The sequence below is a fragment of the Lactuca sativa genome, chromosome 7, assembly GCF_002870075.4.
Source record: "Lactuca sativa cultivar Salinas chromosome 7, Lsat_Salinas_v11, whole genome shotgun sequence".
Classification (NCBI taxonomy): domain Eukaryota; kingdom Viridiplantae; phylum Streptophyta; class Magnoliopsida; order Asterales; family Asteraceae; genus Lactuca; species Lactuca sativa.
The window spans coordinates 8,248,755-8,320,843 of NC_056629.2; the positions used below are offsets into that span (position 1 = coordinate 8,248,755).

Sequence of the window (72,089 nt, forward strand, 5' to 3'; positions counted from 1 at the left end):
TGGTTGAATAGTTGGCAGTTAGAGCTGAGATTCAGTCTATGAGGTGAGTCTTCCTTACTATACTTACGGGTTGAAGGCACCAAGGCCAACCCATTGGATTGATATCCTGGTTTACCATATGTTACAATGTTGTCGTGATCTATTAGATATGTATCCTAGTTTCTAGGGTGTTGTTATGTGGTAGTGATTTGTAGATCTGCCTATTTGTCTGTTGGCTGATTATATGTTTAACTATTATCAATATGTCTACATATGTTGTGTGGTGGTTGAGGCTTTACTGCTCTGTGCATGAGCCAACAGACCGGGGGCATTCCAACCTGATGGTTAATTAGGCCCGAGGGTATTCCATCCTCAAGATGACTGGACCCGGAGGTTGGCTTGTAACACTCCAAATCACGTATTACCATTGAACCCCTTGAGAATTTTAAATGTTGCATAATAAGTCTCTTAAGTACGTTGGGCGTACTCATGGGTACGCTTAGCGTACTTTGCAAGAATGATCGCAGAGGGGTAGCACATACGTTGGGCATAAATGACGGATGTCCAAACCCTAATTTCCAGACTTGAGGCCTATATAAGCATCCTTATCTCATTTGAGCCTCACCCTAATACGCCTATTTTACCTTCAAACATCTCTGAAAACCCTAATACCATTAGAGAGTATGCTTTGAGCTTAAGGAGTGCATTTGTGGCAATTTTAGTGTCCATTCAAGAAGAAGGAGTTGTCAAGAAAGCTTGGAGTGGCATTGGGCTTCAAGAATCTGTATCTATTTCACCTTGAGGAGCTTCTAGAGGTACAAAGTTGTCACACCCCAAAACCGTGGATGGAGGAAACGTTCCGGGGTGGAGTACGTCATATACAGTATCACAACAGTGTAAAGTAGTAAAAAAGCAACAACATCATCCATTGCATTAAAAGTAAAGTTTTAATACATGTGTGTTCTTTCAATGTAATAAGACACCAAAATATACAATCAAAATAAAAGACGAGTCTTGTCTGTGCTCCGTCTTCTCACAACCTGGCGATCATACCTGTCTACTGGTGACTTGAGAATACAAGTTATTTTGAAAGCGAGTATCAGCCTAAAGCTGGTGAATTCATAAGTATTTAAGTGTCATTGTCTTGTTTTGGAAAGCTGTTATGAATGCCTTGTAAATCTTTAAATGAAACAGTTGATGTAAGTAATGAAAGCCCTAGAAAATCCCTTATTTCCTACTAGTATGAAATGTAGTCTTCTACCAAGACCCGAATGTTTTGTAAGTGAAAATGATAGTTTTTCCTTTCCTTTGACAATTACTAACAGTACTTAGTCTAACTCATCATTTATGTGAATGTATCACAAAATAAAGTAATAGGAAAATGTACTAATGTAATTGTTATCCTTTTGTATTAGGATTAACACGACATCGCGATTAGCGAAATGTATAACCTTTGAACATCTGTAGATTGTTCAATTGTCCTCTGTAGCTGCAGCAGGTGGGAGGAAGGGTTAGTCCCGTAAAGGTACTCCTAGTATAAGTATTCACCGTAGGCATCCGTAGATGTTCATCAACCTCTGTAGTGAGCAGTAGAACCAAGGAATGGTTAGTCCCGTAAAGGTACCCCTAATATAAGTAATAATCGTAGGCATCCGTAGATGTTCATCTACCACTGTTGCTAACAGGTGGGATTCGTAATGGTTAGTCCCGTCTAAATATCCCGTTGAACTGGGATAGACAGGACAATATACATAGAAGGTACTAATAAATCATCCTCGTAATTCTAGGTACAAGTATCCATGTAAGTGTATACAGGAAAATGTATCTATGTAAAGGTACTCATGTAAGCGTCTCCATGTAAACGTATCCATGTATCATGTAAGCATATGTAAACGTACTCATGTATCATGTAAGCATATGTAAACGTACTCATGTAAGCGTATCTATGTAAACGTACTCATGTATCATGTAATGTACTGGTATAGACTCATGAATGAACTGACTCTTGTGTGATTCCTTGTAATAGGAATAATATCACCTAACTATCCCTATAATAGTTAACTGGAAGGTAATTGATTGTCCAAACAGGTTTATACACCATTGCTATATAAGGGTGAGGGAAACTGAATGAAGGATGAAAACTATAACATCGATACATATATAAGAACATAAGTGTATAGATATAGTTTTGCTCAAGAAGGTAAAAATGGTTTTGGAAGATATCTATGAGTTTTGAACAATAATTGTTACTTTAATAAACATTTCAAATGTAATACTTTTGCTACCAAGGTATTTTTAAGATTGAAAACCATTTTATGCATCACATTTTGAAGTATGTGAAATCTACTGGATGAAAACACAGTTATAAGTATCTATGATTGATTTAAGAACATGTTGTTTTCTACTTGTATTCCCCCCCCCCCCCCCCATTTAAAGCATTTAAAATCATTTAAACATTGATTAAGGTGTATGAACTCACCTGTAGATGGTGATTTGGATGTACTGAATGATGTAGGATAGCTAGGTGACAAGTGAAGACTTGTTCACACCCAAAGATCCTAGTTAACATATAATCACACATATATGTATCCAATTAGACATTAAACCACTAATTGACAAAGTTAAGACATCCTAAGGCATGTAAAACACCTTATATAAGTTCTACAAGCCATAAGGATTGCATCTAAGTGCTAAAGGACCTTGCTATTGTGTTTGGGGTTCAAGGGTAAACTCCCATGGAGTTTATGGTTTTCATGACCTTGACCTAATGAGTTTACGGTCGTAAACTCAGAGTTTACGGTCGTAAACTCAGAGTTTACGGTCGTAAACTCCTCTCTTTTTGACCATAAGTTGTTTTGAGGTTTTGCAAGTCCTTTTGAAGCATTTCTACTTGGTGGTTTGGACTTTGGAAGGGACTAGGGCAACAAAACACCCTTTTTGAGGTGTTTACGGCCTCATGGTCATTTCCCTTTGGGTTTACTACCTTAAACCCTTACGGAAATTGGTATTGTTATGTTTTCAAGTCCCTAACTCATCAAGGTAATTGTCTATGTTAGTTTTTAGGCCTAAGGAAGGAATATGGCCCAAATAAACACACTAAAGGGTGTTTACGATTTTGGGAGCTCTCCAAACCGTAAACACATGATCATGGCATTATTTTGTGTTTTTCATGGCTTAAACCCATCAAGGGAAGGTTCAAACATGGCAAGGAAGGCTTAAACATCCAACTAGGGCTTAGATTAATGACTTAGGCACACTTTGGTGCCTTATTTGGTGTTTACGGCCCAAGAACATTCTTGGACCGTGAACACCTTGTTCCATGTGTTCTTTGCATATTTACTTGATGCTAACTTGTAATACTAACTCAATAAGACTTAAGGATTGAAGTACTTACTATAAGGAAGCTTGAAATATGCTAAAACTCCAAGAACACTTAGTGTGTGTTCTTGGTGTTCTTGGTTTTTTTGGGAATCTAATCAAAAACACAAAAATGAATGGATGAATAGATGCACAAACACTAGATTAAGTGTTTAATTAACTTGGAATGGATAGAACACTTACAAGTTTGAAGATCTTGAATTGTTTCTAGTTTGCTACTTGAGAGGGTTTCTTGAGTTTACTCTTTTAGGGTGAAAAGTGATTAACTTGAGGAGTAAACTCATGCTTAAGCATGAGTTCACGATTTTTGGAAGTTTTTCCGACCTAAACATAAAAGTTTGGCCATGAACTTCTAAGACACAAGGTGTTTGCGGTTTTTAAATTTCAAAACTCGAGACGACACTTTCTTTCACCCGTTCGTTTAAAGAATATTATTAAAATAATCAAACGAACTCTAAAATTGTTAAAATAAGAAATAATGATATTAACTTATAATAAGAAGTGATTAACTTCTAGGGTTTGACCGAATGAAAATTTCGGGTTGTCACAAAAGCTTTGATCTTGCCTTCTTATTCGTTAGATCTAGTTAGGGTTTTCTTTATGGTCCCTTTTGTTGGTTTTGGACCTTCTCTTGAGAGTTAATTAACTCCAGAGGTTGAAATAGTTAGATTTGAGCCTTGTGAGCATGCTAGATGCATAAAGGTGCTAGCTTGGGGAGTATCTAGACTCCATGCAAGAGTTTGGGGCCTTATATGTGTAACAATCTAAATATTTCAACCAGTTTAAACTTTTTGAAAACAACCTAGTTTAATAAAGTTATTACAAAAAGGTTTTCAATATAATTATTATCAGAGTCTTCCCAGAACCACATCATAAAACAAAATCATGAGGAGTGGTACGATCACGCCTTTGCCTTGCCACGGTCTCCTGAAGAACCTGAAAAACATTAAACCACAACTGTAAGCCCAAAAGCTTAGTGAGATACTCCCAAATTACCAACCACATATACCATACACGCACAACATGCCATATCATAACAGAACACAGAACAGCCATGCACTTCGGGTCTACTGTGTGACTGGTCCGCCGCACCGGCCTTCAGTCCAACTGGTCCACCCTCCGAGTCTAGCTACATACATCGAGTCCACTGTGTGATTGGTCCGCCCGCATTGGGCCTTCAATCCACCTGGTCCACTCTCTGAGTCTACAGTATGACTGGTCCGCCCGCACTGGGCCTTCAGTCGGCCTGGTCCACTTTCCGAGCCTCGGCACGTCTGGTCCGCCCTCTTGGGGCCTATAGCCTATCTGGACCGCTCGTTGGGCCTTCGGGATAACCGGTCCGCCCTGGGTATGTTGGCCTACAGCACAAAGCAGGACCCGCCTCAATCCAACCCCAGTCCAACAACCATGTGCACATAAACATTCAATCATATAACAATTCACATCCAATCAAACCGATCTAGCATATCACATAGCATAATATCATCCTAACCAGGATACTGACCTAACCAGTCACTAGCATATATCATCCTAACTACTAGGATGCAAACATAGCAAAGCAATAACATAACAACGATACCCGGATTACAATCCGATAAAGGGTCGGCCTTGGTGCAGTAGACCCTATCGATATAGTGAGGATAACTCACCTCGCAACTGCCGACTGAAAAGATAAGACCAAGATGCTCCGACCACTGACACGATCTCCACCACTAGCCGACACCAACACTAAACTCAAAACAAAAGCCAACAATTACCAAAATGCCCCTGGAAGTCAACTGGTCAACCCTTGGTCAAAGTCAATCTCCTGACTGACTCTACTCGCCGAGTCAACCCGATGACTCGTCGAGTCCCCATGCTTAGAACTTCCCCAATCCGCGACTCAACTCGCCGCCCGAGACTCGCCGAGTCACCCCGAGACTCGCCGAGTCCAACAACTCTGAGTCCCCTCGCACTCAACCCACCGAGTCCTCCCTTGACTCACCGATTCATGGCTCAACCAGAAGAAGGTTAGGACCTTACGACCAGACTCGCCGAGTCCAAGAACAGACTCGCCGAGTCCAAGGCTATCTTCAACCAACTCGCCGAGTTCCTGCCCATCTTCAAGCAAATCGCCGAGTACACCTATGTGACTCGTCGAATACCTCTAGATCTTAATCCATACAGAAGCTTTCCAGGCCATGCAAATGATCCAAACCACAGATCTACCCTTCTACAACCCATCCATCACGTAAAGTGGAAAACTTTACGTGAATCCAAAGAGATCTAAGCATAAGACACTCTAGGGTTAGGGTTTGGGACAAGATGGCTTCACCAATCACTCAAGAATAGGGACTTTAATGCACTCTAGACCTTCTCCATTCCAGATCTGAGGTAGCAACCTCAGATCTAACCTCCAAACTCAAAACACCACATGCTATCTTTTCCAAAGACTCCAAAATGATGAATAATAGCCCAAGCAACGAAATAATACCTCAAAGGAAAGCTCCAACAGAAAATAAATTCAATTCCTTGCAAAGCCCCTTGCTCCAAGCCTCTTAGCTTTCCAAAATCTCTTCCAAAATCTCTTCTCCAAGGTTCAAAAGCTCTTAAACCACTCACAAACGCGCCTTAGGGTTTTCTGGACTTCAAGAGAGGGTAAGGAGGTTGGGGAGAGGGTATAATGTCCTTTAAATAGGGCTCATCCTCTGAAATTAGGGTTTTCTCCACTCAGCACCAACTCGCCGAGTCCAGCCGCCGACTCACCGAGTTGGCCACTTAACACGCGACCAGAGTCGCGACCCTACTCGCCGAGTCCACCCATGGACTCGCCGAGTTGCCCTTTCACATTTACACTTTGAACCCTGAACTTGCACTCCTGAACTCGGGATGTTACAATATGAAGTCCTAATGTGAAGAATGAAGTTTTTAAGTCCCATAGAGCATGCAAGGGCATAAAGTTGCCAACTTTATGCCCTAGGACGTCTTAATGAGCTCAGATCTGGTTTTGGACATTAGAACATCGAGTATTAAAAACATAATGGAAGGAAGTGCTTAATATGTTTGTACGTTGGGCGTAAGTTAGTGTACGCCGCACGTACTGCTCCACGCCTCAGTACGCTGCACGTACCACCAGGCGTATGCACAACAGTTGGACTTGGATTTGTTTTGGGCCTTCGAGATTTTGGGCCTCAATTAGTCATGGGGCCTGGTCACGTTTTGAGGTTAGTGGGCCAGTTTATCTGTTTTGGGTCATGGATGTTATAATTGGGCTTTATTGGGCCATGAGGCCCATTAATGATTTGGATATGGACTTCAGGCCCATTAAATAAGTGTAACATCCCAAAATTCAAGGCCAAAAATTTCGTTTTAATTAAGTTATTACATAAAACCATCAGTATAAAAACATTCATAATCATATCTCATGTCAAACCAAAGTGTCAGTAATCAAAACATATTATCATAAAATAATATCATAGTGTAATCCCAAAGATCTCATGTGCGGAAAACATAGTGTGATGCGATGCAATCAAGCCGGCTCCTTTCCTTTGAAAACAAGTACTTGAAACCAAAATTATAAACCGTAAGCACGAAGCTTAGTGAGTTCCCCCATCATACCACACACCATACAATAACATACTGTCAGGAAATTCTGGGGTGCCTGGCTACCTAGGTCAAGCCATTCTGGGGTGCTTGACTTACCTAGGTCAAGCTATTCTGGGGTGCTTGACTTACCCGTCGGTCTATTTCGCCCGACTACTGGGGACTATTTCACCCCTACCACTACTATATAACACACATATACTGCCAGACAATTCTGGGGGTGCTTGACTACCCAGGTCAAGCCATTATGGGGTGCTTGACTTACCCGTCGGTCCTTACGACCGACATACGAGGACTATTTCCCTCCTGCTACTACCACATAATAACATAACATAAACATATTGTCAAACAATTATGGGGTGCCCAACCTACCCTTCGGTTTAACGACCGAACTTGGGGACTATTCTCCCCCTACTACCACTATCACATATAACATATCATACTAGCACATAAACATATCAGGTAGTAGCAAACCTAGATGAATATCACAAAGACAATCATCTAACATAAAATTCCTACTGGTGGGCCGGCATTGCGGTCGTAGACCCACCGCTACTAGAAGGTAACTCACCTCACACTGCTGAAGTCCTGTAGACACAAGCCCACACTGCTGAAGTCCCGTAGACTCAACCCCATCTGCTGGATGACAAATTCCCGAACTGTCAACACCAAAATAACACCCAATTAGTAATTGGGTTCCACTACATAACCATGAGTCCACGCTTGGGGGTAAAAGGCTACTCTACCCCTAACTTGGCATGATTCAAGCCCGAAGCCCAATCCAAAGGCCCAAAAGTCCAACTATGGCTCAAAGCCCAACATATGGCCTAATTTTCCAAATTGGGCCCAGGCCTATACATGGTCTTATTCTAAGGCCCAACATCATATAATCATTAAGGCCCAAACTATGGCCCATCTATGGCCGAATTTTCCAAATTGGGCCCAAACCCCTTACATTGGCCTTACCCTAGGACCATTAAATTATTTTAGCCCATTTGTTTGTTCTTGGATGGCCCATTATTATCCCAATCATCAAGGCCCAATAGAAAGGCCCAACAATAAACCCAAGTGAAATTAGGGTTTCTCAAAAAATGGTGATTAGGGTTAAGTTTCCTACTTATCCCATTAAGGACTTAATCCACTAAGGACTTAATCCATTAAGTCCAATATTGGTTAGATTAATTTTTGCCAATGATTATTATTTAATATCTCAAGTTATCTAATAATTCGCGCGTGTCCCGGTTAATTCCCCAAATTAGGGTTTTATTGCCATTAAGGTTTTCCAAACCCTAATTGGGGTTTCCAACCCAAATACTAGCCCATTTATCAATTTGTTGAGCTTTTAGGTCAATTAGGGCTTTATTGGGCCTATTAAGCCCACTAGAATATCATTAAGCCCATTAGGGTTTTCATTAAGCCCATTAGGCTTCATTGGGCCCATTAGGGTTTCAAGCACCCCAAACGAATCAAACTCAACGAGGCGAGCACGCCAAACTTGCAACAAAATCAAAGTTTTAGACCGGTGGTGCAACTCCAAAACTTTTTCGACCAAAGTGATAATTTTTGACAAACTACATGGACAATTTTTACAATTTTGTCGTTAATAATAGAGACATTTTTAAGCAACACCCAATAAAATAAAAGATTTCTATAAATACTAGGATGTGATCACAAATTTAAAAATATAATTAAACATCTTTTACCTAGGAAAATATCATTACTTTTTGGGAAAAGGACACATTGGCCCTATGATGTTTTGTACATTTGTTCATTCAGTCCCTTTAGTATTTTTCGTGCTTTATGAGGGAATAAATTGTGAAGTGACCTATCTTTTTAGTCCTTTTAACTTGAAATAACAAGTTTTATCTACCAAATAATCAATTGAAGATGACATGGCTTGTAAGGTTCACAATGTCATCTTGTATGGTCAAAATTGATGAACTGTAGAATGGAACACATAAACACGTACACACATACATCAGTGCATAGAGATCTATAGGAGCACAATCCTTTCTTTGTAGAAGCTCACTCAGGTAATCAATGACGCCACCAAGTTTTGAAGCTCTATCCATCTGAAAAACAATTGAACATGTTATAATAACTAGAAAAGATCGAGAAATTACATGAAAATTAAACGGTACCTTGCTGATTTTGGGGACGATAGACCTAAGCATATAAAGTCTGTCGTTGACCTTCTTCCTCCCACGTACCTTTTCCATTAAGTTTTTAGCAGTTAGACCCTTCTTCTTTCCTTCCTGATCCCCAACGCCGATTATAAGAGAACTCATTACATTCTAATTGCTTCCGTTTCCATTGGCATGTTCACTCATGGGTTCGATTTCATAGGAATCGTAATTAAATCTGGATAAATCCATGGTATCTTCTAGTTCCCCTAATTTGAGAGAGCTATGTCTTAACACAACTCGTTTGTGAAACAGGGTACGTTTAGCTCCGATGGGTGGCAAAATATCAAGATGCTTGTGTCGTTGCTATTGTTGGTGACCGGAAAGTCGGAACTAGAAGAAAGCTCTAGGATGGCGATGTGGGTTTGCGTACATAACCTATAAAAATTCATCAAATTGGAAGTGTGATTAGCTAAGAAACCAGGGTCGCATCCGAAATCAAACCCAATTTCATAACGGTTGTTGAATTTGGGGGAAAGAAGGGATAGGAGTGTGACGGAGAAGGGTCAGGGAAGGTCAGAGAGAGAATTCGCTCCTAGATACTTGTTAAATTTCAGAATCGAAAGGACATGGTCTCTGGTAATCACCTCAACGTATCCCCACCGTAATACCACTCTATCCCCACCGTAACCACCTCAACGACTCACCAACACCAACTTTATTCCTTTACAAACCATCGAATCACCATTATCGCCACCTTAGCCCTTCTTCAACTTTGCACCAAGTTAAAACCCATAATTATCCCTCTCCCATCAACCACAACTACAATCACTACCATCTTCAACCACCACAAACTCCACCTCATGAACCACCTTGAAAAAGCCCAAAACAACCCTACCATAATCACCATATCCACGCCAAGGTCCAGCAACCTCCACGTACCTGAATTCGAGATCGAGAATGTAGCCTAAGAAAAAGAATTGAGCCCCAAAATACCCACACCATCATCACCATTTTCGATGATTTACACTCAAAACCATCTACGGTCGTTTTTACGGGGGATGAAAGTAGGAATGAAACTACTTGTTGGCTACTATTAGGTCAATGGTGTCGGTTTGTTTGTTTGAGAGTGTATTGTTTACGGATATTGATTTTGCAAAACACAAACTGCCATCTGAAATAATCTTTATCAAAATCAGCCACTCGATGAAACCCATCGAAAATTACACTCAATTTCGAATCACTATCCCGTCAAAAAAAGCTTGAGTTCGTCTTCTTCAAAGCAACAGAGGTGACATCTTCGCCTACTAACAGGACGCCGGTGGAGCCCACTGAGGCGGTGGTGAAGGAATCCAGTAGATTCGAACCTCAAGAATATGACTATAGGAGTTTTGATCTTTTGAACGTCACTCGTCTCCGTCTATTTGAAGCGTTTACCTTTATCGTCAACCACCTACACCCACACTCTGTAGTTAACCACCACCATTGTCATCGATTTAGGGTCATGCTGGTATTAATTTTCTAGTGAGGATTTCAATGGGTTGGATGGTGGTATACGTTGCTGGAAGAAAAAGGGGAAATGGGAAAGAGTAGGTGATCCATTTTTTTTATATATATAAAAAATACAAAAATGATAAACAAGTGCTTGTGTGGCTTATGAAACCTTTTATATTATATAGAAGTGACCAAAAAGATGTCGACATCCACCTTATGCACCCATAAAGCAACACAAATAGTTTAGGGAATGATTAGACCAATTTCAGAAACACTGTAGGCTACAATGTCATTTCCCCTAATATTTAATCATATACACTGAAGGGGGAAGAGTGACGTCCAATTATGACAGGGGAACTTGTGTTTGCAAACCCCCGCACTGAGTATCCGACGAGGCGAAGGGGTGAGTCAGTGAGGACGAACTTTAAAGGTTGTTATAATTTAAGATTCTCGATTCTAGCCTTCTAGTGCACAGTCCAAGCTAATACCAATTTATTAATAAATATTAAATCTTATTTATTTGGTGGGTTGGCAGATTGATCTAATGATCTGCGAAGCCAAAAACATAACCTGAACATGACACATGTAATATGAGGGTTGGCGGGTCGGAAATCTCAACCCAAACTTGTTTATTTTTTGGCTGGATTGGTATCTGGTTTTGAGTTGAGTCAAGAATTGCCGCCCCTTGCTCTCGTTACACTAATTTTCATGAACTTTTTTCCTAGCAACAAGAATAAACCTCACTTGAACCAACATCATTGATATGTTAGGGAAACTTTGTGCCTATGCAATACTAGTCAACCATCCCTTAAGTTTGTTCAGATGACTATTTAATGATGTTGAACTAGTATGTGAGAATTAAATCTCGATCAACTCGTTTGGAATGTATTAATTCTTAGGTTGTTCATACTCACCCAACCTTGAGATGTTTTCTTAAAACATTAGTATTTTGTTTATTATCATATAGAAATATAGAAATATAGAAATTAATATAGAAATTCTTGTCCGATCCATCAACACCATTTTACAAAAATTCTTGTCCGGTTCCAATAACTAATATTTTATATTTCCTGTTAACATGAAGCTTTACATGCTTATTTTATACTTTATTTTTGTTGTACTCCTCAGCTTCATTTAAAAAATATATTTTTATATACTCAACTTGATAGTTGAGTTTGGAACGATTAGTTAGATTCTGTCTTTTAAAATGAGTTGCATCAAGTTGGTTTATTAAATTCTTCTTTGTATACTAAAGGAATCAAAGCTTTGTTGAATATGGTTTTAGATCATGCAACTCTTTTGGAAGGGGGTTAAGTTGTATTCCATCGTGATACATGGTAGATTTTCAGTGATGCTCACAAACGCACCAATATTTGATGTCACACATCTATTGGCCATTTGGCATAGAAATTAAATTACATCATTTTTATTTTATTTTATTAAAACAGTAAATATTATTTATTAAATTACATCATTTAATAAATATTAAACTTAGTCTTCTATTGACTCACTTTTCTCATAGAGAAATGTCAAGAACATTAATGTTAAGGGCGTGTATCGTGGCTACGGTGGCAACGACCATGACTGTGCACATCATTTCGGTGGTTCGTTATCGTCCGTGGTCGTGGTGGATTGTGGTGTTTACCACATTGTGCAATTTCGAGTTAGTATAAAAAGAAAGGTTTGATCATTTGACTTGGGTTGACTAGCATTGTCCATCCAACGGCTAACTTGTTAAAAAAACAAAACTAAACGTATTTAAAACATATAAATAAAACAAAATACAATCTTATTTTTTTTTCATGCTTTTCTTCTCTTCCTCTACTACTACATACATGCACATATATATTGTCAAAAGCTAAATACCATTGATTAAGGTCCAAACACTCAACCAACAAATCAAAACCATAATTTTGTAAATTAGTTTTATTTTCAATGTTTGTTTTTTCTATGTTTGTTTTCTTTTTATTTTTATTTTCTTCTTTTTTTAGATTTAAGTATTGTCTTTTTAATTTTAATGGATGTACTTTTATTTTAATATAGCAATGTTTTTATTTTAATTAAAAATACAGCATTTTCATTATATTTTCATTTAATTTTAATTAAAGAATATGTTATATAGTGGTGGACAATACAAACAATTTATACAAGAGATCAATAATGGAATATGCTTTTAACTTCAAATCTGTTATAAAAATAATGTTGGATTAAAATAATTATACACTACTTTTATACTAATAATAGTATTAACAATTATAGATGATGATGGATTAGAGATGCCCAAATTAATAAATAGACCCATGTGAATTGATCTTGTTGAAGATCAAAGGTGATCCAGACACCCATGCATAGACATGTTGGTACATAGGGGTCGAGTTTTAAAGGTGATGCGGCTAAAAGCCCGTTAATTTTCTTTAAGGTTAAAATAAGTAATTAATACTAAAAAACAAATTAGTACACAATATAAAGATAGTATAAAGGGATTAAAATATATTCCGATCCAACTACCGACAATTTAGTAATATCCTTTTCATTCGAACCAACAAAACTAGTCCAAACAGAGAGTGTAAAAAATCAATCAATAAGTAAATAACCCTCATACAAAATTGCATAAATTGACAAATAATCTACTCTTTAACTACGTCACATCCACAAATCATTAACCAAAGTTATCGGCAAATAATTTATTTTTAAATTACATCAAACATACAACCCTTTTTGTGTAATGTTTAAAGATAAAACACAAACATCACTATTCTTGCCCCTCAATAATCATTTAACATAACATTCTAGTAACATCAATCTTGATGTACAAGATTCTTTTAACTATTTAACTCATAATAAAACCCTTACACTAGTAACATCAATCCGATTAAGAGCATTTGATAGCATCTTAATTTTGCATTTTATTCTGTCATGTACTTCTTATTGGGTCATAGATTAATGCATATTTGAATGAAAAAAAAAAGTTTCATATTTCACTAAATATAATGTGAAATCCTCTTTTTGCAGCCAACGCCTCCATACTCCAACCCTTGTGCCTTTGAGATCTTCGGCTCCAACCCTTCTGTCTTCGACGAACCACAACGCCATCGACACCCCCCTCATATACCACAAGCCCGCCTCGCACAACACACCACCAATGCCTCCCTCGCACATAACCTTTGAAGTGCACACCTCCCACGAACCACACAGTCGTCACAAAATCAAGTTTTCAACTATCATTTATACTTTGTATCAAACTTTCTTGCTCCTCCATTATTATATATCAAAAACAATTTTATTGATCACATGATTTTACTTTCTTTTTTCACAGAAAAACATCAAGTTATGCATTCTCTTGGCTTTAAGCATATCGACTTTCAATTTCATGGACTAGACCCCTTTGTGTTATCAAATTATGGAGAATTGATTACCTACGTAATTATTATGTGTTTAGCTTAATTTGGTTTCTAGAATGTCTTATGGTTTACTTTATAATGAAATATGATGTTATTTGATGTTCTTGAAGAAAATACTTAGGTAAAATGGTCACTTTTATTATTTAGCACAACAATTTAGATGTCTAACCAAACAATATGTTTTAAATCAGAGACAAATTTTTTAGAATCTCCATTTGATTCAAATCTTAATCAAACATATCCTGTCAAACATCCCATAAATTGCATATTTACGGAACACAAATTTAATTTGGAATAAATATATTACAAAACTTATGATTTAATTTGGAATAAATATATTACAAAACTTACGGAACACAAATTTAATTTGGAATAAATATAAAACAAAACTTATGATTTAATTCATAAATTGATAGAGAAAATGACAAATTAAGTTGTTTTACTTACGTTTTTTCTAAAGAATAAACAAAAATTAACCAATTTCCTAAACTAGCATCAAATTCGTACGACATGTGATGCATGCCCTAGCGTGGAGGATCACACCCTTATGTTCCTAAAGGCCCATGATCGAGTGACTAAAGGGCTTCATGAAAATTAGCATAACTTTGGCTGCAGGGTTCCATTTTGGGCCTGCAACCATTTAAATCAAAGCTTGAAATGAGGAACACATTACAATACATTTTTGTGTAACATCCTAAAATTGGGCCTAAGAGTTTTTCCATCTTTAGTGAGAAAATAAAATCTTAGAAATAAAAATAATTTAAACTAAATAAATAATAAATAAATACAAAAATAAAAATAAAAGAAAATCATAATTTTAAGAGAACGTTTATAGCTAAAATAAGAATTTAGAAATAGATTTTATTAAGTCTTAATTAAAATTCTAAAATGTGAGGGGATAGTTTTGTCAAATAGCAAACTTTGTGTCTAGTGTTGACTTAGATCAAAAGGTGTATGTTGGGGCTAAGGTGTGGGAAATAGAAGTTCCATAAGCTATTTGATTTAATGGTGTCATTTTAGGAAAATAAAAAGAGGGAACGGTCAAATATTTTAAGTGATGAAAGATTTAAATTAGTTAGGTGGGAGATCTTTCTATTTGAAGAAGATGAATGAAATTTAAAGATGAGGAAGCTCGTATTGGCAATTTTGAAGCTTGGAGGGAAGAACTAGGGTTAACTGTTGAAGAAGAATCAATAGTTTGAAGCTAGAGATCTCATATAAGCGTTTGGAAGGTATAACTCCTCCCTTTCTTCCTAATTTTCGAGCAAGGGTTTGGGTTGAAACCCCAAATCCGAAAATGGTGATCATTATATTAATTATATTCTAGTTCATGAATGCTTTCGAAGTTATAATTCCATTCTACATTAAATCCATTTCCATTTGGTTTTGATGAAGCTTTGGTTAAGCGACCCCTCATCATCTTACGATGAAAAGCAGGTTTATTCCCCTAAAGCAGGGTATTCTTCCTATTTTCCCTCTTCCTACAGCTATCAACGGCTTTTTTGATCGAACTATGAATCATGCATTAGCTGAATGACTCGACAACCAAGTATTTCACTAACATGCGTGCTAGCGCTACTAATTGAGTGCCACCGTCTTCTTTTCAAAAAGATCTTCTCCCTTGTTCTTCCCTCTTCCTATGATCTTGACCTGCAAAGTTATTTCCGAAAGCTCCCAATATGACTAAAAAGCTAGATTAAGCTTTAAACTCCATTAATGGTGAAATTTTCAATCCAGTGGTTCAAATGAGTTGTAGAGTGTTGGATTGCCTTCTAAAACACCATGATATTGTTAAATAAGTGACCAATGATTTCAATCCATCAATTAATGGTGAGATTGGGTGATTCAACCCCTAGATTCATGATTGGGTTGTACCTTGGCAATGCTGAGTTGTACTCTAGCCAATAGTTGTAGAATTAGATTTAATTATTGATTCACTAAGTGTTTGGATGATTGGATTTGTTATTCTCTAGTCTAGAATCAAGTCTCAATATGAATCCATAAGAGTTTTATGTAATTAAATCAATCATTTGAGGTGGAAATAAGAATTAGGATTTCCAATGAAGTTCCATGAGAATTTTGAAGACGACTTCAATGATTGGAAGAGGAATAGTACAAAGATTTTCATGAATTGAAGTTGTAATTCATGAATTAAGGGTTTGATTATTGATAATTGATTTATCAAAAAAAAATATAAAGGGTTTTGAAGTAAAAACTATGAAATTAAGTTTCTCAATGATCTTCAACTTTGGAATCATTAATTCCAACCCTTGGAATGCATGGATTTGATTACTTCAATGTCAAATAAGATGTCTAAGATGATAATTGATAGTTGTTAAGTGGTTTAGAATGATGTTTGATGAGAACCTTAGTAATTAAGAGCTTAATGGCTAACTAGGATTCTTAGATGTCATTTTATGTTTCCTATAACTCTTATGACATCTAAAGATATTAATTATTAATTCATATGAAGAAAGGGATTAATTAAGTATTTGAGAAGTTAATAACACTCATTTAGTTCATATTGATTTTGTGGTGAAGTTTGGTAGCCATTAGAGGCCTAGAATGAAAAGTACATAACCTTAATGAGAAAATATGCACATTTTGGAGTGAAACAGGTTTCACCATGGGGTTAAGGTAAAACCTCCCGCCATTACGATGAATTCTAATGTCATTACGGTGAAAGTTTTTCCAAAAATCCGGGTTTTTCACCTGAATGTTTTGAAACCTTCCCGAAACCTTTTAAACTTATATCTTTATTATATTAAAGCTTAAAAAAAATTAGGAACCTTTTTAGGGTCAATTTAGTAATCAAAAGTTGGTCTTGTCTATAGGTGGTTGTTGAGAATAAAAGAAGAGTGAAGGGTATAATAGAATAGTTATTGAATACATGTTCCATAAAAACAAGGTTATGATGTTATTATAAAGAATTTCAACTTAAAGAATTTCCTAAGTTATCTGAAATGTGTTTTACTTATATGCATATTTACTTGTGAATTGCATGAAAGTAATTTTTATTAATAAGTTTGATAAACAGAAAAGAGTTAGGATGTCTTGAAAAGAGTTTTGGCATGAATATGTGTGCATTCATGTAGGATTGGGAAATGACTTGTGTTTCCCTCCAAAGTCCATGGCAAATGATGTTGTGTGATATTCTAGACATGCCCTGCTTATGCATAAGGCTAGCTACCTCATTTATGAGACCAGTGAATGATAGCTCACTCATACCCTTGATGATGACCAATGATGAAACAAGAGAAGTCGTGACGTAGGGTGATTTGTGTTAACTACATCATAGTCTTCATTGCTATCAAAATGAGAAAATTGTGAGTGGGACTAAAAGAAGAATGGTAATGGGTGTAGTTACATATTGCATTGAATTCTTTCCATTATGATGAGTTTGTGTAACGACCCAAATTTCACGTCCAAAAATTTTCTTTTTAAATCAATACTTTAGAAAACGATTGTAATTAAAAACACTGTCTGGTCAAACCATTTCATAACATACATCGTGTCTGAAAACCGAAACATGGAAACAATCAACTATCAGAGTACAAAATCCCAGAATGACTCATGGTGCGGAAAACAAGGTGCGTGTATGATATGCCGCTACCGCGCCAACTCCTTCCCCCTTGAAGAAGAGGTACCTGAAAACAAAACTGTAAACCTTAAGCACGAAGCTTAGTGAGTTCCCCCATAATACCTCATACCATACAAACATACAAAGAACACCTAGGAGATACGGGCCTCACCCACACTCCGCTAGCTGGGAGATACGGGCCTCGCCCACACTCCGCTATCTAGGAGATACGGGCCTCGCCTACACTCCCTTATCTGAGAGATACGGGCCTCTCCCACACTATGCTATCTGGGAGATCCGGGCCTTGCCCACACTCCACTATCAGAGAGATACGGGCCTCGCCCACACTCAGCTGCTAAACCATAACATACAAGTATCACACAGACAACGAGTATAAACGATTCTATCATACTGGCATATATCATAATCAAACTCAACCATGAGATACGGGATCTGCCCACACTCCGACACTAACATATCGTCTATACGGGCCGACCTTGGTGCCTTAGACCCGTTACTACTAGAAGGAAACTCACCTCGAAAAGTAGCTACCGAAAGTCTGACTGCTAGACGTCTGGCTGCTGTACTGGTAATCCTCCGGCTACAAATCCATAAACATAGATTAGCCACTCATAAATACCCTTAGGTCAATTGACTGACCCATCCCTGGTCCAAGGTCAACTCCTTGGTCAAAGTCAACTTCCAGTTGATTGGACTCGCCGAGTCGTGGAACAGACTCGCCGAGTCCTTCTCCTACTAACCCGATCCTACTCGCCAAGTCCCTCTTCCCACTCACTGAGTCATCCTTAACTCGCTACTCGGGACTATAGAACCGACTCGTGATCCGACTCGCCGAGTCCAAGAGCAACTCGCCGAGTCCCACGAGCAGATCTCCTACTCACTTCCAAATCCTCACCAGAGCATCCCTTAAGAGGATTTGGGGTTTTGGAACTACGTTAAACTGCTAATTCCGCGTGCAGATATGAAGGGTTGGACCTTCAACACTTAAACCCCTCTTACTCAGTGAAAGTTCATATGACTCGCCGAGTTTGAAGAACAACTCGTCGAGTTCCAGGCAATCTTCATAGGAATCGCCGAGTTGTTCATCCAACTCGCCGAGTCTAAGACCATCTTCATAGAACTCGCCGAGTTCCACTTTGGGACTCGCCGAGTCCCTTTGACCCACTTCCCATACATACCGTGCAACGCTTCTAAACCATAGATCTATGCTCCTAGGGCATGCTTATCACGTAAAGTTGAAAACTTTACGTGCATGCATGGCCCTATAAGCTTAAGAAGGCAAAACCAAGCTCTTTAAAAGGTCATACACTCAATAGGGACCTCAATAACCCCTACCACAGAGACTTTATACTTCTAAGATGTCCATAAGATCCCAATCTGAAGTCCTTTCAGAACTTAGAGCATAAATACATGGAGTTTGAGGTTTTAGGGCTTGAAAACCACTAATTTGGGACAAAAAGGGGATCTAATGAACTAGTGATCAAGGTAAGAACTTTTCTACCTGAATGGAAGCTTCTCACAGTGTAGATTCCGAATCTACCTCCCCTCCTTGCACACTTCAACCTCCTCTTCCTTCCTCTAAGCTCCAAACCTTCTCCACAAAGCCAAAAATCACTCTCAAGAACAATATGGGGGCTAGGGTTTCTTTCTACAGCTCTCTGGAAGTGTTAGGGACAAAGGAGGCCAAGTTAGAGCGTTTAAATTGGGTGCAAACACTCAGATTAGGGTTTTTGTCCAAACAGGATCTACTCGCCAAGTCCGGGGACCGACTCGCCGAGTCCAAACTTCAAACCCCGTGCCTTATCCCGCTCCTACTCGGCGAGTTGGTCCTTCAACTCGCCGAGTCCAAGGCAAAAATGCACTAAATTAAAATATTAATCACAAAGAGTACGTACCAGGAACCAGGTGCCACAAATCTACCCCACTTATTTTAGACTTCGTCCTCCAAGTCTGCTGCTCGATCCTGAAACAGCTCGGGGTAGTGCTCCATCATCTCTTCCACCGGCTCCCAAGTCCACTCTGATCCCTTCCGGTGCTGCCATTGCACCTTCACGAGTTCCACCCTCTTGTTCCTTAGATCTTTCGACTTCCTGTCGAGGATTGCCACAGTCCGCTCGATGTAATTCAGGCTGTCATCGACCTGAATATCCTCCAAAGGCACCACTGTCGAGTCGTCTACCAAACACTTCCGCATATGAGAGACGTGGAAAGTGCTGTGGATCTGGCTGAGTTCGGCTGGCAGATCCAACCTATATGCCACCTTGCCCACCCGGGCTACAACCCTGAATGGCCCGATGAACCTTGGGCCCAACTTGCCTCGCTTCCTGAATCGGATGACGCCTTTCCACGGCGACACCTTTAGGAGAACCATATCCTCAACTTGGAATTCCAAGTCTGAACGACGCTTGTCGCCATAACTTTTCTGCCGACTCTGGGCATTCTGGAGCCTACTCCGGACCTACTGGATCTTCTCTGTCGTCTAGAGCACCACTTCGGTGCTTCCCATGACTCTCTAGCCAACCTCTCCCCAACATATCGGGGTCCTGCACCTCCTTCCATACAACATCTCAAAGGGAGGACAGTCGATGCTCGCATGATAGCTATTATTATATGAGAACTCCGCCAACGGGTGGTAGGTATCCCAACTACCTCCGAAATCTAGAACACATGCCCACAACATATCCTCTAACGTTTGGATGGTCCGCTCACTCAAACCATCCGTCTGCGCGTGAAAAGCGGTGCTGAAATGCAGACAAGTACCCAACTCGTCATGGAACTTCTTCCAAAACCTGGAAGTAAAACGCACATCTCTGTCTGAAATCACTGATACTGGCACCCCATGCCGCACCACTATCTCCAAGATATAGATGTCGGCCAACTTCTCGGCCGAGATGCTCTTTTGAATTGGGATAAAATGGGTTCTCTTGGTCAATCGGTCCACGATGACCCATATAGAATCCACTCCCCGCGCGGTCCTGGGTAGCTTCGTGATAAAATCCATCGTAATATCTTCCTATTTCCACAATGGGATATCCAACGGCTGCATCTTGTCATGCGGTCTCTGATGCTTGGCCTTGACCTTCCTGCAGGTCAAGCACCGCTCGACGTACCAAACCACATCCTGCTTCATGCAGGGCCACCAATAGTCCAGACGAAGATCCCTATACATCTTCTTTGCCCCGAGATGAATGGAGAATCAAGATTTGTGCGCCTCCTACATCAAGACCTGGCGCACGCCTCCGAGGTACGGCACCCACACCCTGGGGTGTAATGTCAATAATCCCCTGCTATCATAGTCGAAAGAGGAAACCTGACCCACTATGCGCTCACTCTTCCGATGTTCCTCCTTCATGGCTTCCTGCTGGGCCTCCCGAATCCGCTCCAAAAGCGGAGTCACCACTGTCATCCGCAAGCAAATATCCCTGATCGGTGCAGCCTTGCGGCTAAGTGCATCGGCCACCACATTGGCCTTCCCCGGGTGGTAAAGGATCTCACAATCAAAATCCTTCATTACATCGAGCCACCGGCGCTGCCTCATGTTCATATTCGGCTGATCCATGAGGTACCTCAAAACTCTTGTGGTCCGTGTAAATGGTACACCGAACCCCATAGAGGTAATGTCGCCAAATCTTGAGGGCGAAGACCACCGCCCCAAACTCTAAATCGTGTGTCGGGTAGTTCGCCTCGTGAGGCTTCAACTGCCTCGAAGCGTAGGCAATGACATGACCTCTCTGCATCAGTACCGCGCCCAACCCTGAAATGGACGCGTCACAATATACCACAAAATCCTCTACGCCGTCTGGCAGGGCTAAGATTGGCACCTCGCACAATCTCTATCTCAGAACCTCGAATGTTGCCTGCTGCTCAGGCCCCCATCGAAATACCACGGCTTTCTTAGTCAGCCATGTCAGGGGTACGACTATCTTGGAGAAGTCTTGAATGAATCTCCGATAGTAGCCCGCTAATCCCAGGAAACTCCGAATCTCAGATGGAGACTTCGGAACCTCCCACCTCATCACGGCCTCCACCTTGGCCGGATCCACTGAAATCCCGTCCTGGTTGACAAGGTTCCTAAGAAACTGCACCTCGCGCAACCAGAACTCACACTTGGAGAACTTAGCATATAAGCTCTCCCTCCTCAGGGTCTCCAACACCTCTCGTAGATGCCCCTCGTGTTCCTCTTGCGTCTTGGAATAAACCAAGATGTCGTCAATGAAAACTATTACAGACCGGTCCAGCATCGGTCTGCACACACGGTTCATGAGGTCCATGAACGCGGCAGGGGCATTGGTGAGCCCAAACGGCATCACCACAAACTCATAATGGCCATAGCGCGTCCGAAACGTGGTCTTCTGCACATCCTCCTCTCTGACCCTCATCTGATGATAGCCCGAACGCAAATCGATCTTGGAGAACCAAGATGCTCCCTGTAACTGGTCAAAGAGGTCATCAATCCTCGGGAGTGGGTAACGGTTCTTCACCGTTACCTTATTCAGTTCCCGATAGTCTATACAAATCCGATGCGACTCGTCCTTCTTCTTCACAAACAGAATCGGGGCTCCCCAAGGTGAACTGCTCGGTCTAATGAATCCTTTGTCTAACAATTCTTGCAGCTGTGTAGACAACTCCTGCATCTCGGGAGGAGCCAACCGGTACGGTGCCTTGGCCATCGGAGCCGCACCATGGACTAGGTCGATCCTGAACTCTACCTGTTGCTCCGGAGGTATTCCCAGAAGCTCCTCGGGGAATACATCAGCGTAGTCTCGTACCACCGGAAACTCGCTCACCGTCGCCTTACCCGCCTCCCGGGTGACCATAACATACGCGACATATCCCGCGCAGCCCTGATGAAGGTAGCGCCTAGCTCTCGCTGCCGAACACACTGCGGGTCCATGTTGTGGCCTCTCACCGTGGATCACCAACTCTCCCCCACTTGGGCTCCAGATCTGCACCAGCTGTTGTGCGCAATCTATCACCGCCCCATTAGGGCTCAACTAATCTATGCCTATAATCACCTTGTTCCCACGCAACGGAATGGGAACCAAATCCACCAAGTAGCGCTCCTCAAACAACCTTAGAACACAATCCCTGAACACTGCTGATGCTCACACTGATCGATCATCGGCAATCTCCACCTCTAAAGGGCAATCCAACATGTCCGAAGACTCAGGAAACTTCTTGCTAAGCGCAAGAGAAACAAATGAGGAGATGAGGTTGCCCTATCCTACCCGTTCGACTAACGACCCTCCACCGATCAAGCAAGTGGTGGGTGTGAGTGTACACCCATTAAGCGCCATTTTATAGGCCGCAACCTTATACCCACCTTATAGACTGGCTTCGTGAATAAGGCCTACTAACGGTAAGACTAGCATTTTTAGTTACACATATATATACATATTAATCTTGTAATATTATATTAGTATAGGGTTGAATTTTAAACTTGTAAAATTCTAGGGTTTGAAATTTAAATTGTCAAAATTAAACTTTTAATCACAAAACATAAATTTCAAAACTTGAGGGCAAATTCTAAACTTTTCAAAATATAGGGGATCAAATAACAAATAATCCAAATTAACATTTAATCACATAATTATTGATATTTGATTTGTTTAATTATTTCTTGCAAAACAATTTACCAATTTAATTAAAATAATTAATCAATTATCACATAAGGAAATTAATATTCAATTAATTGATAAATATCTTCAATTAGGTCAAGAATATACTCAAATATATATTAAAATCGGATTTATATTGACCTATTAAGATTAAGGTAAGTTCCCAAAAGATAAACAACAAGAAATCCCGAAATTAGCTCTTTCTGACGCTCGAACTCGCCGAGTACCACAATGGACTCGCCGAGTTGAGGCCTACTCGCCGAGTCCACTATGGAACTCGCCGAGTTCATCAGGCAGAATGACAAAATTCGAATTTTGCAAGCAACAAACAAGCAACCAATGCATCAATTCAATAGAAACCAATCAAGGCTCTGATACCACTGATGGGTTTTAGCCATATGAACATTCCTATGTGCACATACAAACCCTAATGCTTGGATCTAGGTTTCTCTAATTGAACATGCATTGAATCCAAGACTTCTAATGACAATTCTAGTATAATAACATAAGAAATCAGATTTAGATGATTACCTTGAATCACATGCTTGAATCTTCTTGTCCTTGGAGCTTTAGAGTCACAAGTGTCACTCCTCTAATGGCTTACAAACACCAACTAGCAAGAGGATGATTACAGAGAGAGGGGAGGGAGCTAGAAATCGTCCAGGGTTCTTCCAAAGGCAAGAGTGTCGATTTTCCTTAGCCCATAGGGTCTATTTATACTAGTAAGGCTCCTAGGGTTTCACCCTTAAACCCTAATTGGATAACTTAAGCCCTAAGCAATCCAATACCCTAATGATAAGCCTTGGACGATTTCAAGGTCTATCCTAAGCCCCAAAACCGTCCCCCTTATCCATAAGGGATTATAGCCCAAAGTACAACTATCATACAATTGACAGTTTATGCCCTTCTATTTAATTAATCTCTTTAAGTCACCAAATTAATTCCTAATTAATTTATGACTTATATTAATTAAATAATAATATTATCATTCCTTATATTATTCTCATAATATATTAATAATGTTTCTTCTCTCATTACAAATCATCCTGTCAAGTTACTATGGTGAAGGCAACCCAAAAGGACCATGCTCAATCGGGTCAAATACTTTCCTAATATAGTTGCAGCCTTAGACGCTATTCCAACAGTGTACACATAGCACGTAGTTTATATTAAATACTTCATATCTGTGTGTAAGATGAAAGTAACTATCCACTCACTTGTTAAAGTGATAATTCCAAACTCGGGCAGCGCTTCGCTTCTAACGATTCTATTTTCCTTTGATGAAACCTAGTATCATTACCACTAGATTTTAGTCTAATATTTATTGTGACTATTTATGAGAGATATTGTTTTATAAGTGTTAAACAATACTTTTCAACCACTATGTACAGACAGTGGCCAGACATGAAACACCGGAGGGCAAGACCATTTTGGCATTACAACACTTCTGAAATCCAACAACCCTATGCGACACTTCAAACCAGATTCCCCGAACCACAAGTAGTTAAAAGATATTTTATTAACACTTTGTATATTATATATTATAATATATTTATTGTTTATAAGTTCATAATAATTATATTGAACTTAAACATGATCTATACTTAAAGTGGGGTAAGCATAACTCACTTACCGAGAGGTTTGGCAAGGAACCGGGCTCTGCAGGGGCAGAAATTCCGAGCCAAAAAGCTCTTCTTTTTGGATCCTTCTGGCTCTCCGGGGATTTCCTCTAGCAATTAGAAGTTACTAGGGCTTTGGGAGAGGTTTAAAGAGAAGTTAGAGAGAGAGAGATAGAAGGGTTAAGGTGTGAGGAAAATGAGTGAGCATCACATGGTATTTATAGGTTGAAAAATGGATCAACTCGGCAAATTTTGAGCCTCCAACTCGTTGAGTTTGTGTGCCACATGTCAACTCATTGAGCAATGGCAAGGCGTGGGGAGAAAGCAATGGCTCGGATCGCGCCACATCACCCACTTCGCAACAGCAGCATTCCGACTTCTAAACTCCATAACTTTCGCATACGAGCTCCATTTTCAATGTTCTTTATATCCACACATAGGAATTGACAAAATCTACAACTCTCTTTTTGACTTCATCGGCTAACTGTCGATCGATTTTATATTTAACACTATGAGAAGATTACATTGTTAACGACTGTGTAAAATTCATAACTTTTACATACATACTCTGTTTTCGACTGTCTTTTTATCATTGAGCTCCTATTAATGAGATATTCAATTCTCATTTAGGCTGTCTTGGCTAGAAATTGGTCGATCTAAAATTCGAATTCCGGGCTGCATACTGTTATGCCAAATCTTAGAAAATTCATAACTTCCTCATACGAAGTCAGATTTAGACGTTATTTTTATGCACGTTCTCGGTTTAACATATACCACGACTTTCATTTAGATCCCTAAGGCTAAAAATTAATTTATCAAAAATTCACTTTTTACGATTCCTAGTGTCATGCTGGTTTTGCCGTAAAACTTCGACGGGTCATAACTTCTTCGTTATAACTCAGATTTCAGCGTTCTTTATATGTACAGAACCCTTGTGACATACACTATAAATTGGTTAAGATTATTTGCTCTAAATAATCTTCTATCAAAAAGTCATTTTTACGCTTATTGTCTCTAAATTGACTAGCCCGAATCTGCGGGCGTTACAGCTGACCTCGTTTACTCTTAGCACCAAATCTCCAACTCTCATGTCTTGTCCTTTCAGGCGTTTGTTTTTGTAAATTTCTACATGGGTCTTGTATATTTCTTGATACAACTGAGCTCACTCCCTTTTCTTGTCGAGCAAGTCCAAGTTGTGTCGCAGGTCTTTGTCAGATGCTTCTTGATTAAACTTTGTCGTACGTATCAATCTCATGAGTAACTATGGTGGTAGCACTGCTTCTGTACCGAAACAAGGTTGAAAGGTGTCTCCTTCGTACTAGTCCATGATGTTGTTCGATAGGAACATAAGATACTAGGGAGCTCCTAGACCCAATTCCCTTTGGCTTTCCCCAATCGTTTCTTTATTCCATTTACCAGTGTTCTGTTGGACACTTTTGTCTGCCCATTTTCCAGTAGATGAGCTACCAAAGTAAAGCGTTTGTCTATGTGCCTATCCTGACACTATCCTTGAAATGGGATTTTAGCAAATTGTAACCCGTTATCGCTGATCAGAGTCTTTGGGGTCCCAAAATGTGTCAGGATATTTTTCCACATAAATTTGATCATAGATCTTCCCATAATACTTTCTAAATGGTTCGCCTCAATCCACTTTGTAAAATATTCAAAAACAATCACAAAGAATTTGATTCTTCCTGGAGCCTCCGAAAAAGGTCCCACTATGTCAATTACCCACTGGTGAAATGGTCATGGGCTGAAAATACTCATAAGTGGTGTGGATGGTAACCACTGTGCAAAGAGAAAGTTTGACATTCCACACACTTCCTTGTAATTTCTTTTGCCTCTTTTTTCATGGTCAGCTAGTAAAAACCTATGCGAAATGCTTTACCGGTTAGGACTCTTGCACCTTCATGTGATCCCGCTTCTCCTTTGTATGATACCTTTATGATGTCGGTTCCTTCTAGTATCGTCATACAGTGCATCCACAACATTAAGTATCATATCTTATATAGTTGCTCGTTTTTTATAATAACTGAGGCACTTGAGTTCTTGGTTTGGGTCTCCTGGAAGCAGGTCGTGTAGCAAGTAATCATACATAGGAGCCATCCAGCCCTTGTCTTCTGTTTAGACGACATCAACTTTTGTTTCGTCTATGCTTTGGGTGTTAAGCACTTCTACCAATACTTTTTTAGATAAGTGGTTGTATGTTGTGGCTGTGAATTTGCTAAGTGTGTACGTCTATCTGTTCTCACTTCTCTTCATTTTCACTATTTTCAATTTTCGAATGATACTGCCATCTCGCTTACTACTGTCGTGTATTTCTTCATTCTAGCATTCTTGGTATTGTATATTCCGTTTATCTAGTTCGTGACCAACATCGAGTCGGACATGACCTTAAAACTTTTTGCTCCCATTTTACATGCTATCCTAAACCCAGTTTGTAGTGCTTCACATTCACCTTCGTTGTTTGTAGTCTAAAAGTCGAATTGCAATGCATAGGTTATTTCGTTTCCTTCAGGATCGATAAGTATGAGACCTGCTCTTGATCCTTCTTTGCTTTCTGCCTCGTCAGTGTATAATGTCCATATGGAATTGTTGGTCATGACCATAACCTATCCTTCTTGTTGTGTGGTTGTTACATTGCATTCTTTCTCTCTGTTAAGAAATCTGCCATGGATTTCCCTTTTATAATTGTCAAGGGATGGTATTCTATGTCATGTTCTCCCAAATTGATGTCCCATTTTATTAATTGCCCAGACTTTTCTAGTTTCAACAAAATACTTTTGAGAGGTTGGGTCGCTAAGACTTCTATCTGATGAGCTTGGAAGTATCGACATAGACGTCTAGCTACACATACTAATGCCAATACCACCTTTTCGACCATGGGGTAATTTAATTCTACCCCTTGCAGTGCTCCACTGATAAAGTATATGGGTATTTGTATGTTCTGTCTTTCAACCATCAGTACAACCGACATTGCATCTGTATTCCAAATAGGTACATTGATAAGGTTTCTCCTGCAACTGGGCTCGCCAAGGTTATGACTTTCCGAAGAACCTTTTTCAATTCCTGAAGAGCGCATTCTGCCTCGGGATTCCAATGAAAATTACACTTGTCAGCACATCACTTTAACATTTGGAATATCAACATTGCTTTGTCTTCTAATCGCGTGATGAGTCGTCCCAGATCCATAAGCTTTTCGGTCATAGCCTACATTTCCTTCAGACTCCTTGGCTCCGTTGTGTCTAGCAATTCAACAACCTTCTATAGACTTGGCTAGTTTCCTTCCTTTGTTATGTAATATCCCAAGAACTTTTCCTCCTATACACCAATGTGCAATTTGCTGGATTTAATTTCATGCATACTTTCTCCAAGGTTGTAATCATTTCTTTAATGTCCTTTAGTGGTAATTTTGGCTTTTGATGACCACGTCATCTACGCACACCTCTACGTCTTTATCAATTTGATCCTTAAACACCTTGTCAACAACATGTTGGTAAGTAGCTCCAACATTTTTAAGTCCAAGGGGCATTTTCATGTAGCAAAATGTTCCATGATCAATGTAGAATGTCGTTTTCACTTCATCTTCTTTTTTCATTAACAACTGATGATAACCTTTATATACGTCGAGGAAGCATTTCCATTTGAAACCTTGAAATAATTCAACCTTATGATCTATTTCTGGAAATGGGTAAGAAACCTTAGGACAAGCCTTATTCAAGTCTGAATAATCGCCTTTTTACCATAACTGGATTGGCTATCTATATGGGGAAAAGGCTTCATGTAATATATTCACATCCATCAGCTTTGTTACTTCCAGATTGATTACTTTATTTCGTTCTCCTGTCCGACCTCGTTTTTTCTGTTTCATCATGCTTTCTCTTGGTTTTATATTGAATCCATGCTCAAATAGCTTTTTGTCTATCCCCACCATATTTGTCGGCGTCCATGCAAACACGCGCTTGTACTTTTTTAATAGATCAACCAGCTTTCCCCGTACATCCGGGGTAGCTCCGTTCCTATTCTTATCTGTTGTTCAGGGTAGCTACTGTTGGTTACTTCTTTTCCTTTGGCATATCTTCACGATTTTGTTTCTCTCCTCTAGTGATCTCTGTAGCTTCCATAACTTGATAGCATTGATGATTCATGTGGGTTTCTGCAATTGCTTTGAAACGTAACAAGGCTGTTTTCCCCAGGATAATGCTATGTTCTGTTGGATGGCGTACTACCACGAATTCTATCAGGACTGTTTTCTTCTTTATGACATCATGATCGTATAGGGAAAAAGGTAATTGTACTATCCCAAGTGGCCATATGTTGTGCCTAGTGAACCCTGTTAGTCTTCTTTCCGTTGGGCGGAGATGTGTTCTCCATTCTTCGGGTAATTGCGAGAAATAGTTCTCATATTGTAACATCCATAAAAATCATGCCAAATTTAAACATTTTAAAACATTTCAAAACCAATAATTATTATAAAACTTGTTTTCAAAATGGTATAGTGTCAGAGTATCCCAGAATCAAAACATAAAACATAAGGAGGTGTATGATCACGCCTTCGCCTTCCCACGATCATCAAAAGTACCTGAAACCAAATCAACAACTATAAGCCCGAAGCTTAGTGAGTTCCCCCAAAATACCAATGCCATATAATCATAATCATATCATATAAACAAACAGCAAGCATAATGAGCCATCAGCCTGACTGGACCGCCTTGCAAGCCTTCAGTCTATCTGGACCGCTCTCCTAGCCTTCGGCCCGTCTAGACCACCTCTCAAAACCTTCAGCCTATCCAGACCGCTCGTCGGGCCTTCGGTCTGACTAGTATGCCCTCCCAAGTCTGCAGTCTATCTGGTCCGCCCTGGGCATGTTGGCCTAAGCACAAAGCATGTCCGCCTCAACCCAACCCCCAATCAAACAAACATGTGCACATAAGTATCATACGCTAGCTAGCATGTACATCTAGTCATACAGATCTTACAAATCACTAACATGGAAACGATCCTATAACCAGGATACCGATCTAACCGATCACTAACATAGCAACCATCCTATAACCAGGATACCAATTTAACAGATCTCTAACATAGCATAATCCTATAACCAGGATACCGATTTAACAGATCACTAACATAGCAACCATCATATAACCCGAATACCGATCTAACAGATCACTAACATAGCAACCATCTTATAACCATGATACAAATCATAAAGCATATCTTGCAATAAACCCGGATACAAATCCAAAAAGAGCCAACATTAGTGCCTTAGACCCTGTTGGTATAGTGAGGAGAACTCACCTCACAATGTCGAACTATAGTGCTAAGATTAAACTCTTGAATCACAGCCACGAACTCCACCTCCTATATTCATCATAGGACCACTTCCATAAATTCCCAATTTACTAAAATACCCCCCAAAATTCAAATTGGTCAACCTTTGGTCAAATTCAAAGTCAAAGTCAATAGTCGAGGTCAACATTCCATGTTGACCCAACACGTCGAGTGCAGCTCACTGACCCGTCAAGTCCTTCGAGAACTCGAGAAACCGTGAAACCCTAGTTGACTCGCCGAGTCCATACATGTCCAAAAGTCAAGAAAACCCTAACTGACTCGTCGATTCATCTCACCGACTCGCCGAGTCCATGCTGGAACCAACAACGGTCAATCTTCATCGGACTCGTCGAGTTGACCGTACAACTCGTCGAGGCCCTTTAATCCATTTCTCATCCAAACATTTTTAAGCTACCCCAAAGCTCCAAATTGTATATCTAGCTTCCTAAGGCACAAATTCCACGTCTAGAATGAGGTTTAGGGTGTGGTGAGAGGTCTAGCTAGAGAGAAGACAAGGTAATGACTTAGAACACCCAAAATCAAGTCTAGAATGAGGTTTAGGGCATGGTGAGAGATCAATACGAGATAATGTTGATAGCTTTATGAATTTGGGACCTAGAGGAGTCCATATCTGAAGTTACAACTTCAGATCATGGCCAATACCCGAAATAACTCCATAACAACTTAGAAATAGCCCTAAAATTAAGCATGGAGAGATCTAGCTAGAGAGAAGACAAGGTAATGACTTGTTACCTTCCATATGATCCTAAGATGAAATAGAAGTCGGATCTAAAAGCTTCTCCTTGCTCCAAGCTCCTTAGACTTCAAGTCCTCTCCACAAATACACCTTCCAAGAGTTTCTCCTTTTTCCAAGCCTCCAACTCGTCGAGTAGACTTCATTAATTGCATGAAATCCCTAAATCTCATTCTCGGAAATTTGGATGTAACACATATATTATGTCAGTTGAATTGCCCATGGCGATGTATACTCCGTGAATTATAGAGTTATGAATGTGGGCTTGGATGACTAGCGGTTCATTTCCTTGCCAACTCATCGTTCATGGGTCATCTATTGAGAAACTAAAATTCATCATGTTTCTGAATAGATCTTTTGTGTCATAGCTAATCATACCCCTCTGTTGTTGTGTCCTGATGGCCAAGATTTCTTGTGTTTTCTCTTTTGGTTGTTTGTCATCTGCCTGTTGCTATCGTTTGTTTGGTTATGTAGCAGTCAAGGCGTTGAAGTATGTATGTTTGTATGTGGTACCTTCTTCTTTCCATATGTACCTTTCAAACCTTTCTTTTAGCTTGTTCCTAGTCTAAGGTGTTTTTACCATGAACTTTTTGACAACTCGCCTAGGAGTAGGCCCCATGTGAATGTGCCGGTAACCATTGTTTCGTCTTGCCCGGGGTATTGAGGGTTGCTTAGGTGAATCTTTCGAAATATTCCTTTATTGTCTCCCCCACTTTTTGCTTACACCCAATTATGGAATGGGTATACCCTTTATATCGTTGCAATTGCATGAAAGTTGGTTAGGAAAACATATTTCAACCATGCAAATTTACTAATGTTTCCTGGTGCTAACATTTTGAACCATGTTCCTGCGTTCCCATCAAATGTTGTCGGGATGTAACGCCTAGTTCCTAGTATGTATTTAATTAAAGATTTATTCGCTTTTGTATATAAACTCGATGAGTTGGAGGACCCAAAATCATCGAGTAAGGAATAGGTGTGGACGCGGGTGATGAAGCCTACCCGACGAGTTGAGAGCCTCAACTCAACGAGTAGGACAGGGGTAATGAAACCCTAATTTCAGGGTTTTGCACCCTAGTTAAACACATTAATCTCCATAGGTTGGCCTCATTTACAACCTCCAAGTCCCAAACCCTAAATCTCGAAACCCTAATGCCTTGTGTGAACTTGTGAGTCATTTTGAGAGAAAACTTGTGTATTGAAGCTTGTGGAAGAAGGGGAAGCTTGACGGAACAAGAGTAAGCTTTTTGATCCAGAAACTTCACTCCATTTGCATCATTTTCTGGTAAGCAAGTCTCAAACTTGCTTCATTATTACTTTACCCTTAAAAGGACATTTTCATTATGTATATGAAGTATGGATGTTAGATCTGAAGGATAGGAGCTTAATCTATTAAGATAGCTTAACAGACTGAAGAACTCGACGAGTTCATAAAGGAACTCGACGATTTGGGTCAAAATGCACCGACCCTATGGAAGGTAACACTCGACGAGTTCCAGGGCGGACTCAACATGTGGAGTTGGAAAGTCCCGATTCTGTTGATAGGTGAAACTCAACGAGTTCGTGAAGAACTCGACGGGTTGGATCGCGATTTCAGGGTTTTCTTATTTATGGAACTCGACGAGTTGATGGGTCAACTCGGTGAGTTGAGACAACCCAAAATGTTGACTTTGACCAGAATGTTGACTTTGACTAGGGGTAAAATGGTCATTTTACCCTAAGAAGGATTATTGTATTTTGACATAGAGTTGTTGTGATAATGATATTCGGGGAGTCATTGGAGCAGCCGTTAGAGATTCCATACCGTGAGATTTTGCATTCAGCTTTGCGAGGTGAGTTTCCTCCTATAGGAATGCGTCGAAGGCATCAATGTCGGCCCGTTTATGTATGTTAGTATATGCTAAGCTAAGGTCCGATTTCGGGAAAGGCCCGATGTAGGTTTATATGTTTCCGGACTTCGGTCCAATGTCGGGGAAAGCCTGTGGAACGTCTATATGCTTGATGTCTTTGTGGTTCTTGCATGTTGTTTTATATGTTTCCGGACTTCGGTCCGATGTCGGGGAAAGCCCAAGGAATGTTTGTATGCTTCCGGATTTCGGTCTGATGCCGTGAGGGGCCCGAGGAATGTTTATATGCATATGTTATGTGATTATGTTTATGTGTATTTGTTAATATGTTTATATGTATACCAAGTTTTGCTCGATGTCGGGCGGGGCCCGATGTAGCGGGCAAGGCCGGATGTTATGTTATTATGTAATATGTGTATGGTATGTGGTAGTTTGGGGATAATCACTAAGATTCGTGCTTACAGTTTTCAACTTTGGTTTCAGGTACTTCCGGTAGCAAAGGAAAGAGCTCGGGATGACTACAGTGCACACACCATGTATTTAGTCTGGGATGTTTTACGCTGATATATTCGACAGGTGATTATGATGTTTTTGAGATACAATGTCTACAATTTTATGTGATGTTTTGATAACTATGGTTTTATTAATAATTAAAAATAAAATTTTTGGACCGTATTTTTGAGATTTTGTAGGGGAAGTAGGTGCACCAGAATTGTTCGTCTAGCTTTAGGGATATCATAGTTCACTTATATGTGTCTATGTGGTTGTATGGGTCCGTTGTGCTGTTGTAGGTTTTTAGCGTAGGAAACTTTTATGTGTTTGGGATATCATAGTTCAAGAGATCTTTTGTAAAGGGTGAAAAGACACTTCATCCATCCTAAATTGTGGTGCGTGTTGGTATTGTGAATACATGTATGGAATTTTGGAAGGGAATATACGGAGTTTGGAAAGGGATGTGTGATGTTTGGAAGGGCATTTGCGTTGCGTTATTGGAAGTGTTATAGAGTGACATGTAGGTTTTTCTATGCATGCTATTAGAAATTGGTGTTATGAAGGGATTTGTAGTCTGTTTATGCAACAACATGTCATGAACTGTAACAAATGAGTATTACTATGAGTATTTAGTAACATACCTCATATTAATGTGGTTCCAGTGTTTTTCGTGACATTAGTTGAGTTGTGTCCTAGATCTTGCACTCTAGATAGAGGAATGAAAAGCGGTGGTGTTGTCGTGGTTGTCAGCTCCGACCTCCGTGTTGCGCTTGGTTGCTCTACAAACCATGTCGCGACGGTCGTTAGATCTAGCGCTGTTGGAGGCATTACAATGGTATGCTGCTCAAACAACTGTGTTGGATGGATTGGGATTCTATCGACTCCACTCCCTTCCGCCATTTCCTTTATCACTTTTATCTCTTTTTCACCAGCAATTACCGATGCAGTTTGTTGTGTGGTTTTTGTTCGTGTTATCACACAATGAATGGTGCCAATGTTTCGATGTTGTTCCACGGAAGAGATACTGGGCTGGTTGAGAGGTCGTAGTCAAAAACCTATAGTCACAATAAGATAATACATCAGTCGTTCCCTGGGAGGAGATCTCGGGAGGACACTCTGATGATCTAGTCATAGATGAGAGAAGATAATTATAGTATGAGCAGAGGAATGAGAATTCAGAACCCCTCTTCAGGTATTACCTCTCTCCTTTTATAGTTAAGGATCTGCATAGACTGGGGGACCATAGTAACAATATTTGAGATATTGTGCTCTGATTGGTCCATCTATCTCCGTATGATTCTCCTTTTATTCTAATTGGTGCAGAGGGAATTAATAGAAGTGGCTCATGCACAACTATGCTGACGTCTCCTTCTGTATGGAAACCGATGACCGTGTGTGGGGAACAACAGACCTTTTGTGACATTCCCAAATACACTTTCATTTTAAAATTTTCATTTATGCTTATTTTAAAATCAGGGTATCCTTTTTGAAGAATAATATTGCGGAATTTGTTCCCAGAAAACATGATAATGATATTATCAAAGAATTTCTGAATAAATGTATTTTATTTATATTAAAATTATAACGTCCCCAAAAATATTGACATAATTTTTTTTTTATTTATAGAAGAAGAATCATCAATTACTTGTTTAAATAAAACTTATACATTATAATCTGAGTATAAGCCCTAGAACAAGGTAAATGTGGAACATAAAGTATGCGTGCCATGCAGTCAACCTGAGCTCTTCCTTTTGAAAATTCAAGTACGTGAAACATAAATTGAAAAACCGTAAGCACAAAGCTTAGTGAGTTCCCCAAGATACCACATACCACACATATGAATCACATACTAGGCCCCCGCCCTCCATTGGGCCTCGCCTGGCCTCGAGTCCCGCCCGACATCGAGCCTCGCTTGGCATTGAGCCCCGCTCAGATTACAAATATGTTATTCTCGAGCCTCACCTGTCACTAGGCCTTGCCCAACATGGCACATACAAAATATCACATGATCATGTTAACACATAAAATGATCATAAGCACTAGCATATGTTCTAGTCACCAGGCCTCGCCTGTCATCGAGCCCCGCCCAATACACACATTACCATATAACCATATAATCATATAGGCATATAACCATACTAGCACATGCAATAATCACAAAGACTATAGCACACCATACAGTCATCGGGCCTCACCCGACATTAGGCCTCACCCGGTAATCGTAAAGGCACATACTGATAATTAACATAAGATATCCTCTCATGCCCCGCCTGACATTGGGCCTTTTCCGGTAAGCATATCATCATATACTACATGCAAGAGTCGAACATACATCTAGCATCCTAACATAAACCATGGGCCGACGTTGGTGCCTTCAACCTGCTAAACAAAGTGAAAAAACTCACCTCGACAGATGAACCCACGAATAGATCTCTGACTGTTGATCTGCTAGAATCCCCGTGCTATCAAATAAATAACACCCGATTAATGATTTGGTTCCAAACCAAATCCAATACTCCACACATAAATGGAGTAAAATGACCATTTTACCCTTCGCCTAGTTGGTCCAAGACTAAGGCCCAACTCACAATCATCAATGCCTTCAAACCAATAATCATCCAAAGCCCAATAATTGCCCAATTTTCTAAATTGGGCCCAAACCATTACTTGGGCCTTGCCCTTAAGCCCATTAACCTTTCCTAATCCAAACAAATATTCTCAGCTGGTCCAGTAAAACCCCAAGCAATACAAGCCCACACGATAGCCCAAACCTGCAATGACACCACAAGGCCCAAATCCAAAATGTCAATGGTTAACCCTGGTCAATTGCAAAAGTCAAAGTCAAAGTCAAGGTCAACAGTCCATGTTGACCCAACACACCGAGTGCACTAACAAACTCGTCGTGTTTCTTTATCAACTTCAGATCGGGGAGATACCAAGCCAACATGCCGAGTTTGCCAACAAACTCATCGTGTTTGCCTAAATTCCAACAACTTAATGCATTAAGTTGTTTTCAACGAATCAAAGAGTTCTAAAACTCAGATCTCGACCAAGAATGAAATCTAGAAGGGTAATGTTTCTGACTTTACCCTTAGGGACCACTGAAATGGGTCCAAAACCCAACCCCTAGGCTTAAAAGAGTGAGGGCTTAATCATTAAGCACCTAATCTTCAAAGACATACCCACAAAATGCAGATTTGATCCCCCAAATTTTGAAGGCCATGTAAAGTTTCCAACTTTACACTCATGAATGACTATGAGAAGCTCAAATGCTCAAAAGGGCCAAATGAAGGACTTAATGAACACATGAAGCCCTTAAACCCATAAAGTCGGCACCTTTATGCCAAAAGAGTTGATGTAGACCTTAGATCTGAAAGAACAAGCATTTGATACGCCCTAATCCCCAATATCCATCTAACGATGGCTAAAAGCATACAATCTAACCTAAGAAGAGATCTAAGTAATTAACAAGCAAGGTGAGAACTTGATACCTCAAAAACTTTTTTAAATTTTCAAATTTAACTTTTCGATTAATTTTTTAAATTTTCAAATTTAACTTTTCGATTTGACTTTCAAGTTTGATTTTTTCAAGTTTGACTTTTTCAAGGTTGACTTTTTCATGTTTGACTTTTGAGTTTGTTTTTTTTTTTCTTAAATTTGACTTTTAAGTTTAATTTTAGCTTCTAGTTGTGTTTTTTAATCGATTTTAAGGTCTACGAGGGAGTTGAAAACATGAAAGAGATGTTGGAATAGTGTCTAAGGCTGCAACTATATTCGGCAAGTATTTGACCCGATTGTGCATGGTCCTTTTGGGTTGCCTTCACCATAGCAACTTGATAGGATGATTTATTATGAGAGAATAAATATTATTAATATATAATATAAGGAATAATAATATTGTTATTTGATTAATATAAGTCATAAATTAATTAGTATTAATTTGGTGACTTAAAGAGATTAATTAACTAAGAGGGTATAAACTGTCAATTGTTTGATAGTTACACTTTAGACTGTAAATCCTTAAGGGATAAGGGATGGACGGATTCTAGGGTTTAGGATAGCTCAAAATTGTCCAAGGCTTATCTAAGGTAAGGATTTGGATTGTCTTAAGGAAAGATTATCCAGCTAGGGTTTAAAGGTGAAACCCCAGGAGTCTACAAGTATAAATAGACCACTTGAGCAAGGGAAATCGGCATCTCTTCTAAAGGAAAAGAACCCCTGGACGATTTCTTCCCAACCTCTCTCTCAAATCATCCTCTTTGCTAGTTGGTGTTTGTAAGCCATTAGAGGAGTGACAGTTGTGACTCTAGAGCTCCAAGACAACAAGATCAAACAAGAGATTCAAAGGTAAACTTCTAGATCTGATTTTGTATTGTTCTTATACCTAATTAGTTATTAGAAGTCTTGGATTCAAAGCATGTTTAATTAGAAAGCCTAGATCCAAGCATTAGGGTTTTGCATGCGCACATAGGAAAGTTCTTATGGCTAAAACCCATTAGTGGTATCAGAGCCTAGATTGGTTTCTAATAAATTGTTGCTTGTTTGTTTGAATCTTATTTGCAAAATTCAATTTTTGTGTTTCTGAGTCATGGACTCAGCAAGTCCCATAATGGACTCGGCGAGTTGGCCTGACTCGGCGAGTCCAGAATGGGTACTCGGCGAGTCCGAGCGTCAGGAAAGGTCAGATTCGGGATTTTTTGATGATTATCTTATGGAAACTTGCCTTTATCATATTAGATCAACCCTAATCCGATTTTTTGATATATATGACTATAATCTTGATCTAATTAAAGATATTTATCAACTAATAAAATATTTAATTTCCTTATATGATAATTAATTAATTATTTTGATTAAATTGGTAATTATCTTGCAAGAAATCTTGAATAAATCAAATATGGATAATTATGGAATTAATTGTTAATTAAAATTATTTGTTATTTGATCCTCCATGTTTTAAATGTTTAAAACTTGTCCTCAAGTTTTGAAATTTATGTTTTGTGATTAAAAGTTTTAATTTAGACAATTTAAATTTCAAACCCTAGATTTTTTAAAAGTTTAAAAATACAACCCTATACTAATATAATATTACAAGATTAATATATATATATATATATATATATATATATATATATATATATATATATGTATGTATAACTAAAATGCTAGTCTTACCGTTAGTAGGCCTCATTCACGAAGCCGATCTATAAGGTGGGTATAAGGTTGCGGCCTATAAAATGGCACTTAATGGGTGTACACTCACACCCACCACTTGCTTGATCGATGGAGGGTCGTTAGCCGAACGGGTAGGATAGGGCAACCTCATCCTCTCATTACAAGTATAATATGAAATACAAAGTAACTACATGTTTTTAAAATTTCCTAATCTTAGTTACTTTAGGAAAAGTGAATTGATGCAATCCCATGAAATTGCACTTTGCACCCTTGCTAAGAAGATAGTGGAGCGTGTGTGGTTTACCGGCACACTAATTGGTTCTAAGCAAAGGTGGCAAAGGGTGATTCATTGTTTATCATAGTTCGATGGAGCATGTGTGGTTTACCGGCACATCGAATAGGTGATCCTTACAATGAAGGCACCATGTGAATTTGCATGGTAATTCACACCCGCTTTGTGATCCTCGGTATCCCAGTCACAAACTAGAGGGGCATATCGAGATTTAAACATGCCATTGAATAGTTTCAATGAATCTCATCCGAACCCAGGAATTCTCAATACATTTAGGACTTAAAGTTATGTTTTTATGGTGGAGAATTAGTGAATCATCATTCACTTACCTTCATATTATTTGCATGTTGCATTACGTCATCCCTTTTCTAATATGTAAATGTTGTTGTTGGATCCTAGCCCTAATTTTTCTTATTGGGTGATAATTAGGGATTCATATTCTAATCTATCTTTGTCCTTTCTATTTATATGTCGAACGCAAACAACGTTGCTGCTAGTTCTTTCACATTGATGAGCCTTTGTCAAAAGGTCACTTTCGATAGGACGAACTTTAGCGAATGGATAAGATACATTCGCACCATTGCTCGCTATGAGGATAAGGAGTATGTCCTCGATGAGAAGCTCGAGAAAATTAACCCTGAAATCGCTACTCCGGCTGAAATGACCGCTTTTGAAACTCATGAGCACGATGCAACGAAGGTACATTGCATCATGATAGCCACCATGAACTCCGAATTCCAAAAGCCCTATGAGGACATGTACCCGTACGAGATGCATCAAGACTTATTGGAGAGATACCACCAAAACGCAAGAAAAGAGCGTTATGAGATTTTCACTAACATGATTTCCGCTAAGATGGGTCATGGAGAGTCTATTACCGTGCACCTGCAAAAGATGCAAAGGTATGTCGACCGTCTTCGCAAGTTGAATGTTGACTTTGGGGAAGACTTGGCGATCGACATGGTGCTTCACTCTTTGCCTCCGAGCTACAATCAATTTAGGATGACCTACCACATGAACAAAGAGGAGGTCACCCTAAGCAAACTCCAAGGTCTCTTGAGGGTCGCTGAGAGCAACTTCAAGGACAAGTTTGTTGCACCAACTCCCAATCCACCCGCTACTCCTGTCTTGGCTATTGGACAAGGAAAGGGAAAGAAGAGGAAGGCTTCATCTAAGAACTATCATAAGGTTAAAGCCCGAGATGGTGCCTCTTCTAGTGGGACCAAAGTTGATCCTGCTAAACCCTGCCCTAACCCAAAGTAGGCAGAGTGCCACCACTGCAACAAGATAGGACATTGGAAGAGAAGCTGCCCAGAGTAGCTGCAAGCCATCAAGGAAGGAAAGATCAAGCCATCTTTCGCAGGTATATACATAATTAAATCTAACGAATCATCTCATGCTATTTCTTGGGTTCTTGATACCGGTTATGGTTACCACATTTGTTCTAATGTGCAGGGACTAAGAAGAAATAAGGATGTGGAGGCTGGAAGAATAAATCTAATCATGGGGAACAGGAGATCGTCGCCTGTAACCAATATTGGAGTGTATTCTTTAGTGCTTAGGAATGGTTTAAGTTTAGATTTGAACAATTGTTGCTATTCGCCAGAAATGGCTAGAAACATCATTTCATTTCATGGTTTGTTTAGACAAGGTTTTAGATTTTCTTTTAATAATGAGAATGGTTCTATTTTAGCTTATCTAAATGGTGTTTTTTATTTTGAAGCTATACCATGTAATGGAATATATGAAACTGTTATGATTGTTGATAACTTAGGAAATGATGTTTTGAACATAGATTCTTCCAATAGTATGGATAAAGCATCCTTGTGGCATTGTCGTCTTGGACATGTCAACAAGAAACGCATAGCCCAACTCCAAAAGTATGGAGTGTTGGAGTCATTTGACCTTAAGGAAGATGACACATGCGAATCTTGTTTGCTTGGAAAGATGACTAAGTCACCCTTCGCTGGCTCTTGCGAAAGGGGTGAGGGTCTATTGGACCTAATACATACCGATGCATGTGGACCGTTTAGATCAACCACGAAGGATGGGAACCGCTTCTATGTGACTTTTACCGATGACTATAGTAGATATGGGTATATCTATTTAATCAAGCAAAAGTCAGAAACTTTTGAAAAGTTCAAAGAGTTGAAGAATGAAGTGGAGAATCAATTGGGCAGGAAAATGAAGATGCTTCGATCCGATCGAGGAGGAGAGTACCTAAGTCTTGAATTCCATGATTATCTCAAGGAGTGTGGAAGAGTTTCACAATTGACGCCACCTAGGACACCACAATTGAATGGTGTGGCAGAAAGGCGTAATCGAACCTTATTGGATATGGTTCTCTCTATGATGAGTCGTGCTTCACTACCAATCTCTTTTTGGGGGTATGCCTTAGAGACTGCCGCCCATATCTTTAACCGAGTCCCTACTAAGAAGGTTGCCAAAACACCTCACGAGATGTGGACAGGGAAAGCTCCCTCGTTAGCACATATCAAGGTTTGGGGTTGTGAGGCTTTCGTAAGACGAGATACTCATGACAAGCTCAAACCTCGTAGTGAGAGATGTATTTTCATCGGCTACCCGCAGAAATCCTTTGGATATCTCTTCTATAGACCGAAGGACAACGTTGTCTTTGTTGCGAAGGAGAGGGGTTTTCCGAGAGCGAGAACTCATAAGCCAAGGAGGCTGTGGGAGGCAAATCGAGCTTGAAGAGATTCAAGAGTCGATAGATGAAGGAACCTCTACCACTGGCACTCAACCCGAGGAGGAAACTCCGGTTGAACCAATTGACGAGTCCTTACCTCTTAGACGTTCCGAAAGAGTTAGAGTCCAACCCCAGTTTTATGGTTTTCATATTACTATCGAAGGGGACACGTATATTAGTGATGGTACACTAATAAACCTTGATGAACCTAATAGCTAAAAGGAAGCTGCGGCAGGCCCGGAGTCTGCGAAATGGTAAGAGGCAATGGATAGAGAGATCCAATCCATGTATGATAACCAAGTTTGGAATTTGGTTGATAATGTGCCCGGACGTAAGACCATTGGGTGCAAATAGATCTTCAAGAAGAAGACCGACGTGGATGGAAACGTACACACATATAAAGCGCGATTGGTCGCGAAGGGCTTTACTCAAACTCCCGGGGTTGACTATGATGAGACCTTTTCACCAGTTGCGAAGATAAAAATCTATTAGAGTGATGCTAGCGATTGCCGCATTTCATGATTATGAGATTTGGCAAATGGATGTCAAGACCACTTTCCTTAATGGGAAGTTGGTTGAGGATGTTTACATGGCTCAGCCAGAGGGGTTTGTGGATCCGAAGCATCCGAATAGAGTGTGTAAGCTTCAGAAGTCCATTTATGGACTTAAGCAAGCATCTCGCAGATGGAATCTTTGCTTCGATGAGAAAGTCAAAGAGTTTGGATTTGTACGAAGCGAAGATGAATCGTGTGTATATGTCAAAGCCAGTGGGAGTATAGTAAGCTTCCTCGTTCTATATGTCGATGACATATTACTCATAGGAAATGACATCCCGACTCTGCAGGAAGTTAAGTCCTGGCTCGGGAAGTGCTTCGCTATGAAGGACCTCGGAGAGGCTTCCTATATTTTAGGAATAAGGATAGTGAGAGAAAGAAGTAAGAGACTAATAGGACTTAGTCAGAACACTTACTAAGAGAATGTACTAAAATGTTTTAGTATGGAAAACTCGAAGAAGGGAGAATTACCGATACAAAGTAATGCCAAGTTGAGTAAGACTCAATGTCCGAGTACCGAAGCTGAAATAGCAAAAATGAGCTGAGTACATACGCTTCCGCAGTTGGCTCAATCATGTACGCTATGACTTGTACTCGCCCTGATGTAGCCTTTGCTTTGAGCATGGTTAGCAGATATCAAGGGAATCCAGGCAGAGCCCATTGGATTGTGGTGAAGAATATCCTTAAGTACCTTCGGAGGACGAAGGAATGGTTCTTAGTCCTCGGAGGGAGTGATGACTTGAAGGTGCGAGGGTATAGTGACGCCAGCTTTCAGACCGACAGGGACAACTACCGTTCACAGTCGGGCTGGGTATTTACCCTGAATGAAGGAGTAGTGACTTGGAAAAGTTCCAAGCAGGAAACTGTAGCTGATTCAACGTGCGAATCAGAGTACATTGCAGCGAGCGAAGCGTCAAAGGAGGCAATATGGCTGAAGAACTTCATCGGTGATCTTGGAGTTGTACCTGCCATAAAGGAGCCCATGGATATTTTCTGTGATAATGAAGGAGCGGTTTCCTTGACCAAGGAACCGAGGGATCATGGTAGATATAGACATATCGACAGAAAATATCACTTTATTAGACATCGTGTAGAAGAAGGACAACTTGTAGTGAAGAGGATATCTTCGGAAGATAACCCAGCAGATCCGCTTACGAAGGGACTGAGTAGGGTTAAGCACTTGCAGCATGCTAGGAGTATTGGGCTGAAGGATGATGTTAGCATAGATTAGATAGTATTAGAAACGTGTAATAGATAAATATAATTAACATTTGATGATTAAATAAAGGAGTTTTATTTATGAGTAATGTTACTGTCTTATGTTAATTGTTTAACTATTGTTTCACTTTGCATGTTTTGACTTCCAGAATAATTGAGTTTATTAAGAATAATCGAATTATTCAAATTGTCCACAATCGTTCATACGTTGGAAGTAGATATGAATGAAGATTGTCATGAATCAGTGTGTAGATTGTCTAAATGGTATTAGACATAGCAAAGGGTTGTTGCGACGTTCATGAGTGCTTATGAACTGGTTTTGAGCATTGGAACAAACCCGCGCTTGCTGGAATCACTTTATGGAATATGATATAAAAGGGTGATCGCAAGACGATAATATCATATAGTCTTAAAACCTAGATATATGGTTTGTTATTTGTTAATTGATTGTAGATTGATAATGCGAAAAGGCATCAGTAACTCGGTGTTATAAAACGCATTGTTGTGTATAGTTGATTAATGAATAAGTAAATGCATATAAGTCGAAGTTTATCTGTAACTTTTATCCTAAGAAGGTAAAAGCGATATCTCGGCCGCTCGATGATTTGATTTGACTTATGTGTCGGGCCCGGTCAGAACTGAATTGATGTGTTCGATTAAGTTCTATGTCAAATAAATCAGAGATCGAGAAACCTAAATGCTTGACTAATCATTCCATAGAATTGTCAGCATGATATCTAACAGAGGACTGTACGATCCCTTATCTAAAGGACAAGATTGATTAGATCAGAGTTTGACAGCGTCTTTGAGAGCTACGATTGCAAATCGGATTGTACTTGTGCACATAGTTACTAGACTTATCCAACTGGAAGACTGTTGGAATAGTGTCTATGGCTGCAACTATATTAGGCAAGTATTTGACCCGATTGTGCATGGTCCTTTTGGGTTGCCTTCACCATAGCAACTTGATAGCATGATTTATTATGAGAGAATAAATATTATTAATATATTATGAGAATAATATAAGGAATAATAATATTGTTATTTGATTAATATATGTCATAAATTAATTAGTATTAATTTGGTGACTTAAAGAGATTAATTAAATAAGAGGGTATAAAATGTCAATTGTTTGATAGTTAAACTTTAGACTGTAAATCCTTAAGGGATAAGGGATGGACGGATTCTAGGGTGTAGGATAGCTCAAAATCGTCCAAGGCTTATCTAACGTAAGGATTTGGATTGCCTTAAGGAAAGATTATCCAGCTAGGGTTTAAAGGTGAAACCCTAGGAGTCTACAAGTATAAATAGACCCCTTGAGCAAGGGAAATCGGCATCTCTTCTAAAGGAAAAGAACCCCTGGCCGATTTCTTCCCAACCTCTCTCTCAAATCATCCTCTTTGCTAGTTGGTGTTTGTAAGCCATTAGAGGAGTGACAGTTGTGACTCTAGAGCTCCAAGACAACAAGATCAAACAAGAGATTCAAAGGTAAACTTCTAGATCTGATTTTGTATTGTTCTTATACCTAATTAGTTATTAGAAGTCTTGGATTCAAAGCATGTTTAATTAGAAAGCCTACATCCAAGCATTAGGGTTTTGCATGCGCACATATGAAAGTTCTTATGGCTAAAACCCATCAAGAGAGTCGTCAGGATATGTTAAGACAAAATTTCAACATTTTTGATTATATTCCTGGAGAAACCCTCGAAACTCAGTTGCAGCGATTTACCACACTCACTGCTGAGATGAATATAGCTGGGATCTTCTTGTCCAAATCTGAGATAAACAAAAAGCTATTGAATTCACTTCCGAAATCGTGGGATATGAACGTGGCTATCATCAAGAAGACAAAAGATCTCAATCGTCTTAGTATTGCTGATGTAATTGAAGAGCTTGATGCTTTGAAGTGTGGAAATACAATGAGTTCTGCAAACATCTTGGTCAATGAAGTTTCAGGTTCTCAATCATGTGAAGTTTCATGTACACTATCTAGTGAAGATACGATTAAATTTCTTCGGGAACAAATTGATTTATTTAAAAGAGAAGTTGAGGACCTGAGATATGAACGATATCAACTCAGGAAAGGACAGAAACCCCTGAAGGCTAAATTAGAAGCAAAAACCAAGGACTTTAGGAAACTTCAGGAAGAGTATAGCAACAAGTTTGAAAATTATAACTATATTAAGAGACAACTTGCTACTGTAACTGAAGAACTTGAAGCTTTAAAAATTAAGTGTGGAAAAACAGACATTAGTTTCAAAAATTATACTGCGTCAAGTCACATAGTTGAGTCCTTATATGAAACCCAATTAAAATTCAAAGAAAATCAAAGCAAGGGTCTATGGTATGATAGTGTTCCTCCTCCTTTCAATCATAACTACACGTCCATCCCCATGACACAGAAAGAAATTGACAGGGAGGCACATATTCAATATGGAAAACGAGCTGGATTTGTGTCAGGAGGAGTTATTAATATTGAAGATACTAATGTTGCTACTTTTTGTGCAGGCAAAGTAACAGAGGATGAGAACAAGGAGAGTTCTTCTGAACAAACCAACATCACCTAGAACTCTGAATCTGTTTCTTCGAACTCAACTGCTTCTGATCAACCTGCCGTTGAGAAATACAGGCCACCAATTCCAGTGAAACAGAGTGCCTGTTGCAAGTGTGCATGTGGGAACAACAAGAGACAAGGCCAGGATACGCCACCAAGGGCAGGAAGAGATAACTTCACAGTGAAGAAAAGGACTTGTTTTCACTGTGGAACACTTGGACACATTGCCAGAAATTGTCATAATCGCGCATACGTTCCATACTATGCACAAGGGTGGCAGAACGCGCCAAGGGGGAGATACTCCAAAAAAAAACCCCTCAAGGTCACGTTCAGACAATGTTGATTGGAACACACAGAAGGCCAAGAATCAATCTTCCAAGGCCAAGAATCAAAATCCCAAGGGCAATAAGGGAATGTCGACCAAGAAGTCCAATCCAGGAGATGCTCCCGTGAAGCCAAAATCAAAGTCATCTCAACGGCCGACATCAAGTTCAAAAGCAAGTACTGAGCCACCCATCGGATCAAAAAAGAAATGGGTTAAACCCAACTACAAATGGGTTCCAAAGGCTCAATCTCCCAAATCAACTAACGATTCTAATATTTCTATGTCTTCTGTTTGTGATAAACAGGACATGTCATGGGAGAGAGTAACGTGCAAGGATGACAAAGGTCGACCCCGTTTTGAAATGGACTGGGTTCTAAAGACCAACTAATCCCGCTCTGTATCAGATCAGTTATGGAGGCATATCATCAGACTTCGGTTTGTTGGTAGTGACTGCTCCTGGCATATGATTGGGGACATCTCTCAACTGTACAACACTCAGAACATTATTTGAGAGTATGTGTCCTTTTGCGGGAAAGGAAGAAAGGAAGAGATCACAAATGGGGTTAGTGCTTAATGATATGAAGAATTTTCGGATCTGTTTTGAGATTATGCTTGTTGTTCTCAGACCTTCTGAATGCAGATTCAATCGGTGAATTACGGTTTGCGTTTTCTTCTCTATACTCCTGAGTTTTTCTTAAGCTGATTCGCTTTAAAGACTAATTTTTGTTTTAGAATAGTTTAAATTTGCACATTTACTTTCGTTTCTCTCCTATGCATAAATTTAGGGGGGGGAATAAAAACAAAACAAAAATTAGAAAAGTTTCAAAAATCCAAAAACATTACAAAATCAGAAAATCCAAAATAATAATAATAATAATAATAATATGGTGTAAATGAAATGTGCTTGAGGGAGATGTTTTAGGAAGTGATATTATCAAGTGATAACAGGCAACCTGAGTCTGCATAACGTACCTAAATTTGAAGGGTCTATGCTCTGGTTTGATGCATCGGTAGGCACGAAAAATTTTAAATGGACTTGACTAGGGAGATTTGAACTTAGGAAATTTATAGACTTGACAAATCTTGACCTAGTTAGATCCATTCAGCCTGACAATACGATGCTCGGGTAGGTTGGGCAGGGAGATATACATGAGAATCTACCCGTCACATTAATTGAACCCGTACTTGGAATCGTGGCTTAACTTTTCCTCGATGTGCGGATTCTGTCCTTAATTCCGGTTGGATGGGGAGACTGGTAAATTCCAGTAAATTAGGTCTGTACAATATCATTTTCTTTCTTTTCTGTCTGTTAGCCATATGTTGTCTCCTTTGCGCGACTTCTAATCCGACCTGGTACACAACATATGCAACTCTATTTCTCTACAGGCTATATATATGTGAAATACTTCTTATCTGTTAGCCATATGTTGTCTCCTTTGCGTGACTTCTAATCCGACCTGGTACACAGCATATGCAACCTTCTTCTTCTTAACCCCTCTGAAGTAGTAAGTAATAGAATTCCTAATCTCTTCTCTCTCTGAATGGTTGTCTACTCACCCGGTGTAAAAAGTACTCTGGAAGTTCTTGATGGCTGGGGCATATCAGGAAGCGGGAAGCACGTTCCAGTATAGTTAAAATTAAACTCATACAGATTGTCTGTAGATCTCGCTGCTCAATTTAGGTGGACAACAATATCCCTGGTCGTCGTCAGATGAATGGACCTTAAGATATAGTATCTAAGAAATTAGGATCAGATATAAATTTTAGGTTTTTAAGTTCATCATGTCTTGTAACAAATAGTATGTCCTAAATCTGTCACAAATTTTTCGTGTTTAAGTGGAGCACAATACCGACGATCGATTAGACAAAGATGTGAATATGGAAGGTACCGACAAGTGGATAAAGGGTGTCTAAAAACTTTGATCCCAAATCACTCTTAAAGTTAGATATCATTTTTATTTTTGTTAAATTTGTCATAGTTTCTTCTAATTTAAATATTAGGGGAGAAATAAAAATTAAAAATAATGAAAATAAAAAAAAATCAAAAAAAAATCTTAAATCACAGAAAAATAAAAAAAAAATTAAAAATCCAAAAATAGTGTTATTTCTGTTTTATTTCTTCTTCAGAAAAATCAAAAATCCAAAAATACTTTTGTTTCTATTTTAATTTGTGTGCTAAGTTTTCTTTTAGTTTTGTTCTGTCTTGAAAAGTGATTTCAGGTATAGATAAGACTCATGGAGTTTGTGTTGAAGATTTCTGAGCCAAAGCCTCGTCCGTGAGCATCGAAGAATTCGCATTCAAAGGAGCAAGAAATGAAGATTATTCTTTCAACATTCAATCCTTCAACCCCAGAAGCAAGGTGAAGCTGCAATTGAAGATTGTGTGACGGATTGCATTGAAGCCTCCTCAATCAGTCTACTGCTATCTATGAACCTACTGAAGTGATCTAGAAGTTTAGTTCTCTCTGATGTTCTCTCTGAAGATTCTCAAGCTGAAAGCGTTATCATTCAAGAATCAATACGTCAAGCCTCCTCACCCAATGTGCGTTCAATGCCAAATTCTGAAGAAAACCTCAAGTTCTCAAGATGAAGTCATTCATTGAAGATTCATATGTTCATCCTGATGCTGTGAAGAAATCGAAGGTTAAAGCTGAAGCCAAGCTTCCATTGAAGATTAACAAGAAGAGCCAGCTACTTTTTAGGGGGAGCTTGTTGGGTCAATTAAGAAAAGAAAGTTATAAACCAAGGGGGAGATGGTTGGGTCAAAATATGGTTTATACTTTACTTTTCTAGGCAGTTGTATTTTTTCTGTAATATTTATGAGCTTACAGTCTAGTTTACGGTCAGGTCATGTTTACGGTTGAGTTTACGGCTGTAAACACCTTACGGACATAAACTCATTTACGGCCCATTTGTTTCCGGCCCATACTCCCTTGTATAAATAGAGGTGTTAGGGTGTGAGGAATAGATTCATGAGCAGTAGAGAGTTTTCGGCCAGAGAGAAACAGGAGCTTTTATGTGTGTGTGAATCTCTTGTATCCGGATCATAATTCATATCAATACATACAAGATTCATATTATTCTTCTTCTCCTTCTCTTATATTTGATCTGACATCATCCGTTTGATTGGGATTCCGCACAATTAAACGGATTTGATTGATACACAGGAAAATTAGGGACTTACAGTGGTTCTGGATCCAAGACCTCTTCTTCAAGCCAATCAACTCCTATTTACTTTAGCTCCTTCAAAATGCACCAAAAATGAACACCCAAGGTTCTTCACAAGCTTACACACTCAAAAAATGGAAGATGATACTTGATTTTAGGGTTTCTGGACAAATAAGGTTGGTAAGGAGGCCAACCAATGGACTTAAGGCCTTTAAATAGGGTGCAACACCCTAAAAATTAGGGTTTCCTTCCTAGCTGTCAACACGCTGAGTTGAGGCACCTCAACTCATTGTGTTGCTTCATTAAACCACACGGCCAAAAACATCTCGACACGCCGTGATGATGCTCCAACACGCCGAGTTCCAAAAAGAAAACTTAAGCAACTTGGAATCAACTTCATACGGAATCTCAAGCGTTACAAAAGCATTGGGATGTCATCGTCGATACAAAAACATAAACATAAACAAACCTTACATTAATTTACACTAATGATATACATCTCCTTGAATCTCTTAGCATAATGTATCTTTAATATTGCTTCCTGTGATACAATAAATTGAGTGGTTCAGGTTGGGAAACCTGGTGAGTACATAAGGTTATCAACCCACAATAATATAGTTAATTTGTTTCTTCACATATTTCATGTCAAACAATTAACCAGATTACCCATCCCCATTTTCTTTATTTATTCTTCCCTAAAGATTTATCCTAAGGGTCATCTCCTACATCGTATTTACTTCTCATCGCCTTACATCGCATTTCCTAATATGTTTGTTCCTATGGACTTTTCCAAAGGATCATCGCCTGCATCGCATACACAGTGCTGATTTAGGGATTACTTCCCTAATACGTGTCTAGTAATGGTTCGAGTATCAACGCATAAATACGTAGTTACTACATCGCCTGAACTCGTAATTCATCACCTACAGGTTATGATCCTGCTAGAGTTTCCACATGACTATTTAGATTAGTCAGTGGTCGCCATCTATACTCTGGTAGATGACTACATCGCATCATCGCATGTCAAGACTATGGCATCTCCCAATCATCTCTCATCTCACATCACCTATTTATCATAACCTAGTTGTCATCACCTATCTATCATCGCCTATCTCTCATCACCCGTCGCTACCCAATATTTATTTCACTACTAGAAAAACAGCCTTTTACGACACGCAAAACACGACGCTCTTTGATTTATGTTACGCATTAGAGACCGACATTAAAAAAGTATTATCTCTTCAAAAATTTTAAGGATTTAGGTCGCGCATTACTGAGTGCCCTTAAATTAGTGTCTCATGTAAAAATATTAAAAACATGGAAGGTACTTGTGCATCGTCTGTGAATGTCGTTTTATATTTTTTTAAGAAACGCGCGTGTCGGAGGGAAAATGAAATCCCCAAATTTTTTAAACCCCCACCTTCTTCTCCCTCGTCTCCACCCCTCATCCACATCCACTACCTCCAATCCTCATTTCCTCTTCTAGCCTCAAACTACGGCGATGCACCTTCCTTCTCGAATAATGCTTCATTTACCACCATCGTCCGATTATGTGAGCCCAAGGAATTGACGGAGACGAAGAAGATTATGGATCAATTGCTTCACATCATGTTTAAGGTTAAGGGTTTGAGATTTCTTCCAAATCGACCCTCACACCAAATGGTTCGATCTCCTCTCTTTTTACCTTGTTCCTTCTACTGATGCCTCCACCTTCTACCATCGATGTTGATCTTTGAATTAGCAACAAGAAGCCCTAGGGCCTCCGCCTTCACCCACCTCCAGCGCCTCCAACAAGAAGCCCTAGGTCCCCCGCCTTCACCCACGTTCTCACATGTTAAAGACACGTCATCCCAAAATTGGAAAAACTAGGGCTTTTGTGCTTTGGATCTCACAGGAAACAAGTTTTCCTCGTCCCCACCTCGCCCATCCAAATTCCTTCTTCTTCAAATGATTAAATGTTCTTACCTCTCAACCGTACCTGAATCAATATCTATGTCTCTCTTGTGTCTATTCTCTCAATATCTCACGCTCTTTTCTATTTACAGCCAGAGTTTGAGAGCGAAAAGAAAAAAAAGGAAGAAAGAAAAGATGTGCCTATTCTTCCTTTTTCTTCCTCTGGTTTGATTACAACCCTTTTTCTCCCTTCTTATTATTTTTTTTCGATTTGCAGGTGATTGTTTCACTGGAAATCAACTTTTTTTCCCTAACCTTATAGTCCCTCAGTGCAAGCTTGGTAGATTGAAGAATTGGCTCAACTTGCGGATTCGATGCGGCAGGCTGTGGCTTTGCTTAACGATGAAGATGTTGATGGAAATTCATCGTCTTCTTCAAAACGCCCTTCCACATTTCTTAATTTTGTTGCTCTTTGCAATACCGTAAGTTTGTCTTACATGAGCTCTTTTGATCCGACTACTTGCTTTTGTGTTGATTGACTAAGTCAGTGGATCTCTCGATATGTTTTTGTTGCGATCCCTATTTTTGATGGATCTTTTTCTAAATGTAGTTGGGAACTATTTTTGCTTAGATTCCAATTTAGCATATAGGTGATTCAAAACTATTGCTTGCAGCAGAAACTCATCTACTGTTGCTTAATGCCATATGTAGAAGTATTAATTTGCATTATGCTTTCTACTAGATCAGGCTCCACTCATCAACTGCTAAGGGTCTACTGTTTAGCTAATCATGGAGCCAATCTGATCTTACTAGCCTACCCTTTTGCTTTTTTCAGGTTTACCAATTTATGGATCTTAAATAGTTCATTTCTAATTATGGGCTACCAATTGTTCAGAGTGCAGGTAAATCAGCAGTTTTGAACAGTTTGATTGGGCATCTTGCTCTGGTACGACCTTCATTTTTCTTTATTTTCATATTCAATCTGGACATAAATATACACTTTATGTTTTTTCTAATTCATTATGATAACAAAAGAAGTCATTTCAATTTTCAAATTAACTTGAGCAGCCAACTGGTGAAGGTGGTGCAACTCGAACGCCTATATGTATTGAATTAAAGAGGGATGGTAACTTAAGCAGCAAATCAATTGTACTGCAGATTGATAGAAAATCCCAACCTGTGTCTGCAAGTGAGTCCTCATGTCATACTTAAGGGCGTCAGCCAATTCGACACACACATACACACACATTTAGTAATAGGGTTCTATATATATATATATATATATATATATATATATATATATGTGTGTGTGTGTGTGTGTGTGTGATTATTGAATCTGAATGCTCTTTTTGTCCACCAACAGGTGCTCTTCGACACTCATTACAGGATAGGCTTAGTAAAGTTTCAAGCAAGAGTCGGGATGAAATATCTTTGAAGCTTAAAACAAGTTTGGGTGAGTCTGTTTGCTTAAAAATATCAAGAATTTGACAAATGCATCATAGTAATTCAGTTTCTTTTTATACCACTTAAGCTTGATTGTTTGTTTGCTTCATTTTTTTTAAAAAAAAATTCTATGTTTTTGACATATTCGAGATACAATTTAATTCCTTGTTTGATGTATTTCACCATTCCTAGGGGAGGGTGAAGGAATTCAATTCCATGGTATGCTACGTGTTGTGCAACAATCATTACTGGGGTCAATTTTGGCAAACATGTTGCTTGTTCTTGGATGCACGTTTTTCTGTGGAGGAATCTTTCTTCCTAAAAAGGAACAGGTTTTTTACAAGGTAAGTTAATTACTAAAATGAGGTCAAAGTTTCTTGAATCCTTTCAACATACTTGGATTTTTGATGAATACCGATTTGTTTGCAGCCAAATGTTGTGATGAGCTCAGGGTTGTTGTTAATGGCAGTGATGGGTCTGTTATTCCCTGCTATTCTTCACTTCACACACACTGAATTGCAATTTGGAAAGTCAGAATTGGCCCTTTCAAGATTTAGCAGTTGTGTAATGCTTATTACATATGGGGCCTACTTGTTTCTTCAGTTGACTACACAGAAGAATTCGTATTCACCAATCACTGAGGTTGGTGATTGGCATTTATACACCCTCCTTTTAGAAGAAAGCATATACTAGTAATAAAACAAAGCGAAATATTCAGCAAAGTCCCTATATTATGGGCTCATTAACATTATAGTAAGAAATATCATATGTCAGAAAAAGAGAAAGATTACATTAAGACTATATGCTCTTTATTAGAAAGAGAGAATACATTAAGATAATATGAGTGTCATGTAAGATGTCAGACAGAAATAGTAAGATAATATCAAGTGTCACAAAAAGAGAATACGATATGATTAAAGTAAGATAATAATCTGTCATTTTATGTTAAAGTTAAATAAATGACGTTAAGTTTCGTTTATTTAAATCTATATAAACACATTAGTTTTCTAATATTGATTTAGAAATATCAGGAAGATAGCCCAAAAGAAGACAATTCAGATGATGATGATGAAGAATCTCCTGATATTTCAAAGTATGAATGTGTTATCTGGCTCAGCATCTTGACACTCTTCATTTCCATTCTTTCAGAATATCTAGTCAACTCCATTGAGGTATCAGAATAATTATCTTAAACTAATAATCAATGAACCTATTTTCTAAAATATAGACATGATTTCCATTTAGAGGGTGCTTCTGTTGCAATGAATATCCCTATAGCATTTATCAGTGTCATCCTTCTTCCTATTGTTGGAAATGCAGCAGAACATGCAAGTGCCATCATGTTTGTCATGAAAGATAAGCTTGTAAGTTATTAGTCATTACAAGAATCATAATTCATTTTATTTAGTTTTTTAAATATTTTTAGTTACAATCTTTGCAGGATATCTCTTTAGGAGTCGCGATTGGCTCCTCAACACAAATATCTATGTTTGTTGTACGTGTTTTTTTCTCTGTATATTAAAAGAAAGGTTAATTTAAAGAAATAGCAACATAATTTAAACAAATACTAACTTTTATTTTAAAATTTTTGTGTTTGTAACTGCAGATTCCATTTTGTGTGGTTGTTGGGTGGATCATGGGGCGTCCTTTGGATCTAAATTTTCAACTTTTTGAGACAACAACTCTTATTATGACAGTTCTAGTAGTGGCTTTCATGTTGCAAGTAAGCCTCATATTCATATATTTTTACAAAAATTTGACTAAATTAAAAATTTCATTTAAAAATGGTTCTTTTATATATTTGTAGGATGGAACATCCAATTACTTCAAGGGAGTAATGCTTGTGTTTTGATATTTGATAGTTGCTGCAAGTTTCTTTGTACATATAGACCTTCTATCTATACGTAAGTTATAGCCATTGTTCTCTTTCATTTGACTTTTGACTAGACCTTTTTTCTTCTACATTGTTTATGGAACTAACTTTTGTCTCTGGTTTTGCTGAAGATAAACCTTAAAGCTTTGAATCCGTCATAAAGAGTTTCAAGTCAATTGTATGTTCTAGTTTGACTTTCCTTGATGGCATATAGTTATTATTATTGCATACTACTACTACCTTAACCGAGATGAATGGATTGCAGTGTTGCCTAGGGCTTTGGTGGCAGGATTTGTGAAAACAAATAAATATTTCCTTTTTGCTTTCGGTGATTTTATATTGAATGCATGTAGTATCACAGAGTTATAAGCAACTAGTTGGTTTGATTCCTTACTTATGGATTGTTATGAATTCAGTTCAATCATCAGGAACAAATATTACATTTGTGATTGTTGAAGGATCAGTTATAACCGTAGCTTCTGTTGGTGATTCACGTTGCATACTTGAGTATGAAGAAGGAGGCTTATATTATCTATAAGCAGATCACGCACTTGAATGCAGTCAAGAAGAATAAGTTATCAGATCTTATATTATGCTTTCTTTTTTTAGTCCTATTTCAGTATCTGATCATTTATATATTTTTTGTTTATTTTTGTAGGAGAGAGCGTGTACCTGCTAGTGGTGGTGAAGTCGGCCGGCTTAATGTCGGTGGTGGTGCACAGGTATGATATGGCTCTTTTAATCACATCACATATTTAATATTATTGAAAAATGGGTTTATTTATTTTTTATATTTAAAGAAAAATATAACTTGTTTAAACTTATTTTTTGGTAGATTGGTCCTTTGAGATGTTGGCCTCGTGGCTTGTGTTTGTCAATATCAATTGGAGATCTGGATGTTGGGGAATTCATTGTTTCCGTTCCTTATGTTAAACGACTTAATGTCGATCAGTTGTATTTTTGAAGGAATGGAATCCATCAAGAGAATTGGAATTGGAATTGGAATCAAATCTGAAGGACATGCTTGGAATATTTACAAACAAAAAAAAAATTAATACCAAGAAATCTATAATAAAAAATTTATTTTTCTTACTTTTGAAAAATAAAAAAGAAATAATATAATTTGTATGACATTAACTTTTGTGCAATGTACATTAACTTTTGTGCAATGTATTGTACTTTTTTTATATAGTATTTTATTTTCTATTATGAGACATGAAATTCAAATTTAATTTGAAAATCAGTAAATCTATAAATAATTTTTTTTAAAAAAAAAATTAAAATAACGATACGCAAAAATATGTGTCGTCTTCATTTATGACATGGCCTTTCTTGACAGGAGCATCTTTGATACGCATTGCGTGTCATAAACACGCGCGTCGTAAGGTTACGACACGCAAATGCGTGACGTGTTCCTTTATGACATGGCCTTCCTTGATACGCATTGTGTGTCATAACCGCACGTCATAAATGAGCGTCGTAAATGCGCGTCGTCTATAGACGACACGCAAAAGCGCGTCGTCTCTCTTTATGACAGGGCCTTCCTTGACGCGCATTTGCGCGTTGTCTGAGCGTTTTACGATGCGCAATGAGCGTCGTAAAAGGCTGTTTTTCTAGTAGTGTTTATAAATATATAATACTTATATGATTAAATCAGTTACACATCATCTCATAATTTGTTATCTAACACATAATATTCTTAGCACAAATAATAAGCACATAAGCATGCTTCATATCTATGTGTAAGATGAGAGTAACTGTGCACTCACTTGTTAAAGTGATGATTCGTAATTCGGACAACACTTCACTTCTAGCAATTGTCTTTTCCATTGACGTAACCTTGTGTCATTATCACTAAGTTTTAGTCTAATATTTACTGCGACTAATTATAGTTTAGATTCATCATTAACTCAAAGTCTACGTTCATGAACTATCAAGTAATTAACAACCAGGTAGGATCATATCAGAGGTAAGGTCCGTTTGGTATACGAAGTATACTGAAATCACACTTTAAACACATCACTAAATCACAGCCTAGACATCATCCCCGTAAATACATCAATCAATATAACAACTTGGAATCACTGATAAATCTTTTGTATAGATTCATAATAACGATAATGAACTTAAACATAAGTTATACTTAAAGTATGGTAAACCTAACTCACTTACAGGGGGGGTTTAGCGAGTAGTCGGGCTCTGCTCGAGCAGAACTTCTGAGTTGAAAGCTATTTTTTTCAGGGCCTTCTGGCACTCCGGGACTCGCTACTAACACCTAAGAGGTGTTAGAGAAAAGGTCTTAGGACCTTGGGGGGTTTGGGAGAGAATGGAGTTGAAAGGTATGAGGAATGAAGTGATTTGCGCCTTCTTTTTATATGTTGTGACTATGCTGAACATCGGGTGTTCCCTATCTGAACATTGGGCATTCATTGTCCACATGTCACCATTTGATGGCAACGCGTGGGGAAGAAGCAGTGGCTCAGATCGCGCCATGTGTCACTTACTGGTTACTCCAAAAACTAATTATCTTCTAAAATCTGTAACTTTCACCTACGAGCTCTATTTTTCACGTTCTTTATATCCACATGTAGACGGGATATACAACTTTCATTTAGAATCCTTCAGTTAATTTTGGATTTATTTTTAAAGTTATATTTTAACAGGCTTAGACAGTTAAAGTCCGTTAAAAATTCATAACTTTTTCATCCGATGTCCGCTTTCAACTGTCTTGATATCGTTGACTTCCTACTAGCGATATCTTCGATTCTCACTTGGGTTGTGTCGGCTAAAAATCGATCGATCTAAAATTCGATTTCCGGGCTGTATACTGTTATGCAAAATCTTAGAAAATTCATAACTTCCTCAAATGAAGTCAGATTTGGACGTTCTCTATATGGGCACTCTCATTTTAACATATACTACAACTTTCATTTAGATCGCTAAGGCTAAAAAGTATTTTGTCAAAAATTTACTTTTTACGATACGCGGAGCCGTGCCGGTTTTGTCGCAAAACTTCGACGGGTCATAACTTCTTCGTTATAAGTCGGATTTCAGTGTTCTTTATATATACGAAATCCTTTTGACATATACTATACTTTTGTTAAGATTATTTATCCAAAATAACCTCCTATCAAAAAGACATTTTTAATGCTTATTATCTATAAATTGACTAGCCCGAATCTGCGGGCGTTACAATTATCTCCCCCTTATGATGATTACGTCCTGGAATCATCAAAGAGATAGGGCTTGTATAATGACTCCATATGTTATCTCTTCATCCTAGGTAATAACCGTAACTCTTATGTCCTTTTAAATGATTATTAACCCGTGGACTTCTTAACTGCTGGCGTTGCTCAATCTTGCAACCGTTCTTCGTACTATGTTAGACTTTCAATTGTAACCATCGAGTTACAAACTCGATCTTTATTGGAGACTCCTGCTCCTTCGTAAATAGACTTTACATCAATTATTGTAACAGATCGATGGGTCATGTTCTAATGACCTCTCATCCTATGATGCAATGCTTAGACTTAGGTCTTTTTGATTCAGATTCCAGAATGGAATATACCTTCCTTCATGTTCTAATGTGATATAATCACATTCTAGCATGTAACACTTCTAGCTACTAGCTTTTTACTTTCACGGAGATCGTGATACTTCTATTGATCGCTCTGATTATCTTGCACTTTAATCTTCTGGCTTAAGTTGGACGCTGCATCGAACTTGGTTCTCTAAACCACGTAACACACTCATCTTAGTCGGACTCGATTTGATATGATCACTAGGTTCGGAATATCAATCATCTTCTTAGTCATTACCGAACGATGATAACGACAGATACGAACAAAACATAATCAATTACTAATTCCTTGTTAACCTTGTGACTTTCCTTGATCCAAGTGCGAGTCCTGTGCTTCCGGTAGTATAGGCCTCTACTACCTTTCACACCTACTCATAATCGTCCCAAGTATTGCCTCTCAGTTCTCCAAGTCACCATACAAGAATTTCACATAGTCATTTAACACATATGAATGTGTCCAATAATTATAAAAAATTCCTTAGACTCTACTAGGACTTCTTCCATGCGTATCTTCAATCATCAATTCTGCTTCAACTCGGTTGGTGGTGGACATGCCAAACGATATGACAACTTTAGGAATTACACCAATCATTCTATCATCTCACCGATCAAATGTGTACATTCATACATACCATACTCCTCTATACATATTGCTATTTTTGTTGGATTAGTGTCTAAGTCCATAACTATTTTGGTATGTACTTGACCCGATGGTGCATGGTCCTTTTGGGTTGCCTTCACCAAAGCAACTTGATAGGATGAATTATGGAGAGAAAGGATTAAATATGATTTATTAATATATTATGGTAATAATATATTAAAGGAGAAATCATATTTTTTTAATTAATATTAGTCAATAATTAATTTGTAATTAGTTTTGTGACTAAAAGAGATTAATTAAACTTAAGGGACTGGAATTGTAATTATAAGATAATTGCAATTTGGGCCATGGATTGCCTTGTATCAAGGGTTGGATGAATTCTTATGGGAAGCCCATAAGGAAATCGTCCAAGGGCTTGATTAAAGGAGTCTATGGGTTGCTTAGGGCTTAAGCAACCAAATTAGGGTTTCCTTGTTAAATAACCCTAATAGCCTCACTATATAAAGATCCCTTAAGGACCAAAAACGTGGACAAGCTTCTTGCTAGGGTTTCACACGAGTTTTGGCAGCCTCTAACCTCTCTCCTCTTCATCCTCTTGCTTATGGTGTTTGTGAGCCATTAGAGGAGTGACACTTGTGACTCTAAGCCTTCCAAAGTCAATTCAAGGAGGAATTGGGATTGTTATTGCTACATAACAATCAAGGTAATATCTTAAACCTAATTATATGTTAATATTGATTTCCATATGCTAGAATTAGGGTTTATAGTCTTGGATTCAAAGCATGTACAATAGAGAAACCTAGATCCAAGCATTAGGGTTTGTATAAGCACATAGGATGTCTTATGACTAAAACCCATCAGTGGTATCAGAGCCTAGCTTGGTTTCAATTGTATTGATGCATTGTATAACTAGAAAATTCGTTTTTTGGGTTTCTGGAGGCTGGACTCGCCGAGTCCATGGCTGAACTCGCCGAGTCCATGCAGACTCGACGAGTCCAAGCCTGACTCGACGAGTCAACTCGTCAGATGGAGGGTATTTCGCGATTTCTTGCTGTTTTTGCTTATGGATAGTTACCTTATCATATTAGATCAATATAAATCCGATTTTTTGATACATATGACTATATTTTTGATCTAATTGAAGATATTTATCAATTAATAAGATAATTGTTTCCTTATGTGATAATTGATTAATTATTTTGACTAAATTGATAAATTGTTTTGCAAGCAATCATTAAACAAATCAAATATGGATAATTATGTGATTAAATGTTAATTTAAATTATTTGTTATTTGATCCTTGTTGTTATGAAAAGTTTCATATTTTGCCCTTTAGGTTTTATAGTTTAAATTTGAACCCCAAAAGTTTTGTTGTTTTGAAATTTAAATAGTTAAAACCCTAATGTTTTGAAAAAGGTTTCAAAACTTGCCCTCAAGTTTTGGAATTTAAATTTTGATTAAATGGTTTAATTTTGATGTATATTTAAATTCAAAACCCTAATGTGTTGAAATGTTTCAAAACTTGCCCTCAAGTTTTGGAATTTAAAAGTTGATTAAAAGTTTAATTAGGAATGTTAAATTCTAAAACTCTGGTATTGTTTTGAAAAAGTTCAAATCACACCCTTATGGTTTTATTAATTAATTAAGGTGTATAATTAAAAGAGGTTTAATAAATCCATAAAAGTTTTGGTTTACAATTTAATTGAATTAAAGGTATAATTGTTAAATTTGACCACCTAATATTTTAAAAGTATAAAATACACCCTATACTATATATAACATTAAAAGTCTAACATTATATATATATATATATATATATATATATATATATATATATATGTATGAGTAAAAGTCAGTCTTACCGTTAGTAGGCCTCATTCACGAAGCTGGTCTATAAGGGGTGTTTAAGGAAATTGCCTATAAAATGGCAATTGAATGGGTATCCACTCTTACCCACCGCACTCTTGACTAGTGGAGAGTCGTTAGCCGAACGGGTAGGATAGGATGAAACCTTCCATTATAAGTATAATGAATTATTAAAGTAACTAAATGTTTTCATAAAATTCCCAATCTTAGTTACTTAGGAAAAAGTGAATTGATGCAATTCCATGAAATTACACTTTGTGCCCTTGCAAAGACGTTAGTGGAGCGTGTGTGGTTTACCGGCACACTAAATGGTTCTAAGCAAAGGTACCAAAGGGTGAATCAATGTTTGTCATATTTCGGTCGAGCGTGTGTGGTTTACCAGCACATCGAATAGGTGACTGTAACATGTGAGGGCACCATGTAAGTTTGCATGGTTATTCACACCCGCTTTGTGATCCTCAGCATCCCAGTCACAAACAAGAGGGGCATATCGAGATTTAAACATGTCATTGAAAGCTCAATGAATCTCAAAGGATCTAGGAGTTTTCATAGATTTAAAACTTAAATTTCTTTTACGTTTTTCGTGGTGGAAATTAGTGAATCGTCATTCACTTACTTTCAAATATTTTGCAATTAGGGTTACGGCATCCCTTTCCCGATTTGTAGAATATTGTGTTGGGTCCTAGCCTTAGTATCTCATTTGGGTGATTTGCTAAGGACTCATTCAATCATCTAACTTGAATTCGTTTTCTCCCGTTTTGTAGATGTCAAAGTTTGACAACTATGGTCTTCTCAAATCCTGTGGAACAAGCATTCCACATGAAGATGATATTCCATGATTCGATCGAGGAACAAGAGATCATACTTCACTTTCTCCTCCTCCTCCAATTATTCTCCCTAACCCACAAGTTCAAAGGCTTGAAAAGTTCAAGATCACTCAAGCCCTTTTGGCAAGTAAACATAAAGAAGGAAAGTCGGTGTGTGCACACGTCCTAGGGATGAAGTCACACATTGATAGGTTAAGAATGTTGGGATTCGTTGTCTGTGAGGAAATGGCTGTTGATTGGGTTCTTCAGTCACTTCCTAACTCATATAATGAGTTCATAAGAGAGTACTATATGATGAACTACGACGTGACCCTTATAGATCTCACTTATATGCTTATTGCTGTTGAATCAGCAATGATTTGGCGCAATAGAAAAGCAAAGTTGATTGGTGAATCTACCTTCGAGACCTCTGTGGATATAGACAATGGCAACGAAAGACATGCTATGATCGAAAAGTTTGATCATAAGAGAAAGGCAATGTTTGAAGTAGTTCCATGTCGTGTTCCAAGAGAGTCAATCTGCTTTTATTGCCAAGAGAAAGGGCATTAGGGACGAAGCTGCCCTATTTACCTAAGAGATCTAAGATATGGGAGAGTCGAAACGTATGGCTCTAATATAGGTAAAATCCATTAACTAACTCTTTTAAGATTCTATTCTAGATTCTTAATACATAATGTGATAAGATTACAATTGATGTTTTGTAGGATCGAAGAAAAGAAAGGAAGCTTAAGGGAAGAAGTGAGCAAAATCTAACCGTGAAGGAATGGATTTCGATCGCATTTCTCGAAGATTAGATTCTTGAGCTACTACTTAGAGTTAGAGTTAGATTTCTAAGAAAGATGTATTAGCATAAGTTTTTCCATGAATTGCATTGTAAGGACAAATTTTTTCGCAATAAAATAAATCTTGATTTTTATATTATCCTTGCAATGGCGTGTATGAAAAATTGATGTTAAAAAGTTTCTATTATTAGCAATAATGGATTTGATTCCTAGTTATGGAAATGTCGAAAATTTACCAAATAGGGAGAGTTTCTCATCGCCCAAGTTTCAATTGGACAGAAACTTGGAGTCATGCAACTTGGTTGCACGATGAATGAGAAATTTCATATTTGGATATTAGACTAATTCATTGACAAAGTGTCAAGTGAAGGACTAGGAGATCGAGCACACAAAGTTGTGTGTTAATCAAGTCCACCATAAAAGTAACAAAGATATTCGTCATAATTTACTAAAGGTTTAGTAAATATGATTATACTTACAAGATTAAGTGTAATTCTAAATTGATTAAAGGGTTTAGATCAATAGCAGAACGAATAAGAAGAATCAAGTAAGCAGAAAGACAAAAGTTTCTCCATTCTAAGAAGAAGGGAGAGTAGCTTTTATGCTTTATGATAGGTCTTAATGATTAAGAACCATATCTCAATTGATCCTCTAAGTGAGTCTTAGTACAATTGTATGTTTAAGAAGAGGAATCAAGGATTGAAGAAATGGTTAAATCAAGAAGTCAATCATACTTCGTTCCAATAACAAGTCTTAAAGTTAAGATTGTGACATTGAGTGAAAAGTATTAAGAAGGTTTGTAACATTCATCAAATGTGGAAAGTTGTGATGTCTTGGATAAGACAAAGACCAACTAGGACCAATTTATGAAGAGTTTTGATAAAAGCTACACTAACTCTTGAATATTTGTTTGTCAAGAAATGTTTTGACAAGAGAATCTTATATGTCAAGGAGTCAGTGGGAGTCTTATTGGTCTTGAAAGGTTTCAAGAACAAATCAAATAAACCTTATCGATCATCACTAGCACACGAGTTGAGGTTTACAACCTATCGCGTTGACATTATTTTGTTTTCTGTGCCAATCCAATCGAGTTAATTATGCATGTGAGTTCTATGAGTTCTCATTTTGAACGCATAAAAGGCAAAGCACCTTAATCAATGAAAGGTACATTGATAGGAAAGGGTGAGCTGCTTAACTACTTGGAAGACATGGTGGGCAGCTGTGCTACCATAAGGCAAGAAATCAAGATTAAGAAAGTTCGGTCCATATGAGTTTGAATTTGTCGTAAACTTTAGTTTTAACAAATTCACATGGATAGGAACACATACACCGTTTAAATCTAAGTGTCATAATATTTCCTCCTTCATGAAAATGATTGTGAAGAAATGCTTTCACTAAGAAAGATTTTAAGAAGATAGTGATTGTAAAATTGCATTCTCGAATTCGATTATGGTTACGGTATCCCTTTCCATAATTTGAATTGTGAGGTTTGGCAATTAGTCTTAATTGTTTAGACACACATATGAACTATCTAAGTCAAAGGTGTATAAGTTTAAAAGGCCTTGATAAAAGATTATCAAAGCATTAAGTATTAGAAACATGAAGTTAAGAAATTCAATAAGTATTGTTTTTCTGAAAGTTAAGCTGTTTTTGAATACATGTCGAAGCTAGTGGGAGCATAAGTGTTATGTTTATAATAATCATCATGATAGTGGGAGCATAAATTTTATGATTGTATGATTATTAAGGAACGTATTGCAAGTTGGCAATATTAATTATAGAAAACATGAGTTATACCTTGCAAAGTAGTAAGGGTTATAAAGTTGTTTTGCTATAATTAAGGGAGAGAATATTATGCTTCATGTCAAATCTAAAGGTTTAGGTTGAGAAATGTTAATAAATTTAGTCAAAGGTACATAATGTGTTCTTAAAATTTCGATTATGATTACGGCATTCCTCTTCACAATTCGAATTTTGAGAACATAGCAAATAAAACATTATCCGTCGTGTCCCATACGCTTCGGGTATAGGATCGATTGCAAATGCTTTAATGTTTGACCATTCGTCGAGCGCATTTAGAGGGAAAAGGGACTAGAATTGGTTTTGACTAAAATAATTAAACAACTATCAAAGGACAATCCAAAGTTCGACGAGGATTAGTCGCTTGTGAGTAGTTGGAAGTATAGTATTGGAAATTATGGAAATGTTTCCATATTGGATGGACCATATAGACTTTATTATGAATAGATAAGATTCTATTAAGAATGAGTTGTCATATGGAAAATATGGAAGCGTGTCCATATTGGGAATTGAATATTGAAAAATCTATGTCTAAGATTAGAAACTTTTATGCAAAAGGATGTTCAAAGGAATGTACTTTGAGTGAGAGACATCACGTCTATGGAATTGTCTTGTAACAATCTCCGATAGAGGACTTTGTAATATCATTGGCAATAGTCTTTGTGACTTTGGTGCAGTGACATTACGAAAGGATAGTTGCATAGAATGTTAGAATCTAGCATATCCTATAAGTAGCAAGAATTTGATATTCTTTAACTTATGAAAAACGGATTTGGAGTTGTGAAATGAGAATGATTGGAAATGTGCTCAATTTGGTCTATTTCACAAAGTAAGAAACATAGGTAAACATTGTGTGCATGCTAGGAGCATGGGACAAGTGTTGTAATTCAAGTAAGAAGTTGATTACCCGAAACGAAAAATAATGAGTAATCGATATGGTGATAAGTAAAAGGTGTTTTATTTATACTCAAAGGTTTGAGGCCATATGGGATTAGTATTATCCTTATGTTTCACATTTGCATGTTTTGACTTCCAGAATAATTGAATTTATTAAGAATAATCGAATTATTCGAACGAGCCACGGTCGTTCATATGTTGGAAGTAGATATGAATGAAGACTGTCGTGAATTGGTGTGTGGATTGTCTAGAGGAGTATTAGACATAAGCAAATGTTTGCTGCAACGTTCATGAGTGCTTATGAATATGGATTTCAGCATTGGATTAAACCCACGCTCACTTGGATCACTCTTTGAATTGTATCACGAGTGATTGGTGAGACGATAACATCTTATATTCTTGAAACTGAGATGTGTGAGTTTTATCTTGCAAATCAGTTGCACATTGATAATATGTAAACGCACTAGTAACTTGGTGTTATAAAACATATTGTTGTGTGTGATTCGGTGCGTGAGTGCAAGCAAGCATTGTATCAAAGTTTATCCGTTCCTTTTATTCAAAGTAGGATAAAAGCAATATCTTTGGGCCCCTCGATGATTTAGTGATGACAAACGTAAATGCTCGGCCGGGCTAGGGCTAATTTGATTTGTTCAATTAGTCAGTCGTCATAAATCGGGAATCGAGATATAGTAAAAAGAGAATGATTTGAAATCATATCTCATATGATATCTAGAATGGAGGAATATATGATCCCTTATCTAAGAACACGCGTATTTGATAGGATCAGAGTTGACAGCGGCTTTGGAAAGCTACGATTTCATATCAGGATCTGAAGTCATACGCAGAATAGTTATTAGACTTATCCAAGTGGGAGACTGTTGGATTAGTGTCTAAGTCCATAACTATTTTGGTATGTACTTGACCCGATGGTGCATGGTCCTTTTGGGTTGCCTTCACCAAAGCAACTTGATTGGATGAATTATGGAGAGAAAGGATTAAATATGATTTATTAATATATTATGGGAATAATATATTAAAGGAGAAATCATATTGTTTAATTAATATTAGTCAATAATTAATTGGTAATTAGTTTTGTGACTAAAAGAGATTAATTAAACTTAAGGGACTGGAATTGTAATTATAAGATAATTGCAATTTGGGCCATGGATTGCCTTGTATCAAGGGTTGGACGAATTCTTATGGGAAGCCCATAAGGAAATCGTCCAAGGGCTTGATTAAAGGAGTCTATGGGTTGCTTAGGGCTTAAGCAACCAAATTAGGGTTTCCTTGTTAGATAACCCTAATAGCCTCACTATATAAGATCCCTTAAGGACCAAAAACGTGGACAAGCTTCTTGCTAGGGTTTCACACGAGTTTTGGCAGCCTCTAACCTCTCTCCTCTTCATCCTCTTGCTTATGGTGTTTGTGAGCCATTAGAGGAGTGACACTTGTGACTCTAAGCCTTCCAAAGTCAATTCAAGGAGGAATTGGGATTGTTATTGCTACATAATAATCAAGGTAATATCTTAAACCTAATTATATGTTAATATTGATTTCCATATGCTAGAATTAGGGTTTATAGTCTTGGATTCAAAGCATGCACAATAGAGAAACCTAGATCCAAGCATTAGGGTTTGTATGAGCACATAGGATGTCTTATGACTAAAACCCATCAATTTTATCATACATATTCTAAAAGCAAGATACCAATCTTACGATATCTTCCGATAGGTATCATTCACTATCGTAAGTCTTCTCATTTACTCCGTTTACTCAGTTCACTATGATTCTTCACCATGATGTTACTCAATTCACTAGAGAATAATCCTCCTTATTACTCCGAAAAGTTACATGCCAGCTCTATTATCATAGTTAAACATTTTAAAATCTGAACACATAAAATTTCCTGATCCAGTCGACAATAGACCATAGATCCGATCAAATGATAGCATCATAAAACATATAGGGAATCTTATAGCATAAATAATTTAGCACATAAAAGAAATTTAGGCATCTTTTCTAAAATAAGCTAGTGCTCGTGTCTATCTAGACATATTTCCTAAATATAGCAAACACTCATCTCACATTCATCGCTTAGAGTTCTAAGCTTAAGTCTAGAAATAAATTGTTACTCCTAGTTCGCTTAAACTAATGCTCTGATACCAACTGTGACATCCCCAAATTCACACTCATTTTAAAAAAAATTATTTATGCTTATTTTAAAATCAGAGTATCCTTTTTGAAGAAGAATATTGTTGAATTTCTTCCCAGAAAATATCATAATGATATTATCAAATCATTTCCGAAGAAATGTATTTTATTTATATTAAAACATTAGGATGTCATCGTCAATACAGAAACATAAGCATAAACAAACATTGCATTAATTTACACTAATGATCTACATCTCCTTAAATCCCTCAGCAGAATGTATCTTTAATATTGTTACCTGTGATACAATAAACTGAGTGGGTCGGGTTGGGAAACCTAGTGAGTACATAGGGTTTTCAACCCACAATAATATATTTAATTTGTTTCTTCACATATTTCATGTCAAACAATTAACCCGATTACCCATCCCCATTTACTTTATTTATTCTTCCCTAAAGATTTATCCTAAGGGTCATCTCCTACATTGTATTTACCTCTCATCACCTTACATCACATTTCCTTATATGTTTGTTCATAAGGACTTTTCCTAAGGATCATCACCTACATCGCGTAGATAGTACTGACTTGTGGATTACTCCGCCAATACGTCTCAGTAAGGGTTAGAGTATCATCACATGAATACGTAGTTACTACATCACCTGAACTCGTAATTTGTCACCTACAAGTTATGATCTTGCAGGTGTTTCCACATGGCTTGTTTAGATTAGTCAGTGGTTGAAATCTATACTCTGGTAGACGACTACATCGCAACATCGCAGGTCAAGATTATGGCATCTCGTAATCATATCTCATCTCATATCACCTATTGATCATCACCTATCTATCATAACCTAGTTATCATCACCTATTTATCATCACCTATCTATTATTACCTATATCTTATCTAACACATAATATTCATAGCATAAATAATAAGCACATAAGCATGTAATTATCCAGATACTTCATATCTATGTGTAAGATGATAGCGACTATGCACTCACTTGTTAAAGTGATAATTCGTAATTCGGACAGCGCTTCGCTTCTAGCAATTGTCTTTTCCGTTGACGTAACCTAGTGTCATTATCACTAAGTTTTAGTCTAATATTTATTGTAACTAATTATTAGTCTATATTCCTCATTAACTCAAAGTCTACTTTCATGATCTATCAAGTAAGGAACAACCACGTAGGATCCTATCATATGTAGGGTTCATTTGGTATACAAAGTATACTATTTGGAAATCCCACTTTAAATACCTCACTAAATCACAGTCTAAACATCATCCTCGTAAGTAGATCAATCAGTATAACGACTTGGAATCACTGATAAATCTTGTTTATAGGTTCATAATAACGATAATGAACTTAAACATAAGTTATACTTAAAGTATGGTAAGCATAACTCACTTACATTGGGGTTTTGCAAGGAGTCGGGCTCTACTCAGGCAGAACTTCTGAGCCTAGAGCTCTTTTTCTCAGGGCCTTCTGGCACTCCGGGACTCGCTACTAACACCTAGGAGGTGTTAGAGAAAAGGTCTTAGGACCTTGGGGGTTTGGGAGAGAATAGTGTTGGAAGGTGTGAGGAAGAGAGTGATTTGCGCTTTCTATTTATAGGTTGTGACTATGCCGAACACCGAGCGTTCCCTAGCTGAACGTTGTGCTTTCGTTGGCCACGTGTCACCATCTGGTGGCAAGGCGTGGGGAAGAAGTCATGGCTCAGATCGCGCCACGTGTCACTCGCTGGTTACTCCAAAAACTAATTATCTTCAAAAATTCGTAACTTTTGCATACGAGCTCCGTCTTTGATGTTCTTTATATCCACACATAGGTATCTACGGGATCTACAACTTTCGTTTAGACTATGTAGGCTAATTTTGAATGTATTTTTAAAGCTAAATTTTAATAGGCATAGACAATTAAAGTCCATTAAAAATTCATAACTTTGTCATTTGACGTCCGTTTTTTTCTGTCTTTATATCGTTGAGCTCCTATTAACGAGATCATCGATTCTCATTTAGGTTGTGTCGGATAAAAATCGATCGATCTAAAATTCGATTTCGAGGTCGTATACTACTATGCAAAATCTTAGAAAATCCATAACTTCCTCAAATGAAATCAAATTTGGACATTCTCTATATGTACGCTCTCGGTTTAACGTATACTACGACTTTCATTTAGATTGCTAAGGCTAAAAAGTATTTTGTCATAAATTTACTTTTTACGATACATAGAGCCGTGCCAGTTTTGTTGCAAAACGTCGACGGGTCATAACTTCTTCGTTATAAGTCGGATTTCAACATTCTTTATATGTACGGAATCCTTGTGACACATACTATACTTGATAAAGATTATTTATCGTAAATAATCTCCTTTCAAAAAGTCATTTTTAACGCTTATTATCTCCAAAGTGACTAGCCCAAATTTGCAGGGGTTACACCTTTGTCCCCAAATGGTGTTGGCTTGTTGCCGAGGATAGTTGATCAAGTTGTCTGTATCTCCAAGACATTGTCATGTCAGTTTCTCCCGTTGATCCATACAAATAGTTGGGCATAGTTGTTCAACTATTTTTTCTTTCGTCAAATTGAGTCAGTGACCCCCTGCTGGACGAGTTGTTGTCACGCTAGTCACACCTTGACGGGCTGTCATAGGGTACATCATTAGTAGATATTGATGGAGGAGGCTCACAATTCAATGTTTTCGACCCATCCGGGTGCGACGAAGATGTATTAGGATCTTATACTTGACTATTGGTGGCCCTGCATGAAGTGGGATGTGGCATGGTATGTGGAGAGGTGTTTGACTTGCCAAAAAGTCAAGTTCGAATACCATAGGCCTCACAGCAAGTTACTGTCATTGGATATTCCCATGTGGAAATGGGAGCAAATTGTTATGGACTTCATTACGAAGTTACCATGGATGACACGTGGAGTGAATTCAATTTGGGTCATCGTGGATCGATTGACCAAGAGTTCACTTTTCATCCATATTCAAGAGAGTATATCGGAAAAGAAGCGAGTCGATATCTACATTCGTGAGGTGGTAACGTGGCATAGGGTTCCAGTTTTGGTGATCCCAGATCAGGATGTTCATTTCACCTCCAGGTTTAGAGGAAATTCCATGAGTTAGTTGTATTTTAGTATAACATATCATCCCCTAACTGATGAGTAGAGCGAGCGGACGATTCAAATACTTGAGGATATGCTTCGGGATTGTGTGTTGGATTTTGGTGGGAGTTGGGATACGTATCTACCCTTGGTCGAGTTCTCCTACAAAAACAGTTATCATGCAAGTATTGACGGACCTCCTTTTGAGATGCTTTATGAGGAAATTTCAGACACTAATTTGTTGGGTTGAGGTCGGACAAGGAGTCACGGGGAGTACCGAGGTGGTACTCACAACTATTGAGCTGATTCAGCAGGTGTGTGAGAGGCTTCATACCACGCAGAGCTATTAGAAGAGCTATATAGACAGACGTCATTCAAATCTTAAGTTTTAGGTCGGGGATATTATGCCCCTGAAGGTGTCTCCTTGGAAGGGCGTTATTCAGTTTAGGAAGCGGGGCAATTTGGGCCCCAGATTCATTGGTCCTTTCAGGATCCTTTCCTGGGTGGGCAAGTGGCATACTGGTAGGATTTGACGGATGAGCTCAGCTAGATCAACAACACGTTCCACGTCTCTCAGCGGTAAAAGTACTTGTTTGATGATTCTGTAGTAGCACCCTTAGACGATATCCGGAATGACGAGCGCCTGAACTATATGAAGAGACTAATGACGATTCTTGACAGGAAGACCAAGGCCTCGTGCAACAAGGTAGTGGAGCTGGTGAACGTGTATTTACAGCACCGAAAGGGATCCGAATAGACATGGGAGCCTGAGGATGAAATGAGGGAGCACTATCTAGAGTTATTTTCAACAGTGGACTTCGAGGATAATGTCTGATTGAAGTGAGGGAGAGTTGTAACGCCTGTTCCTCAGGTACATTTCCTTATGTTTGTAAAGATTAATTATTTTTAGAACTATGGTTCTACGTAGGGTGTAGATGGTCAATTATGCAGGGCGTAATTCATTAAAAGCATGTAGGGGTTTTATACCCTACGCACGGCGTAAGTGCACAGAGTCCAAATCCTAAATTTCAGGGTTTTGAGCCCTATTTAAGGACCCTAACCCCCTTAGGCCCTTATTATTATCACCCTCCACCCTATTTGACACCCAAGTCGAAACCCTAATCCTATTGAGCTAGGTTTGAGCCTCTTGTGTGTTTTGTGGTTCATTTTGAAGAAGGAGAAACCCATCTTTGAAGTTTGGTGAAGCTCAAGGTTGTAGATCCAAAGTCTTCATTTCATTTTCCAGCTCCAAAAGGTATAAAGTTTGCACCTTGATGGTTCATTTAGTCAAATCTAGTTAGCTTCTAAGTTTCCATGATTATTGTCCCATGATTTTGGTTCTTGTGAGCATGAGCTACTCTATACCATATGGTTATTTCTTGATGTTTTGAGGTTGTTATGTCATAAAAGTAGGATCTTGGTTGTTATCTTTCACCCATGCAAGAGTTTTTGGTCATTATAGGATGTTATGGGGCTAAGGTTTGACCTTGAGCTTCATTTAGCTATGCAAACGCATAAAGTCGGAGAATTTATCACTTAAGACATTTATTAGGACCAGATTTGAGCAATAAATGGTTGGTCTTTATGGGTTAAGGGCTAGAAATGGAAATTTCTTAACAACATGGTATGTAGGGCGTAAATTGGGCTACACCCAGCGTATCTGGATGATTCCCCGATCCTTACATGTGAGGCTCTACGCAACGTGTAGAGCATAGTGTACACAAGGCGTAGCACCAGAAAGTGTAATTGGTCAAAATTGGACTTTTGGTCGAGATAAGCGGGGTCTAGCCTTGGAAGGGTAAAATGGTCTTTTACCCTAGAAAGAGAGAATGTAATTAGGACCCTTGATTATGGTTTACCACCTTAATTGTTAATTAGGGTTTGGTTTTGGATACGTTAGTAGGGGGATTTTGTCACTGACAACTCATGTATGAGATCTATTTGTTTATCAATGAATGTGAGCCTCCTCACTGTACTCGTGGGTCAATGGCACCAATGCCTACCCATTAGATTATGTTTGTAGGATGCTAGATGTCATTGTGACTCTTGCATGTG

General features: G+C 38.3%; 1 pseudogene; it reads left to right on the plus strand.

Moving 5' to 3' along the window:
- Positions 1-52,599: 52,599 nt before the first annotated feature.
- LOC111908168 (vacuolar cation/proton exchanger 5-like) lies at positions 52,600-55,388 on the plus strand (annotated as a pseudogene).
- The last annotated feature ends 16,701 nt before the right edge of the window (positions 55,389-72,089 follow it).